At 37.0% G+C, this 71,657-nt stretch overlaps 4 protein-coding genes and 3 long non-coding RNA genes across 11 annotated transcripts; 3 read left to right on the top strand and 4 right to left on the bottom strand.

Annotated features, from left to right (window-relative positions):
• Positions 1-21,067: 21,067 nt before the first annotated feature.
• On the bottom strand, positions 21,068-21,676 carry LOC118437342. Its single transcript, XR_004836037.1, has 2 exons — positions 21,441-21,676; positions 21,068-21,352 (listed from the first exon to the last, which is right to left on the bottom strand). It is a non-coding gene; the product is annotated as an uncharacterized LOC118437342 (long non-coding RNA).
• A 3,198-nt stretch (positions 21,677-24,874) lies between these two features.
• LOC110855760 lies at positions 24,875-29,141 on the bottom strand. 2 transcript variants are annotated; one of them, XM_035856493.1, is made up of 6 exons: positions 28,985-29,141; positions 28,746-28,847; positions 27,819-28,583; positions 26,012-26,519; positions 25,686-25,816; positions 24,875-25,602 (listed from the first exon to the last, which is right to left on the bottom strand). In XM_035856493.1, exons 1-6 carry the CDS (start codon positions 28,991-28,993, stop codon positions 25,528-25,530), a joined length of 1,590 nt encoding a protein of 529 aa, XP_035712386.1. In that variant the 5' UTR covers positions 28,994-29,141; the 3' UTR covers positions 24,875-25,527. The 2 variants fall into 2 exon arrangements, with proteins under 2 accessions (XP_035712386.1, XP_035712385.1); XM_035856492.1 differs by lacking the exon at positions 28,985-29,141 and having other exon boundaries at positions 28,746-28,976.
• Positions 29,142-42,753: 13,612 nt separating this feature from the next.
• LOC118437418 lies at positions 42,754-43,141 on the top strand. The gene is made up of 3 exons (XR_004836099.1): positions 42,754-42,772; positions 42,843-42,979; positions 43,067-43,141. It is a non-coding gene; the product is annotated as an uncharacterized LOC118437418 (long non-coding RNA).
• Positions 43,142-46,163: 3,022 nt separating this feature from the next.
• On the bottom strand, positions 46,164-49,009 carry LOC110855619 (clavesin-1). Its single transcript, XM_022104028.2, has 5 exons — positions 48,806-49,009; positions 48,578-48,678; positions 47,925-48,075; positions 47,006-47,293; positions 46,164-46,644 (listed from the first exon to the last, which is right to left on the bottom strand). The coding sequence occupies exons 1-5, from the start codon at positions 48,918-48,920 to the stop codon at positions 46,340-46,342; spliced, it is 960 nt and encodes a 319-aa protein (XP_021959720.1). The 5' UTR covers positions 48,921-49,009; the 3' UTR covers positions 46,164-46,339.
• Positions 49,010-49,546: 537 nt separating this feature from the next.
• On the top strand, positions 49,547-54,379 carry LOC110855662. 3 transcript variants are annotated; one of them, XR_004836016.1, is made up of 5 exons: positions 49,547-50,976; positions 51,045-51,243; positions 51,820-52,051; positions 52,757-52,850; positions 52,915-54,379. It is a non-coding gene; the product is annotated as an uncharacterized LOC110855662 (long non-coding RNA). The 3 variants fall into 3 exon arrangements; XR_004836015.1 differs by having other exon boundaries at positions 50,633-51,243; XR_002548487.2 differs by having other exon boundaries at positions 50,640-51,243; positions 51,865-52,051.
• Positions 54,380-56,557: 2,178 nt separating this feature from the next.
• On the top strand, positions 56,558-59,524 carry LOC110855612 (rhomboid-related protein 2). 2 transcript variants are annotated; one of them, XM_035856394.1, is made up of 5 exons: positions 56,558-57,278; positions 57,943-58,055; positions 58,463-58,676; positions 58,738-58,832; positions 59,136-59,509. In XM_035856394.1, exons 1-5 carry the CDS (start codon positions 57,021-57,023, stop codon positions 59,137-59,139), a joined length of 684 nt encoding a protein of 227 aa, XP_035712287.1. In that variant the 5' UTR covers positions 56,558-57,020; the 3' UTR covers positions 59,140-59,509. The 2 variants fall into 2 exon arrangements, with proteins under 2 accessions (XP_035712287.1, XP_035712286.1); XM_035856393.1 differs by having other exon boundaries at positions 56,792-57,278; positions 58,738-58,851; positions 59,136-59,524.
• Positions 59,525-60,714: 1,190 nt separating this feature from the next.
• LOC110855611 (extracellular exo-alpha-(1->5)-L-arabinofuranosidase) lies at positions 60,715-69,248 on the bottom strand. The gene is made up of 3 exons (XM_022104020.2): positions 68,754-69,248; positions 61,274-61,710; positions 60,715-60,978 (listed from the first exon to the last, which is right to left on the bottom strand). Exons 1-3 carry the CDS (start codon positions 69,188-69,190, stop codon positions 60,785-60,787), a joined length of 1,068 nt encoding a protein of 355 aa, XP_021959712.1. The 5' UTR covers positions 69,191-69,248; the 3' UTR covers positions 60,715-60,784.
• Between the last annotated feature and the right edge of the window lie 2,409 nt (positions 69,249-71,657).

Here is a 71,657-nt window from a genome sequence, read left to right as displayed (position 1 = left end):
CGTAACAGGAGAAGAAATAAATTCCGGGGAAAGTTGTGACTACATTTCCAACCAGCACATCGATAACATATTCCGGATTAAACTGCGGGTAGAGACAGGCTTCCGTAATGATGCGAGATCGACATTCACCGTAGTTTTCGATACGACTGGTTGCATTAAGTTTGTCCAATGCCATGCTAATTAAAATTTGTGAGAATCCAGTGTTTATATCGCGACTCCAAGTTCGGTCTACCCAATTTAACTCTGAAGATGACGGGTAGTTGGATGGATTGAAGAGAGGTGTGTCTCCACCCAAAGACGTTGAAGTGCAGGAAAACTTTTGCAAAATTGGGAGACCCAGGATACTTTTCTGGTGGCACAGTAACACTCGATCTTGATGGAGGAATAGGAGCACGGACATTTTGACGGGTAGTATCTTAGCCCGGGTGTAGGGTTGCGTGTAAAGGGGTAAGTTTGACAACAATACGTCTGAGTTACTAGGAATTAAAAGGAAGTAAAAGTTATCTGGATAAATGCTCAAATTGTCGTCATAATTCACTCTGAAGTAATATCTGCTCTGCGTCGTAATCCAATGTCCTAACTGTACCTGGTCATATTTAGTAAAGTTTGAGGTGACGAATAGAATCACAATTTCGCAGAGCCACCCTTTATTGTGGAGAATGTCGAGTTGGAATGGTGTTACGGATTTGACACTTGCTATGTAGTAGAATGGAGAAAATGATTCTGATAAGGAACGTTTATGCAGGGTGAGGGGAATATTGCGGGTAGTTGGGAGGTCGGAGGTTGAAAGATTGTTGAAAACGAGGTTGTGTCGACAGGGAGTGTGAGGGGTTAGAACGGAGGCTAAATTTATTGTAGAGTGGGCGAAGTGAAAAGCGAAATAACACAAGAAAAAAGCCAAGGTTTTGATAGATTTAGGCATTTTTTCAGGTGCCAAAAAGATTACGAGAAAGGAATGATGGGTTGTTCCGGCAAGAACTTATTTTTCGCTATTTCGCTTTTACTATTTTGCTTTTCTTCCATTCACTAAAAATGTTGGTTCGTTTCACACAACCTTACAGACTCATCTAATTGAACTATTGTTCACCTACATATTTATAAACAAGATAGGGGCAAAAGGCCAAATGTTATTTATTCAATTGATTGACCCTTCGTCCTGAACTTGAAAGGTTAATGGTCATGTTAACAATCGAAAGGACGACCTCAACCTAAACTCATCCTCAACTTAGGATGAGGAGAGGTTGAGTGGCTCCTCAGATTTATTTGATATAAATAATGAAAATCGCTCCCTTCCTCAATTGAGGAGAACCTTGACCTCCACTCAACTCAGCCGCTATTATTTCCGCTCAGTTTTTTTTGCCCAATAACACAGTTCCCAATTTGTTTCGAACTTATTTTCATTTTAGCTCACTGTAAAGTATTTTTGAGCAAGTTTTTAATAATTTCGAGAACAATTAACATGTCACACAGTGATTGTGAAAGTGTCACAACCAATAAAAATTTGTCCATCGGGACAAAACTCACACCGTTTACTACGTTAGAAACAAAATTACTACAGAGGTCAACGCCGACCAACTTGGCGGGGGCGGCGCCAAGTTTGGAGATTTTTCGGCTCGGCGCGGCGCCTCAATGTTGAAGGAATAGGGAATTAGCTTTATTAGCGGCGGCGGCGCGTAAAATTCTATCGGCGTATGGCGGCGCGGCGGCTTGAGTTCGGCGGCGTTCACCACTGAATTACTACTCTCCCTCGTTGAAACTAAAAAGAAAATTTTCGAAGAGAAGAAGACAGATTTTAAGACAGGTTTTTAAAATCGTAGGAAAAAAAAGCCAATCGCCATATTCATAATTGTAGTCCATGCGATTGTCGACCTATCATAAAAATGTCATCCAAATCCGTCCAAAAACAAAACAGTTATGAGCCAGGGAACCTCGGCGACAGTCAAAAAACGCCGACTTTAGGGGCGTGGTTCTACGAATGGGGCAGATACAAACCTCCAGAAAAGGCTCTAAATGGTAGTCCCAGATGAGATCTACGTGATCCAGGAAGAACGGAAATCTTGAATCTGCCCCTTCCCAAGATATTAGCTCGGGAACATTGAAAATAATCATGTCGAAATTGGTCAAAACGGGTGAAATTCAACATGACGCAGAGCAGCGAAAATCGATATTTAGCTTCAGCTAGGCATTAAATGTCTGTCGCAAGTGAAATTAACCCATGTCGCAAGGGAACGACGTCGACATGTCGAAATTTCGACATGAAGCTAGAGAGCTGAAATTCAAAACGAACACTTCCATATTCTTCAAATTACATATTCAAACACTTTTGACCATGTCGACAGCCTATGGCGTTAAACTAAATTTCAATGTTGAAATTTCGACATGCCAAGGCTGATATTTGGGGATGAAATTTTTATGGTAGGTCGACAATCGCATGGACTACAATTTTGAATATGGCGATTGGCTCTAACTCCACTAGGAAAAAACCACACCCAAAGTGGGTGTGGTTCTTCGGAATATTTATAAACAGTTGTTCGACCCCTCAGGGCTAGGATGATACACAAATATCTCCGGAAAAGTGCTCCTGGAATTTTGAGCGATAATTTGGTTGGATTTCCCATTGTGTAGATGGGGACATTAGCATTGTGGGATTAGGGGAGGGGCTTATTACGACGATTTTGCTCAATTTCTGGGGGGACTGTCCCCCTGCTTCCGCCACCACAAGTTTTTTGCGTTGGCAGCGTGGTGCGACGCGGCGTCCCAATGTTAAAATTAGAAATCAGATTTATCGGCGGCGCGTAAAATGCTACCGGAGTTCGGAGGCGATCATGGGTGGAATGTACTCACCTCTGGACTTATCGGAAAGATAAGTCTGGACTGATGAGGTCCGTTAAAAATAGCTATTTCCGTGTACATATGATACCGTGTTTTTAGCTTGACAGCATTGTACTACTCGAGAGGATTGTGCATATCTCGAAGTCTGGTCAGAGGCATTTTGCGACCCGAATTTGTCATTCCGGACGATAATTAAAATTTACAAACCATAAAAGTGATTTTTCGGCTAATAATACTGCTTTAACCACAAAAACAACGCTAAAATTGTATGTAAGTGGCCGTTAAGGAAGGTACATGAGGTACCTTGAGAATTGAGTGAAAAACTCAAGTTCTGAGGATTAGGTCAACCTTAAGTTTTCATTGTTTATATGGAGAAGTTGAGGTGAGGTTGAGGTTAAGGGTCACTTAAGGTCAAGGTGAGGTTGAGGTTGAGGGATCCCTAATTTTTCATTGTTTATATAAATTAAGGAGCCACTCAACCTTTCCTCATCCTTAGGAAGCATTATTTATAGGGCCATAAGTCGGGGTTGCTAAACACTTTTTAAGCTTTTAAATGTACACTAACATAGTAGGAACAACACGAGCCCTTCATAAGAAAAGTAGTTGACTTTTTACTCATCATTCTTAATTCAATTTCTCATTAATATGACAAAAAAATGCACGCCTCACCGATTGCCTAGGTCGTCAAGATTAGGCTTCAGAAATAATGTTCTCTCGTGGGTTTTATTATGTTCTTATTTTCATGGTTTCTTGGCGTATAGGCAGAGCTGCATATTTTTTCATGGTTTCTTGGCGTATAGGCAGAGCTGCATATTTGCATGCAGCGATAAGAATTAGGCACATAGGTTTGAATTCTAGGTTGCGCTTAGGGCAAAAATTTGAAGTAGAATTATGAAAAAAGCTGGGCTCGAAGTTTTGCAGTGACATAAGTATCTTACTAACCTGGGACAAGTGTCTTACATAATATTGTTTCTATGCAATGCTGTACAAGATACAGGGATGTCCTGTTTGTCCTTCGTTACGAAAGTACAAAACTAATTTATTTGCGCATAATTATGTATGTATGAGATAATAGTTTCGTCGTGCGTGACTATATTCTGCCTATTCATCTACTTCCCTATGATTATTGTGGCCAAGGTGATGGACATAATATTTGTCTCAGCGGGGAAGGTATTTATTTTTATGAGTGCCTATATTTCGTAAGCCATTCTGTTATTAATCATTTATGTAATAATACCAACATATTGGTAAACTTTATATTTCGTAAGTTTATAAGGAGTAAAGAATACCGTGGATGCAAATAAAATATAATAATATCTCGATATAATAAACATAGGTATATATTTTTTTATTGACATCCTTAATAAAATAAGTACCAGAACGAGCAGGGTGAGGGAAACCCCAATGTTCTGTTATTGAAAACCCATACCCAGAGAGGTTTCAACTGGGTTTATGGGGTGGTCAGGGCTCTGGGGACAAACCGAGTCTGCTTATTATGTAAATATGTATTAAGTTTTGAAGACAATCTACTTCTTCAGTAATTTCGGAACAAGCTGGCTAATTAATTAGATGTTAAGACCTAATTAATTTGTAAGATTGCTAGTAATAGTAGCCTTTTACCATTCTTTATGGAATTTCAGAACGCTGACTATCCCGACTAACCGTGACTGTTTCATATTTGACACGCTTCCACCACTTCTCGATAAACCCCAACATTCCAATAACCTGGGGAAGCTTACGCTGAGTACTAGTGAAATAGGGAACTAGAAAAATATAACATCCCAAAACACCCCAAAATTTTATGTACTTTTTATCCATACAAATTTGACCCATGGCTAAATCTAGCTCCATAATATACCCCGTTTTTAACATTGTCCAATATTTAGCCAAGGCTCAAACTCCGATGGATGAAACTATCTATCATGAAAGGCTAATTACTCAATAATTAATGCCCTATGAAGACATGCATACATTGTCTCCCGAAGCTGGTTGAAGCGTGGCACACCTTAGTTCCCAACTTTTCAGTAATGTTTCACAGTGGAATGGAACGTTCGCAGTCTTATTCCCATTTTATTTCAACACATGGTGTTGCACATGTTGAAAAACCGCCATGCCAAAGCATATCGGCAGACAAGTTCACACCTTCTGGAGCTTCAGCACCCAGATAAAGAATACCAAACTATCCTTTCTAACCTTACACTTTTATAAATACATTTTAAAATAAAAGACGGCATTTGGCACAATATTTCACTTAATTAATTCTGCCTAAAATTTTGAGACAATAAATTCTAAGTGCTTTTCATTTTTCATTCTATCCCAATGTGTGCTCATTTAGGATACTCTCGTTGTTATAAAAAATTATCGCTCAGATTTTACTTGAAAAATATGAAAAACTGGAAAAACCGGCTGAAAAACGCCGTAAAACGATACGGACGCGTAACTTTAGAACGGTGAAGATAGAAAGGAGCTATCTTCACCGTATATACATATATGGGATATATATGTATAGATAGAAGTAGCCGCTAGGGGATACAGTCTGGGCGTAATGGCGCCCCGATAACCCACGTTATTAAATGACGAGTGGGGTGTTAAATCGCAGTGGTTTTTCGCCTGCAGGCTAGATAAATGGTGCGTTTTCCGGTACAGACGTCCGTTACCTCTGGGGATCGGGGGATAATTCATATTTAGGGGTGTTTAGATTTCCAGAATTTCTAAGGGCTTTTGTTGTTAATTATAGGGGCAAGAAAGAGCAAAGTCGCCGGACAAGGAAATGGCGAACGAATCAGACATGGAAACAAAAGTTTAGCATCATTCTTGAACCGTGCATCAAGAATGAAGAACAAGGCCCGCGTCAGCCTATCCAACTAACGAGGGAGGCTGCTGTAAAGAGGGCAACGCGTGGTCAGTTTCGTAAAGTATATCTTAACCAAGCGTATAAGTGGAGCAACGCCACAAAACGGCATAAGGGTTAGGTGTATTCCCCAGACCAATCTAAGAAGAGAAGAGAAATCTCCGTTATGAGGAGGAAATGAATAGCCTCGTCAATCAGCAAAAATGGAGAGTAACTAACAACAGACTGGAAAATTTGCATAATGGTTATCAGCCGTCAGCAGCTGATCAAGCATTACCTCTCCTTCTTCGGGCAGAGGAGGAATTTGCTCATCAACGTCTGACGGCTGATGACTACAAGAAAATTAAATTTGGACATAGTAACGCCGTAAAAATATGATAAAAAAATAAAGGCGAGGCGATGGAGATCGCCGAACGTAATGCTCGGCGAGCTAAAAAATTCTTATTACTTTTAATATTGAATAAGTAAAATTTATTCAATCCAGACCAAATCACTTTTTTACAATTATTATTAAGCGAAAAACTGCTTAAGAATAAGACAAGACGACAGGAAGTGTGTTAAATGGCTAGACATTTACGCATTATATTGACAGCGTGGTAATGGTGGTGTTAATGAGCGCGACCCAATTTAATGGGGAGAGAGAGAGACTTATCTCATGACATACATATGTACACACGCGAGAGATACATACAGACAGAGAGACACACATATGCATTTAAGAGAGATTGGAGCGGTCGAAACATTGCCGTGGTCGAAAATTCAACCACACTGCCACTCCCAATGCTGATAAGCATCCCCCACGATCGGGGAAATGGGTAAACCCCCGGTCTTACTAACTACCTCTTGTAGCCCGTCTTCTATATGTATCAGCATCAAAAACACGATGGTTGGATTCAAGGACTCAGTGAGGAAATCGTTCAGGCTCCGACAATGACATAAGTCCCCCCTCCATTTTGGCTATATGACATGGGTGAGAAAGATATAACTCTCAAATCACTCCTTGCATACATACCTTAACTATTCCTTATTGAGATCCTCTTTGGCTTCCAACCGTGCACGACGTGTCTCTCTCTCGCTCTGCAACTGGATTTTCTCTCTTCCATCTGGGTCGCGGGTGTGCCAGGGCAAGTGAAGTGTGTCCCAGGCTTTTCGCCCTATGAGCCTCGTCCACTCACACCCCCCAACTGCGTGCCTGGTGACACCCCCTGCCACACCCGTCCCAGCAACGACAAGCCGAGCCATCAGGCGAAGATGGAGTCGCCGGACCAAGTGCACGGGAGGATCTACGCCATGGAGGACTCCCCCCAGGTAGGTCATTGTTTGGTATATCGGGGTGGTGACCGTGGGGGCGGTTGGTAGAAGAGTGGGGACGGGGTCGTGCATGGCGGTGGGCAGTGTAGTCGGGCCTACGGGGGTCCCATGGCCCGGTTGTGCTGTGAGGGGTGAAGGGGCAAGTGGGTAGTGTCGCTCGGCCCTGGTCACACTGTGTGACCGTGAAGGGGACACGTAGCCCGTGCCCGTGAGGGCGCTAAGGTATTTCGTGGTCCATGGACGCCCCGCCCAACAACCTTCACTCACCTTGCTTCCGCCGTCACGACGCCGTCCTCATTTGGATATCAGCAGTTCCTCGCGGAATCTGCCTATGATCCCTATCACTCATTTGTCCTGCCTGGGTGATGTAGTCAGAGCCGAATGGACCTCTGGGCCACATTCCCAGAGGTGATAGTGGTTTTCCTGGCTCTACACCATAGCCAGGTTTTCCCACTATTCCTCTGACTACTTTACTTTATTTACATTTACATATCTAGCTCTGTAATTTCTATTGATGAGGGCTCATGGCCATATCAAATGCTAATAAATTGAATATTGAATTGAACTATTCCTTATTTGCCTTCCACAAGAGAAGCAGCAGAATATCCAAATATTCATTATTGATTATTGCACCAGAATTTATTCGTGTAAGTTTGTTCGCCTGGGATTTAGTCGTTAAATCAAATATCAGGAGAAACGACTATCTTTTATCTAATGCAAAGAACTCTGATTAGTGATTTAATTAAATCTAAGGGGTAAGTAGCATCATTTGTAACGGAGTGAAACCCTACACACTCGGGTTCATTCGTCAATAAAGTCAGTTGTGCTTGAGCAGCTAAAGAGACATATTCTCTCTCATAGTCATTGGCATCCACCACCACTGCATAAGGCTGCATGTGTGCATATACTCGCGCGCATTTACATACATAACTCACATACCTTCGCGGACACGGACAACCACGCCCCCCCCCCACCGTAAGTCCTGACACATTCGAGACGGATCAAATAAGACTCAAGATTAATTCAAGATATTACTCTGGACCCCATTCCCAGATATTACAATAGCGCGATTACAATATTTATTTATTACTTTCCTTATGTGCTTTACCTTTACTTAAATTCCATCGTCTCCGTTTAGCAATCGCAATATCATTTATGAGAAATTTGCCTGTTTTTGGTCATATTTTTAAACATCAAGAAATTCGCAATCTATATAAATTCGGCTACTGCACCTAATGATCTGCTTCGTTTTGTTGATGAAACTCAACCTGATTCTGATTCGCTCGCGCATCCTTCATTTGCCAGTCCATCCTATACATGTTCATGCAATCCACACACCACCATGGTCTTCTAAAATTATTTTACCCCAACAAAATTCTCCTTGCCCATAATCTAATCCTATACATGGTGAACTGGACGGACTAGAAACACTACCGGGCGAGAGATACGACCAGCAAACCTTCTGGCTTTCAATCATCCCCATCCCGAGTTAATAGTAGAAACCCACTCTTCAATTCATCCCTTCCAGCACCAGCCAGCCCTTCTGAAAATACGAAAACAGAACTCCAAATAAAATTGATTGAGAAAAACGAGCTAAAAATGCTTAAAAATATTGAGGTCAAATCAAAAAACATTATTAATTATAACATAGAAAAGTTAAATTAATATTTAGTTTAAATAAGTTAAAAATTGATTCTTCAACCAAAGTTACAAAGTTACTTACTAATTTATTTTATGGCTATTCTTTCCCGACTAGCAATAAAATATTTAAACTAAAAAAGTTCAAATATCAAAAGAAAAATTATTAAAAGTAACTGATCACCTATATACGAGTTTTGGGACTACCATATTTAAATACATGCATACGTATGTACATAGATTTTATTTAATAAATATTAACAAGTTCTTGATGTTACCTCTCCACCAATAAACACAAAATAAGTCTCATATCTAGTTTGATAGCTTCAAAAGAATCACAAAGGAGTATGTAGTCCCCTCAAGTTCAACTTAGGTCACCTTAAGTTATGCACACCTCGATTACAACCAATTCATATATCTTGCCCAAATAAATGCAAACTTCCTCGCAGCGTCTATCCCGTTATATTTCACATATTCGAAAAGTGCTACACAACCACATACCGCCTGACACGTGACCAAAAGGATAAAAACTGTTTGAATACTGTCGCCAAGCTGGACCACCTTAAAGGACGTTGAATAGAGAAATTTATCGGTTTCCCCTTTAATTTTGGCCTTCCTTTCTCGAGAAAACGTCGCATTTCGGTCAACCAGATCAGAAACGTGGTGATAAATCCCTGCCTCCACAAACAATTTGATATAAAGAACCATCCTTGATTCCCTCCAAACCTTAAAGGCAAATCCTATCGGCCTATCAAGACCGGTTTTCTGGGCGCGATACCATTTTTTGGTGGGATAATGTCTCTTGAGATACTCATAGTAGGAATCGATCTCCCTCGACGCTCCGATATAGGCGGATCTGTCGCACTGCAAAAGTTCCTCTTCAATAAGCCCGTTTACTTCGGGGATAGTTATGTTAGTATCTGTTCAAAAATATTTGTTCAGTTAAAGCTCATTCGGTTTAACAATTGGATAAAAATATTCAAGCCGTGCTGTATTTAAACAATTAGTGTGAACAGGTAAATATGCCTACATTACCCCATAAAGATTCACTTCTAAGTTTGTCCGGATACCACCTTATCCTTGGGTTAAATCAGCCATACCATAAGAGTCTGTTGCCCGCGGGGAATTTTACAGTTTGAAATAAAAAATTGGAGTAAAATTTTCTGAACTTGTAATCTCTAAGTTCAAACTTATCGCCATAAATTGGTACGAATTCAGACAATATTGTGTAACAGAATCTTCCCAGACGTTTCACGGTACGGTTATTGGCAAATTTTATACTGTTCTCGACAAGATTTTGCGTCGACATGTAGAAATCATCAAGCAGGTTCGCTAGACTAAATGTCAAAATGCGACAGTAAAATGTTTGAGTCCCTCGGAATTAAGAGGAAGTACAAACTATCTGGATAAATGCTCAAATTGTCGTCATAATTCACTCTGAAGTAATATCTGCTCTGTGTCGTGATCCAATGTCCTACCCGTGCTTTGTCAGATTTCGAAAAATTTGAAGTGACGAATAGAATCACAATTTCGCAGAGCCACCCTTTGTTGTGGAGAATGTCGAGTTGGAATGATTTCACGGTTTTAGCAGTTGCTCCGTAGGAAAATTCGGGAAAAAGATTCAGATAATGAACGCTTATGCAGTGTGAGGGGTGCGTTGCGGGTAGATTGGAGGTCTGAGGTGGATATCCTGTTGAAGACGAGGTTATATCGACAAGGAGTGTACGGTTTTAGGATGGTGGCTAAATTTATGCTTGATTCTGGTAGGGCAAAGGTGCAATAAAACACGAGTAAACCTGAAAAGAAGATTGATTTTAGCATTTTTCAGGTGTAACTCAAACGTTTATGAAGACACGAAAGCGACGAAGGATGCAGTTGTTACGGGAAGAAGTTATCTCGTTATGATGTTTTTCGGTGTCGGAACTTTAGTACCTACATTATGAACTTTTGGGTTTCAAAGCATTACATAAAATTGCCATCTTGAATCTGAGACTCTAAGGTAATAAATCCCTTATTTAAGCTTTTAGAAACACTTTTAAAAAGTAGCAACAACACGTTCCTCAAAAGGGAATTAGTTTGTCATATTTGAATTTAATATCTCTTTTTAACAAGATCCGATCTCTGGACGGCGATTAATCATCCGAGACGAAATGCACGTCTCTCCGGATGCCTAGTTTGTCAAGATTTGGGTTTCGACATAGGAAACAATATTCTCCTGTGTTTTCCTAGTTATTTTAAAAGTTTCCTAGCCGTGCAAGCAGAACAATGTGCAGCGGACAAGAATCCATAAAAGGTTTTGTATTCTGTATCGAATTTAAAAGAAAGATTTTAAATAGAATTATGATAAAACATGTCTTCGAAATTCTGCTGGTATCTTAAATACTTATGCCAAATGTCAAATGTCTGGCTGCTGTGCATATCTAAAACTGAATGAAGTACATGTCTGCACGGTTTGTCCTTCGGTCCGAAAATACGAAACTAATTTATTTAGACATATGTAGTTTAGAGATAAGTCTGGTCATGCGTCACTAAACCGCCAACCCGTCCAATCCCAACTCCCAATGGTTGTTACGCTTATGACCAAAGTGATGGCCATTCTTTTCTATGTTAACTAGATATTTATTTCTCTGACGCTTTTATTTCGTAAGGGATTCTATAACTATTCAGTTGCAATGTTTATATAAGATTATATAAGCTGTATATTTCGTAAGCAAGGTATTATCGTGCAGGAATATAATCGATATCATTAAAATATAAAATATTTATATATAATATAGGGATATGATTAATAATAAGGCATGGCTCAGAAGGAGTTAGCCAGACAACAATAAAGGTAGTTCGGAAATTAATCAGCCTCGCCATGAGGGCGGGTAATTTTGCCCCACTTTTTTCGTTGGTCTGAAAAATATACTCATATGTATCTCAGATTTCAGAGCTTAAAAATATGGGGTCGTGGCCGAGTCAAGGAGGTCATTAAATTTCGTCAAAAATAGTGAGACAAAGGCACGACCTCAGCGGCAGGATATATTCAATGATTTATGAGGGAAAAGCAACCGTTTTGTCGCTTTTTGACCAACAAGATTAAAAAATGTATGTACAGTATAGGCGGGAAGTCTTTCCACCCTTATAATTTTTTCACTTAAAGCGTTATATTTCTCGAGAAGCTTGAGGAAATGAACTGCAATTTTGCAAAATTACTTATCATGATGCAAGGTTTTTGGAACCATACTTTGGATAACGGCGTGGCACAGGAAACGACATGGTGAAATTATATACAAAATTCCGACTGGAAAAAAGTCTTTCCACCCAGACTAAAGTTTAATGCAACATTCATTTTAAATTTTTGTTTGTTATGTAATAGTCAAATTAGCATTTGGAATGTTCACCCAGGTCCTCTAGGAAGGCAAAAACGCCTTTAGGCATCAACACAAAAATTAAGATTGTGTTGAGGTGTCTAAATTCTCCAATCCAAATTTAACAGTGTCCCCCAGTCCATTCGGGTCTGACAGTTTTTGCTATGAAATTTTAGGCTTCATAATTGACATCAAATGTTCATTAACATTCCGTCCTGTGATTTTAGAGTGTAATCTAACAATTCAATCTCCTTTGTTGCAAAGCTATTCCCCAAAAACTTTGATCTATGCTTATATTCACCATTCTGTTTGAAATAAAATTCTCACCACGCGGTAATTTCTCGCGTCACCATCAAATTCGAACCCCTAATGTCGCAACAGCAGTTGGGGTCCATGATTCCTTTGATTATCTCAAAATTTCCGATGCCCTTCTACGACATTCACGCCCATACCTTTCGGTTTCCACCCCTATGTTTAATGGTTTATTTACGGTACTTAGTTTTGTCTGTATCTCATGGTCATCTCCTTATCCGAGTGACCCGATCTGAACCAAACAAGTTGGTCTTGGTCTAGTCGCTACATGCTGTACATTTCCAATCTTGAAGGCATCGATTTCTTTACTTTTTAGCCAATTTCATAACCTTGGTCATATGGGCCTAGGAAATAAATGAATTTTCCGCACTGCTGGGTCTCCAAATCCAACTTATTCTACACAATTCTTTCCAGTTCGCACAGAAATTTGAAGGCTGTAGTCTTCCTTCGTTTCCAGTTGGTTTTTGGTGCTGCAACTGAGGGTTTAGCTGAATTGAGGAGAGAATGGCGTGATCGATCCTTGGGGCGGTAATGCTTGGCGTTCCATCAGCTAGGAATTTCGCCGCCGTACCAATTTTTTTGTACTTTTGGACTATTCTGCCAACTAGGTACTTCTTCACGAGTAGTTTATCATAAATTGTTTGGTATCAAAACCTCTCCTCACGAAATTTTACGACGTCTTGCCCAAGGTCTGTGACAAGGCGATTTCCTCTCATTATGAACTAATATTGATAACAATCAATAATTTTAACATTATACAAACGTTAATTTTCGAAGAATGATATATCCCCTACTGGGTGAAAAACAATTTTCAAGAATGTATTTAAGAATTACACAAAAACAACGAAAATGTCAAAAGGTGGAAAGACTTTTTTCCAGTCGGAATTTTGTATATAATAACACACTGTCGTTTCCTGTGCCACGCCGTTATCCAAAGTATAGTTCCAAAAACCTTGCATCATGATAAGTAATTTTGCAAAATTGCAGTTCATTTCCTCAAGCTTCTCGAGAAATATAACCCTTTAAGTGAAAAAATTACAAGGGTGGAAAGACTTCCCGCCTATACTGTAAACTAGAACAGGATTTTTAATCAAATCGGACCAAGTGTGTTGACCTCGCAGGGGACTAAGAAGTAGTAGGAGAAGTACTTACTTGCGGGAACATCTTCAGGCCGATTAGTTTCCGAACTCCCCTCGTAAAAAAACAGAACGTCCTGAAACATCCTAACTAGGGCATGCAATACCGGTATTCGAGTACCGGTATTCACCGGTATTACCGAATACCGGTATTGACGAGCTCAATACCGGTATGCAAGTTAAAAATTTGAGATATTGATACCTTCTTTCAGTCAAGCAAATTCAACTGGTTCAAACAAAAAAATCAAATTTTTGACAAATAAAAATTATGGGAAATTTATCACTCACACCCAACATACATTTAACTTCATTTGTAAATATTCTAGAACATTTATTTTTAAAGTTTCCGAAAATTTTCAAAAATTACTTGAGAAATTGACGGCTCGATAACTTATAATATTAAATAAGATGTTTATTTAGGCAGATTGTCGTGTATAAAAATTTCTAAAAAGCCCACAATCCGGGTAAACCGTTATACGTGTACGAGACTCATAAAAGACCGCGTATCTGCAGAAATCATACGAAGAAATACTAAATTTTAAATAGCCGAATCATTATTGTTAAGAAGATACAAACCCCAGAAATGCTTCACGGATACCGTAATCTGATAAATCGACTCAGTCAACTAACAACCATTTTACCACTCAAGCAGAAATTTTTAAATTCACGGAAAATATCTTTTGCCTATTTGAGCAATGTTACATATGTACACACTAAATTTATTTTCAGATAATGTTAGAATTTTGGAGGTTTTGGAAATTTTCACTCGTGCACTTGTTTAGATATGTAGAAAATTTGATGAATTTGTAAAAGTTGCGACATTAGGAGCCAATAGAACATAGACATATCAGATAATTCATAGTTAAAAATTTGAACCAGTAGCTGATTTGATTTGAGTTGAACCCACTTGAAATTGTTTGTCTTTGCCAAACATTGGAACTTTGAACCTCATAGTTTAATTTGTTAAGAGGTATACATATGACCAACCTTTTTTTTAGTGATTTGAAGTATGTTAATTTTAGTGATACATATGTTATTACATATCAGCATCTAATGCCTTGCAGAGTTTTTACTATGTATTGCTTCGTATGACCATTTTCCATAGCTTAATACGTATTTAACATATGGTGTCTGTAATACCGGTATTACTGTACATAGGTCCCAATACCGAAAATACCGAATACCGGTTTTAGAAAACAACCCCGGTATTGCATGCCCTAATCCTAACAAGTTATCTACGTTACTAAATATACAGTCAATGGAAAAAGTATTGGCAACCCCCACGCCAGCTAAATAAAATTGGCTGTAACCTTGGAATGCATTATACAATATGCATAAAAATCTGTTCGCATTTAGCAAATATAATGTAGTTTTCGATTATAATCATGTTTTATTTATTAAAATTAGATAACCACAGTTTTCAAATAATTTGTTGGAAAATTTGCAAAATTAACCCGCAAAAAGTATTGGCAACCCTTAAATTTAAAAATCATTGTCAAAGATACGGCAATCTTGTTTCGATAAACTGCTTCCAGTACCGCGTAGCACCTCGCCTCGATGCAATAGAAGCAGAAATACGCCTTGGAATTGACTGGACAAAGTTCTTTATAACGCTTTTGGATATGGCTTCCCAATCTTGTTTCGAACTTTTGACAAGCCCGTTTTTTGTAGAGTGATTTCCTTCTTTTCTCATCCCGGACAATCAGAATCACATCGGGGGACTGTGCATCCAACGAAAGAAGCTTAATCTTTTCGGTCCCCAAAAATGTGCATCGTTAATGTGGATGCATGTTTTGGGGCCACTGCATTTTTGGAATATGAAATTACTTCCTAGGTCAAATATTTTCAAATTATCGTTTCGAATGATTAATTAGACCTCATTGGTCATAACTTCATCGATAGTTACCAGCTAACTACGCAACGACCTAGTCATTCAACCCCAAACCATATTCGATCCTCCTCCGAGCTTGACTCCCAGACGGCAGCATTCATTTTTGAGAGCCTCATTTTGCATCCTCTAAACTCTAACATCCAACCCGCACCGAATAAGTTAAATTTACTGATATGAGACCACTAGACCCTTCTTCATCAATTGGAAGTCTATTTAGGGTGGTATTTAGCTGATTTAAATACCTTGGGTTGGTTCGTTTCGGGGGCCTTCTCTTCTATGGGGCTGCTGGACCCTGAAACCCCATGGCATGATTTTTGATTGATCACCATATGATATGAAATGTTGATTCCACAGTTGGTTCTCAAATTCTAATTGGTTTTGGGTATTGAAATCTTCCGATTTCAAGTAATTTGTTGCTTGATTCATCACTTGCGTTCGGGCATAGGTGACTTTTTTCTTCCGCATCATGGAAAAATGGATACTAAAATTGTCATTTTATATTTCTTGGCTACATTTCCAATAGAAAATAGGAAAAAGTATGTTTTGCATTGATTTTTCGATATCCAAGTTATCTTTGCGAAAAAGCAATGAATATTTCTCGCCGCGCCAAATATAGCTCGTTTGGTGTCGCCATTTTGGTTCCAGACAACATAACTGCTGACTTAAAATGTAGCTATCGTCATATTTTGTCACCTAATTAACTTACCGTAATGAAATGTGGTAGGCGATTAAGAAATTGTTTCGCGTAATTAATTTGGCCACATGTTGCCAATACTTTTTGCCGGTTAATTTTGCAAATTTTCCAACAAATTATTTAAAAACTTTGTTTGTCTAATTTTAATCAATAAAACATGATTATAATCGAAAACTACATTATATTTGCTAAATGCGAACAGATTTTTATGCATATTGTATAATGCATTCCAAGGTTACAGCCAATTTTATTTAGCTGGCGTGGGGGTTGCCAATACTTTTTCCATTGACTGTATGTATGTTATCCATTAAGTCTCAATTTGCCTCACAAATAGGGGGTATGGAGAATAACGCTACATATTGTATTTCAACACATGGTATTTCACGTGTTCAAAAATCGCCACACAAAAACATACCGACAGACATATGACCAACATGATGAAAACTGTTTGAATACTGTCGCCCAGCTGGACCGCTTTAAAGGGCGTTGTATGCAGAAATTCTTCGCCTCTCGCCTTAGCCTTTCTTTCACGAAGCAGCGTCGCATTGATGTTAACCATATCAGAAACGTGACGATAAATTCCCGCTTCCATAAACAATTTGACAAATAGAATCATCCTTGATTCTCGCCAAACATTGAAGGACAATCCGATCGAACAATGAAGCATGGTTTGGTGGACGCGATACTAGTTTTTGGTGGGGTAATGTCTATTCAGATATTCGTAGTAGGAATCGATCTCCCTTTTAGCTCCGATATATGCGGATTTGTCGCACTGTAAAACTTCCTCTTCGACAAGATTGTTTACCTCGGAGGGAGTTATTTTATCCCGTAAAAATCTCAGCTTGTCTGGAAACCACCGTATCCTTGGGTTACAGTGAGAATGCCACATACGTTCTTTGCCGGTAGGAAATTTGATAGTTTGATACAAGAAATTGGAGTAAACCTTTGAGAATTTGTAACTCTTCAGGGAAAACTCGCTTGAACGAAATGGTGCGAATTCAGGCGGCGTTCAGAAAGGCGTTTCACGGTAGGGTGAGCGGCAAAGTTTGAAAGGTTCTCGGCAAGCTCAAGCATTCCCAGGTCATTTCTGTGCATCAGTTTCGCCACATCCAATTCAATTTTAGGCTTATCTTGACAAGCAATTTTTTTGATTAGTATCGAACCTTTCCCCGGGAAAGGGTGAGTTTAAATTGGTAATACAAATACTTAGGTAACAATTACTGAGCAACATTCTGACCAAAAGCCAGGGAATACTTAAGACTTTGAATGAAAGCAAAGTGCTCAATTTTGCCGGGACGGTGCTCACTTCGTCGACTAGACTTGCGTAAAAGTAGAGAAAAATTGTTATCGGGTAGATTTTTCTGGTTAGCGCGTAAAATCCGAGTGATAAGAGGAAAGTGGATAAGTAAAGCAGGATGACGGCAACAATCCACATCATGGGTTTGAAGGGTAGTAAGTACAAGGAAAAGGTGACTCCACCCGATACCTCGTAACACGAGAAGAAATAAATGCCTGGAAAAGTTGTTACAACATTTTGATTCTCGACAATGGCATAGATCAGATCTTCGTGATTAAAATGCGGGTAGAGACAAGTTTCGGTAAGGATGGGATGTCGGCATTGGCCATACGTTTCAATATGACTGGTCGCATTCAGTTTGCTGAATGCTATGCCAATTAAAATGAGTGATAATTGAGTCTTTCTAATAACACTCAAGGTTTCATCTATCCAATTAAATTCTGAAGATGGCGGGTAGTTGAATTGATTGAACAATGATGTATATCCTCCCGCAGATTGGATGGAAAAGCAGGAAAACTCTTGTAAAAAACTGGCGGACTCACAATACCTTTTTGGTGACATAGTAGCAGTCTATCTTCAGGAAGGAACAAAATAGCGGACAATTTGACGGGTAGTTGTTTCTCACTGGTGTAGGGTTGCGTGTACAGGGGTGAGGTAGGATTTGACAACAATACGTCTGCGTTGCTCGGAATTAAAAGGAAGTAGAAATTATCCGGGTAAATGTTCAAATTGACTTTGTAATTTAGTCTGAAGTAGTATCTGCCCTGTGTCGTGATCCAGTATCCCAACTGTGCTTGGTCAGATTTCGTAAAATTTGATGTAACGAAAAGAATCACAATTTCGCAGAGCCACCCTTTATTGCGGAGGATTTCAAGTTGGAATGATTTTACGGTTTTGGAAGTTTCCGCGTAGAAGTATTTATTAAAACGTTCAGACAAAGATCGTTTGTGCAGTGTGAGGGGAATATTGCGGGTAGTTGGAAGCTCGGAGGTGGAAAGTTTGTTGAAGACGAGGTTATACCGACAAGGAGTGTGCGGTATTAAAACGGAGGCTAAATTTACGGTAGATGCTGCTAATACAAAGGTGTAATGTAGCATGTAGCACGATTAAAGTACGGGTGTAGATCGATTTCGGCAGTTTTCAGGTGCTCAGAAATTTACACAAGAATTTTCCTTTTTTATTAAAGAAACTGTTAGGTTGCATTAGCGTGTACTTACGGTTGTGGAGGATATAATATACGATGTAGTGAATTCAGATTAAACTGCATGTTTTCTTGCACACGAAATAAAGATCAGACAAAGAATTGTTCGTTTCCAAAATCGAGACGAAGATAATTATCATAATATCGCGTGTGGTAAATGGTAAATAGATTAATTCATAATTATACATAATTCATTCAAGGTATGCATGTACATATGTATGTACGTAGTCCAGTCTATTAAATAGTTAAGAACGCCAAGGTAATAGATACTCAATTTTGTAGTACACGTGCACCTATCTTTACTAATTACCAACATATACACATACATACATAAATGTGCATGTGTATGGTAAAGAAATAAAATTATGTTTCATTTGTTCGGTAGGAATTTAATTTATGCAAATTGTCGGTAATCGAAGTCCAATTCCAAATCGAAACTCCATTGATGTGAGGGTAAATATACCATCGCATCAAAGTTTAAAACTAACTATTTAATGTGGTATCAGTACCTAAATGATACCACAAACCATAGGCTTCTCGTGCGTCAGTACTTTGCCAACTTATGCATGTACATATATACTTCCCTGTATTTATTGCGACTAAAATAATCGCCATTGTAAATATGTACTAACGGGATATTAAATTTTCTGAATATTATTATTTCGAAAACCTTTCTATGCATAATTAATCAGTTATAATGGAAATGTATAAATTTCATATTTCCTAAGTAAAATTTCAAAGTGTAAGAATATAATTGACGGAAACAACATTTAATGAGATTACACTAGTACGTATTAATTTATTATTAGTAACGCATGTATCAGAAAGGATGAGACACAATTATGTACACGAAATGCATACTTTGAATATCTTAAACCACCCTAACAACTGTATACTGGGGGCGATTTAGGCTAAACAACTCCTCTTTATCTTTGACATGATACTTGTTAGTGAACTCCAGGATTATTGGAATTCACACTCGTCGTACACAGTTACAGATAATTTGACTTAGATTGGACCACATTGGCGTTCATATTAAAAGAACCCACTCTACATATGATTAGGCAAACTAAATCAACGGTAATCCGCACAAACAAATACAGCAGTAGTAAATAATGAAGGTATTTTTCTTGAGAAAGGAATCCAATGATTCACTGTTAGGGATTCAACCATTTTTGTACACATGTAATTGCTTTACTAACTTGAGAATCTTCTGCCATTTAAGGTGTTTCAAAATTTTCTTCGTACCCAAGAAAACTTTCAGAGTACAAAGTCTTGACTCCCAAGAAAACGCTGCCAGTGCAGTTAATGATAAACAACCGTAAAGAACAAACAAAGTAATCAAGCTACCATTCAGGGTCCCCTCCACCCAAGGCTTTGGCGCAGCTTTAACAGCTGGTTTTCGTAAAGTTGCCTTGCTTAAAACGTCTTCTAAGAGAAGTCTGTTGTAAATCCCTGTTTCTAACATGGAACGGTAGTAATGCGGAATTTTCGATGGTCCTGCTTTATTAAAGAAATTTCCGGTTGGAGTCGAGTACAGGGTGTCCTTCCCCTTTTGGAAATTTAACCAGTAATAATATTTTGATAGAAAAATATGCTCATCGTCTAATTCATGGGAGTTTGCCATGAAAGCACTTTTACTAGAACAATCCACAATCTCGGACTCGATAAGGGATTGAACTGCACCCTCCGTCAAATTTTTAATTTTGTCTATTCCTTTCGGAAGTCGACCATGCTTAGGGTTAAGTATACTCAGCAGAATTTGAGTCTGACGAGGCAATATGGCAGATTCAAATTCCTTGCCTAAATTCCTGCTTAACTGATAGTATTCAACAAATAGAAACTCGAGGAATTTCAAGAATACGATGCCAGAGCTTTTTGTTTCGATGTTGGATATTAATTTAAAGCAGTCCACAGAATAGTACGGATTTTCGCTTTGAGTCCTCTGTCCTCTTTCATGCCACAGTTTCAGCAAATGGAAATTGATATTTAGCATATCCTTATGGTTGCCTTCGTTTCCATGTGTTTTCTTTTGTTTAGCATAATTACATAAAAGATCATCCCATTTTTCAAATCTGGCGCCGGGAAGCGGAGAATTTAAGTCTGTTATCATGAGACAACTGTAGCAGTTTGTGAGGAACGTAGAAATCAGTGTCCATACCCAAAGTGTTAGTCGGAAGTAGTATTTACCATCCAGACTTGGCGGAACAGATGAAGTTTCTTCAAAACAAGTAGCGGCAAGGAACAACCATGGAGAGAATGAGGTTTTCCGTGTTGATTTGTATTTAGCAAATATACCCGTGCAGTTCATTCCCACTGTTTCCATTAGGGAGAGCCCAATGGGAAACAGTGTTGGGAAAATGGGAAGGATTCCCCATCACTTTTCTCAAATACGAACCCATTGATTCCCATTCGAAATTTTAGCAGAAAAATTCCACTTCGGCATATATGATATCGGTGAACAGTATCCAGTATGATAATATAATATATGAAAACCATCAAAATTCCCTTTGGATATCTTAAAATAAATCCCAGAACAAAAACAAAATACCGACTATTAAAAATTCAATGTATTTATTTATACAAGAATCCAATTAATAAATTTTATACTATTCTTAATTCTCCCCTACCAAGTTGAGATACTCCTCAACTCTCGTTTCTGAATCATCGGAATTCGAACAACTGAATTCCGGCGACATGATCGTAGAATTTCCAGCCAGACCTGTGAGACGATTCATCTTCTTTCTGGCATCCCCAGGAATATTGTGAAGCTTCTTTTCAAAAGTTAACCACTCAACAGTATTTGGCTTCAGGCCGAAAATTTCCGTTGTGTAATCTATAAAAAACAGTACATTTTCTTTTAGGTTTTTTCATGTTTTTTTTTTAACCATAAAGATCAATAATATGATGAATATCAAGCTCACCCTTTAATGCTTTAAATCGGATAGGGTCGATACATCTTCGAACGTTGTTCCGAATTCAAAATAGTTTTCGTCCTCCCAACATACGACGGCGTGGGTCATGTCACCGCAGGTATATTTCAAAGAATAGAAAATTGACCAGAGCGAGTAATTTAGGCTGACCAAAGAGAAACTAAAAAAGCATGACGAGGAGTGAATTCCAAATATGCCGCTCAGTATTTATCGGGGATACTTGATATATTTCATGCCTTTTCGTCTAAATCCAATATGATTAATTCAGATGGGATATTGAGTTTTGTAATGCAAGTATGTTCCAATCAGATCCCGTTAACGTTAGCAATTCCATTGGGGACCTAGCAGTAATTTTCCTGTATAGAAATTTCCAATTGGATTTTTTACATGAAATGCATATATGCATCACATCTTATTGGAAATATACTGTAATCATAAGGGATCCGTAAGGATCCATCTACTGTTCAGATTCACCAATGGATCCCAAGTCTCAGAAACGCACGGGTAGAGACGGTCGCACCCACTACAGCTAATCCTGCAATTATGCCTAACCACATCGTGGGTTGAAAAGGTTTCAAATAGAACACGAAGTTTAGAAATTTGGGTGAGTAGCAAGTTATGAATTTATAACCAGTGAAACTGGTTATGAGTATGTCCTCATATGTGGACAAGTAAAGCCGTCTGTCATTGGAAATACTGCCTGCATTATGTAATTGTAATAAGCTTGCCATGGATGGGCTGAGCACGGTTGCATTAGCCTTAATAAATATTTGCTGAGCCAAATAGTTGTGAATGGAGGGGCTATTTTTTCCACGACGAAACGGATTACTAAATTTTGGAGGTACGTAAGGAAAAACAGTCCTGTCATCGTATCTAATGTATTCCCAATACTGAGGTGCAGTGGCTTGGTGAAAACTTCTAATGCTTAAAGTTGAGGCTCTGCTACAAACAAGGGTTGAAGGTTGGGGTCTTGTTTCTCCGGACGCGATGCATACATCATACACGACATTACTCTTGTTGACTACAAATAGCACGCCAAAGCTATGTGGAGTTGAAGTGGGGAAGATCCTATTCCGATTATAGGGTTGCATAAAATGTGCTTTTTTTAGTTTTGGCACTAAAAGGGTATACGTGGAACTGATCGATTTGGTGCAATATATTTCGTTAAATTTTGGTGTAAAACAAGAATGATTTTCGTAGTGCACACGCAACCAATTATGTAAGCCCAGGCTTCTAAATGTTCTCGTTCCCAGAAGGATACCGTCTTCATAGGGGTACTGAGCTATTATTAACTTACAATTGGGAAGGTGCAACTGCCATATATTGATTTGTAAAGGGTGGCACTTCTTTTCAGCTATGTGGTATGGGTATTTACCTCGTGCAAGCACGAGGGTAATTGGTACAGGGAACGTGGATTGCAGGTTTCTTGAGGATAAACCACCATGAACAAGATGTACATGACAGCTGGGAAAATTCCCAATCAGTTTGTGGAGTCGAATGTTTTCTTGGTTGTTTTGATAGGTTCCTGCTCGTGCAGACGTAGAGCTATACGCAGCCATAAGTATAAGGCACACGAATTGATTTCGAACATGCTGCATTTCGTTGAAGATGAATATTGTTAAATCGAATTATGATAAGAATGTGTCTGAAATTCTTCTAAGAGGTACTACTTCTGACAAGTATTTTTCTAATGTACGTATTGCTAAACAAAATACACGTACATCCAATTTGTCAACCGTTCAGAAAAGACAAAGCCAATTTATTTGATATAATTACATATATGGGAAATTACTATGCTCGTGCGTCACTATTCCGCCAACTAATGTAAATACATAGTTCTCTATAATCATGAAGACTAAATTTATCCCTATTACATGTAGTCGACCTAGATATTAAGAAGGCTTAGAGTGTTTTTGTTTCAGAAGCCATTCTATGCATAATTAATAAGTTATAATGTAAGCACGCAAAGTTTTATATCTTGTATGCAAAATATAAAAGTGCAGGAATACAAACCATTAATATAAATAAATTATATGTAATACGATTTCACTAATATGTGCCTATATATCTTACAAATATGTCAGTAAGACTAACAAGGGACACTCACGACCTGTCGTTTGAGTCCAGGGTACCCACTATGTTTTTTAGAATCTACTAGGACCCCAGATGAAGGATTCATTCATATTTCCGTGTAAAACTCACATTTGGCGCCATGGCGTGGCGCCAAATTCGCCAAATTTGCATGTTTTTATTTTTGAAACCGCCATAACTTTTGAAAACCTGGACGGATTTTCAAAATTTTTGGCAAAAATCATGACAAGGAGTTCAACTTTCGTATCCAATGAAATTTTTTCCAAAATTATCACTTTTAACTTTTCGCAAAATTTCGTAATTTTCTTATAAACGGGGGTTCGTCGAAAAAATGCTAAAAATATTTCAAAAATTATAAATTTTTTATTTTGATTTTTTTCTAAAAAATTTCGACTTTTGTGATCATTTTAAGCATAAAATTTTGAAAATCCGACATAAACTGCAAAAGTTATGGGGGTTTGAAACTGGTCGGAAATGCAAATTTTGAAGTTTGGCGCCACGCCATGGCGCCAAATATGAGTTTTACACGGAAATATGAATGAATCCTTCATCTGGGGTCCTAGTAGATTCTAAAAAACATAGTGGGTACCCTGGACTCAAACGACAGGTCATGAGTGTCCCTTGTAAGCCAGAAAACTAATTAGCACACCTCAGAAACAGACGTATTCTACATTACCTTACTAATCTCAAGTTGCCCCGTACAAGATTTGTTGATGATAAATACCACACCCACACCTACTTTCTTCCTGAGAACTACGTAAAGTCGGGAGCTAACTTGTTGCAACATTTTCTTCAATCCAGTCCATCTTGACCGTATATTTTATGCAAATAAATATTTCAAATTTGCAGGGACCTTTTCAATCGAACGGCAATGAGAAAGTTATTTTTTAGCAACTGAGCATGTTGACAACGAATTATGTCCGACCCAAAAATTATTTTGTCTGGAGAATGATGAAGAATTTCTTCTTATTTACCAAATTACCTTACAAGTTTTCAAAACTAATGAATAAATGGAATTCATTAGTAAATTTAAATTTCAAAAGCACTTTATTTTCAAGTGCTACGTTGAGATGAATTCTGAACTCTAATTTCGAAAATATTTAGGAACTGTGCTGAATGGTTAAGTACATTTTGGAAATTCAGAGAAAAGTAAATATGAAAAAAAACTGATCACAAATTTTAGTAAATTTAAGCTATCGCTTTCAGACCGGCAACTTTGGTCTTGTCTTGCATTTCCTTTTTCTTCCTCTCAATACTCTTGATGCCGTACGCCTTCAAGACTTCGTTCTGCAATTTGCCCAGATAAATATTTAGGGTCGCAAACGCACTGACAATGAATAATTATACGGTTTATTTATTTGCAATTTCGAAACGACGACTAAATCTTTCGACATGGAATTTCAATTACGCAGAAAACTACTAGAAACTATAAGAATCAAATTTGAAAGTGCTACTAATTTTATGCTTATAAATAAATATTTCCCACACAAAAAAAATGATGGAGGAAAAAATTAATAAAATTTTAGCCTTAAACTAATTTTTGTAACAATTTTGACCCAAAAGTGACAATATTTTCTAGCCATTTTACTCACGGCTAATTAAACTATACACTCTAGCAACAATATTTAGCAGACTTTAACTTATAAAAATTAAAAGTAGTAATTACTTAAATGAGCAAATAACGATACTTTTACAATAATCGAACTTTTCACATTCTAAATAATTTTTATACGATTATTACCGGGGGAGATACTACGCGTTCCTACCGCTTGGGTAATGATTAATTTATCACTGAAACCTAACCTACACAGGCTAAAACCTGGTCAGCCCCCAATGTCAACCCTCTGGAAATAAACATATTACCAAAACAGGATGTAATTAATTTGTTACTATCAGAAAACAGCGTTCAGTGTTACCGCGCGGTAATAATTGGATCACAAAATTATTTAGAGTGTAACCGGTGAAGATGCATAACTGCAACAGTCATTCAATCTGTGACAGTAATAGGCAAATTATGCTGTCGAATAAACGTCCGAAAATTGTCCTTAGTTGGCTCGTCCATCTGTACAAATTAACAAAAATTAAAAAAACGTATTTTTTCATTTTTCAACGCCAAAGAATTTTGAAAAACGGAAATTTATGTACCAGAAATCCTGCAATAACCACACTTCCAATCATACTACATGACAAAAGGGCATCTCGCATCTCGTCCAGCAATCTAAACTCTGCGTAATTGCACCGATGACCAGTAAATTGAAGCGAGGTGGTGGCTAATCCTACAGAGTAAATTAATTTAAATGTTCATCAGTACTATAATTATGAACAATGAACCTTTCTTAAGCTACACCAGGATTGTAGAGCGTGTATGTAATATTAAAAAATCAAGACAAAATTTATGAACTACGGGAAACAACTCGTTAGAAAACCCCAGCGTAACCTGAAAAAAGGTTCGATTTTGTAAAATCCATAACCTCTCCATCCCATCATTCCTCGCAGTACGGCAATGATCAGTAGAGATCCAAACTCCTGATCGGGGTAGTTAATACTCTTGGGCGATGCAAACGTCATATCAAACTCGACTTGCCCCCGGGTCAACTCCCAGTTCCCGAAAGATCGCAAGGTTTCCCCCAAAGGGAGAAAATATTGGTCAAAATCGGAGTAGAATTCCATCAGCATGCACAATTTCAATTCAGTCACGGCCAGAAACATGTTGACCAGCAGGTCGCCAGCTGGTCCATCCCAGTTGTTGCCAATTTCCGGATTATGGGAACAACCCACGTGGAGCGAAGTTATCCCGACGTGACGAGAATTGTAGTTTTCCAACATCATAGCAATGTCGCACTCGGAAGAAGTGTCGATGCTCGTAATGGAAAAATGCGTCAATTTTGGGAGATTGGTGACGTTCAGCGAGTCGTTGATGTTGTACACGTAGCCAGCCTTAAGTTTGAGGTGGGTGAGGTTTGGGAAGCGGAAATTGAGCTGGAAATAAGTAAGTTACGAAATTAGTCATTTCAAAAATTTAGTTTTCATTCAAAAAGTCAGACATCCCGATTTCTAACAGAGGGGTGGTCCATAAATTATGTCACGCTGAAGATGGGGGGGAGGGGTTCCAAGAATCCGTGACAAAGTGTGACATACGGGGAGGGGGGGTTCGGCCGATCCGTGACATAACGTTTTCCAGTCCTAACTTAGCACAAACTTTAACTCACATTTTAATTCTCCGACTACGACCAAACTACAGTTTCGCAATTATTTCGAAATATATGTCCAGCCGAATATCAAACCCTTGATCCAAAGCATCCAAAATTTCAACAAAGTTTTAGATTTTGAGATTTTCAACCAAGATTCTAAATTTTGTTCAAACCTTCAAATAATTTGCACAATATACAATTATTTGGAAATTAAAAAAATTAATGATGCCAAAAAGTCTGCATAATTTCAAAAAAACGTCATAATTTTCCAAAAATTCATTCAACAATTAAAATACGTTGCTAAATCTCCAAAAATTTGCACAATTTAAAAAATTCATCCGAAAGAACCCTATTTTCTATAGTGTCAAAAATCTGTACTAATTGAAGACAACTGCATGATTTAATAAATTACATAAGATTCCCCTGTGAGTTTTGATAGTACACCATATTTACTACGCGATCCTCTTTTTTAGAACATATGTACGTATCTTATTCTTGCAATTGGAAAAATTCAGATTTTCAGGCGTGACGTGACAAGAGGGGGGGGAGGGGTCACGACGAATGTGACAAAGGCGTGACAACAGGGGTGGGGGGGGTCCTAAAAAAAGGGCTTTTTTGCGTGACATAATTTATGGATCTCCCCAGAAGATTTTCAGTCATTTTAGTTCGAATTCATTTCATTTCACTTTATCGGCTTTCATTAATTATTCAAACACGAGAATTTTGAAACCTGTTTAAAAAAAGTGAAGATTTGATTTGCATCTGAAACTCGATAATTTATAGATTTGCAAAGTCATAGATTGGAATTTTTTCTATGAGAAATTAGTTACATAAAAAAAAGAAAAATTCAATCCTTCTTCACGGAAGAAAAATACATAAATTTTGAACCTGCTAACTTTGAAAAACTAAAAATTGAGGACTTGTTAATGCAATAAAATCTTCATTTTAAAATAACACACGGGGATGAACAGGTTTCAAAGTCGCCATTTGGAAGGGGAACAATAAAAATCCGAGCTACTAAAATTTAAATTTTATAAAACCAGCATGTAATGCACCCTTATACTTTAATTGCAAGGATTTTACATACCTCCATGGGGTCATCACTCCACCCAGCATTTTCCAAGGTCAAATTTTCCACCGAGTTTCGACAACTTGCCAGCATTTTCGTCATCTCAGGAATTTGCAATTGAAAACCGGCCATACTAAAATAGTTGTGCCTGAACGTCTTCAGTTTTCCGCATGGGGTCAAGTCCAAGTAGAACATTGCGTCGAGGTAAAAGTCCTCCAGGTTGGGGGCAGAGTTGACCAGGTTTTGGAAAATCGTTGTCACCACGGTCATTAACAAGGAGTTTCTAACTTCAGGCCACATCTCCACGTGGAACACTTTCAGATTTGGGAGGGCTCGAAATTTAGCCATCGTTGGTGGTGGTGGTGCTCGCTTATCGAGACATAATCCGTTTACTTTGATCAAGATCTGAGTCAGGTTTCGGAAATCGTAACTACTCCAAATTTCCTGTAGGGGTTCGAACGCGTTGACATGGAAGAACCTGAGGGTCTCCAACTGGTCAGATATCTGGGGCAAAAGAAGGACGAAGTTGGAGAGTAGATTGGTCAAGTCTGGGGGACATTTACAAATGTCGTAGCAGACACATCTCCTGAATAGTAAGTGTACATTCTTGGCCAGGTCGGTATCCAATGAGGGCAAAAATGAGGTCAAATCTGACTCTGCTGATAAGGTGAACCGACCCTTCTTCCCGAGATAAGTGGCGCCCACGTCGGCCCAAAGGGTGCACACGAGGCGAACTGATTTTAAGGTGGGGACGTCCAAGGAGCAAAAGACTTTGTGCAGGATCTGAAATATTATTTGCACACATAAATTTACTTTAGCTTAATTTTTGTACAGATTATCAAATTATAAGTTATTAACTTATACATAATTGCATTTAAAATGCAGTTGCACGTTACCAAATATGGATAAGCAATTTATCAAGTAATTAATTAATTAATTAAATACCAGAGGATTGAGCAAGGCCTTCGTCGTCACTTCGTGGTCGAGTTCAGCGACGATGTCGAAATTCTCCAATTGGTTGGCCTCAAAATCGACCAACATGTCGTCCTTTTCACAAAATACGATAAAATATTTATTCAGAGATAAATAGTCCATTAGAAATAAATGCTAAGTATTTATTTAATTAGCATCATATCCTTTTCTTCCCAATACAAAAAAATAGCAAAATCCGTTCCCCGTCAGACCTTATTCATTTTCCTCCGGAAATCTCGAGTGGATTTTGACTCAACTTTTTTTAGACACGAAGGAGCCAAGTTACTTTCAAAATTGAGAATTTATTTCAATTCAAATAAAAAAATCGAATGTATTTTCTGTAACTTTAAACTTACAGTCCGTCACCTGTTTAACTTGTGTACAAACTTGTGATCAAATTAAGCTGGCTGCAGGGGTACTTTGAGAAATGGTCGATCCGATTTACACATTATATAAATAAATCGAGCCTAGCTAAATAAGGGGGTGAGGTTACATTTCACACTATCGCATTGAATGTAAGATTATGGTTATGATTTTGAATATGATTATGATTTCATAGCAACATTTAAAAAATTGCATAGCAACACTAAAAAAATTCCTTTGAAGCATTTAAGAAATTTCAAAGCAAATCAAAATTTCCAAAGAACGGTAAACCTAGGACGGGACAACTGCATATCATAATGATTAAGAGGTTGGATTTATGTGCATGAACAATTTAAAATTAATTAGTCCAATCAAAATCAAAAGAAAACACTTCATTCTTACATCTTATAAGTATGTATGCAATTTCAGTTTAAAAAACAGGAAATGCACAAATTTGCACATGTGCAAAATTATCGGGTTAAAAAATTCCGTTGATGGGGGTGGGGGTGGATTTGGGTGGGGGTGGGGGTGGAATTATAAATGCCGGTACAAATACATACAATGTATGTACATATATGTATGTTTCTGAACTGTATATGGAAACGTTGGTTATATTTAGGGTTGCCGCGGGTAACGGGTCGGGTACCCGTTACCCGCATACCCGCACCATACTTGCGGGTACCCGTTCTCTGCGGGTAGCAAGAACTACCCGCACGGGTAACGGGTAGTTCAGTTTTTATTTAATTTTCGACATAAATCAGTTCACAAAGAAAGTTAGTAGAAAGTTAGCCCATTTACCAAGAAAAGCGTAAATTTATTATTTATCGATTTCAAAATTTTCCATTTGCCAGAAGCTAGAGATTATAACTAGCGTGTCTTTTCGATATCCACACAAGCCTTGGGCAGCCCCAAATACTTCTTCTCAGCCCCAAATAATTCTTCAAATATGCCTCACGTCCCGAAAATGCGGAGAAATTATTGTTTCTCAAGCTAATCTCAAACTAATCTGTCTGCTCTCAAATATCAGTAATCATTTAACTTGTATTTGTGTATTATGTAAGTCTGACGAGATCTTAGTTTGTGCTTTGAAAATGAAAAATCTGAATCCGATTGAAAACAAAAATTTTACTTGGAGGCAATTATTAAGTAGCTTCAGCTACTTTATGTGAAGACTTTGTCTGTCTGTCTGTCTGTCTGTCTGTCTGTCTGTCTGTCTGTCCGTCTGTCTGTCTGTCCGTCTGTCTGTCAGCAGGATATCAGGAGAACGGATCGAGATAATCGAAATCGGTTTTCGCCATCATACATAGGACCCCAGGGGGAGGATCCTATCAACTTTTGGGGGCAACCGGACCACACCCCCTTTGGCGACAGGGGGTGTGGTCGGGGCAAAATGAGATTTTTAGTGCAATTTAATCTATAGGTGAAATAGAGTAAAATTATGTGTTCCGGAGTTGTGCCACACCCCCTCGGCGCCAGGGGGTGTGGTTGGGGCAAAATGAGATTTTTAGTGCAATTTAATCTATGGGTAAAATTAGGTGAAATTGAGTGAAATTAAATGAAATTAAGTGAAATTAAGTGAAATTAAGTGCTTCCCCGATTGTGCCACACCCCCTCGGCGCCAGGGGGTGTGGTTGGGGCAAAATGAGATTTTTAGTGCAATTTAATCTATGGGTAAAATTAGGTGAAATTGAGTGAAATTAAATGAAATTAAGTGAAATTAAGTGAAATTAAGTGCTTCCCCGATTGTGCCACACCCCCTCGGCGCCAGGGGGTGTGGTTGGGGCAAAATGAGATTTTTAGTGCAATTTAATCTATGGGTAAAATTAGGTGAAATTGAGTGAAATTAAATGAAATTAAGTGAAATTAAGTGAAATTAAGTGCTTCCCCGATTGTGCCACACCCCCTCGGCCCCAGGGGGTGTGGTTGGGGCAAAATGAGATTTTTAGTGCAATTTATTCTATGGGTAAAATTAAGTGAAATTGAGTGAAATTAAATGAAATTAAGTGAAATTAAGTGAAATTGAGTGTTTCCCCGATTTTGCCGCACCCCTTCGGCGTCAGCGGGTGTGGTTGGGGCAAAATGAGATTTTTAGTGCAATTTAATCTATAGGTGAAATAGAGTAAAATTATGTGTTCCGGAGTTGTGCCACACCCCCTAGGCGCCAGGGGTGTGGTTGGGGCAAAATGAGATTTTTAGTGCAATTTAATCTATAGGTGAAATAGAGTAAAATTATGTGTTCCGGAGTTGTGCCACACCCCCTAGGCGCCAGGGGTGTGGTTGGGGCAAAATGAGATTTTTATAAAAAGTTAATCTATAGATGAAATAGAGTGAAATTAAGTGTTCCCGAGTTGTTCCACACCCCCTCGTCGCCAGGGGGTGTGGTCGGGGCAAAATGAGATTTTTACAAAAAATTAATCTATAGGTGAAATAGAGTGAAATTAAGTGTTCCCGAGTTGTGGTGGGACCGTTTGGGGTGAAGTACGTCTGAAGCTACTTCCGTATGCGCGTTTGCGACGGTTTATTTTTGAATAAAACCGTTTTAAATCATAATTTCAAAAAATCAAACTAAAAATTTAACCTTTTTTCAAGCTACACCAAGATTCTCTAGCGAGTATATCGAAAAGTCAAGCCCAAAACTAGGAATCGCGTGATACTTATCTTTCCGTTAATGGTCACGTTGAACAAACTATTGGCGACAAAGTTTAATTTTTAACTTCATGTTCTGCATATTTTTCTTTCACTGGACGAAAACCATGGTAGACTTTGATCTTTGTCCCCCCAATAGTTTTTTTAAACAGGCCATTCAACGGAAAGATACATAAGTGATAATTCCTAATTTTTGGCTTGGTTTTTTGGCTTCCCTTGATATAATTCTCTAAGAAATCCCGATCAGGCTTGAAAAAGGTTCCATTGAAACTTAATAATTTTAATTTCAGAAATAGCTAATTACATCTAGCAAATTATGATATTCGTTCGTTGCACAGCATTACATATCTCAAACTACTAATCAACCTAAATGAGCAAATAATTGATTAAATAAAAATTTATTCTGAAGGTTGGTTAGTTTTTAACCTAACTTTCATAAAGGGTAGCCGGTAACGGGTACCCGAACGGGTACCCGTGCGGGTACGGGTAGTTGTGTTGCGGGTAGCGGGTCGGGTAACGGGTAGCATTTTCGCTACCCGCGGCAACTCTAGTTATATTGACTTTGTAATTATGAAGTCGAAAGAACACTTCAAACCATCGCAGTGTAAGTTTGAATATGCATATTTTATTTATTTATTAGCTTTCCCGGAACTGCGTCTAATGGATCATGGAAGTTTTGCAGGGAACTCTTCCCCTCCAATATTTCTAATTGTGACAAATTTGATATGGAAATGAACCAACAAGTTGATCGATTCTCGTCGGCCGTGGAAAGTTTGAGAGCGAGGATGGTCAGTGTAAATGTGGCGTTCGAGTGAGTCTGTTAGAATTAATTGGACCATCCCAAGTTAAAATTTTGAAGTGTTGGTCACACAAAGTCTTTCTGAACATTTAACGACACCCATTAATGGATAGAAAATTGTATAGTGTGGGAAAATTCAGAAGCATAATTTAAATAAACCGTCGCAAACGCGCATACGGAAGTAGCTTCAGACGTACTTCACCCCAAACGGTCCCACCACAACTCGGGAACACTTAATTTCACTCTATTTCACCTATAGATTAATTTTTTGTAAAAATCTCATTTTGCCCCGACCACACCCCCTGGCGACGAGGGGGTGTGGAACAACTCGGGAACACTTAATTTCACTCTATTTCATCTATAGATTAATTTTTTATAAAAATCTCATTTTGCCCCAACCACACCCCTGGCGCCTAGGGGGTGTGGCACAACTCCGGAACACATAATTTTACTCTATTTCACCTATAGATTAAATTGCACTAAAAATCTCATTTTGCCCCAACCACACCCCTGGCGCCTAGGGGGTGTGGCACAACTCCGGAACACATAATTTTACTCTATTTCACCTATAGATTAAATTGCACTAAAAATCTCATTTTGCCCCAACCACACCCGCTGACGCCGAAGGGGTGCGGCAAAATCGGGGAAACACTCAATTTCACCTAATTTTACCCATAGATTAAATTGCACTAAAAATCTCATTTTGCCCCAACCACACCCCCTGGCGCCGAGGGGGTGTGGCACAACTCCGGAACACATAATTTTACTCTATTTCACCTATAGATTAAATTGCACTAAAAATCTCATTTTGCCCCGACCACACCCCCTGTCGCCAAAGGGGGTGTGGTCCGGTTGCCCCCAAAAGTTGATAGGATCCTCCCCCTGGGGTCCTATGTATGATGGCGAAAACCGATTTCGATTATCTCGATCCGTTCTCCTGATATCCTGCTGACAGACAGACGGACAGACAGACAGACGGACAGACAGACAGACAGACAGACAGACAGACAGACAGACAAAGTCTTCACATAAAGTAGCTGAAGCTACTTAATAATGAAGTAATAAATAGTGTACATAATTGATCTGATTAATTTGATTAGGTAATTAAGAAATCTTTTTTTTTAATTTCACGATATGTACACATTATTTTACATATGTAGATCACACTATTTCCCATTTTCTAAAGTTAAAAATGAACGAAAGAGTTTTAAGGGTCTTGTGGATGACGCGTTGGCGCGTAATCTCACTCTGCCCTTGTTCAATGCAATTTCTAAAATTGAATCAACTCGATGCGTTCTAGCATAAATGCAACTTTTGATTTTTTTTAATCTAAAGCTAATTTTTGGTTCTACAAACAAGTCAATTTGAAAAAATTAGCAAATTCATTTTTGAGGAAATTTAAAGTGAAAAAATAACAAAGTTCCCCGTCAACATGATTTGACGGAATTTGGGACAAAAAGTGTCGCAGGTTCTCAGAATTTCTCAATTTTTGTAAAAGTTCAACTCTGCACGTATTTAGAGTACATTCTCCTTTAAAACATCTTATGATTTTGATTTGTTACAAGAGGTTCTGTACAAATAATGCGAAAAATGATTTTAATCATTTTGGAAAAAAATTCAGGTCCAACCAGGATGATGAAGAAATTCAGCAACAAATTGACGATCTTGACAATGAAATTAGTCAATTGCAAAACCAAGGAAACAAAATTAACCCATCACAGGGCATGGACACTGTGCTCGATGAAATCGCAAATCTGCAGCAAAGTCTTGCTTGTGAGAACTCAAATTGACAAAATTTGGAACAAGGGTAATAAAATTTGTAAACAGAACTGTTCAGATTTTACGACTAGGGTTCATTCAAAGAAAATAGGAATAATTTTGCCCTCAAATATTTTGACAAATTCCGACCACCGCACAAACTTACTCAAGAAACGTTTATTACATATATTGACTTTTACCACACAATTTTTAAATTTCAACAAAGTCGTAGGGTTACATTTCACACCATCGTGCATCGCATTGTAAGTGGTGTTTGTGACGGGCAACTCATTGGATCCTTATCGTATTTGTTCTATAATTTATTAAATAACTAGTTTTGTAATGTGTATATTTCAAACGTATGTAGATAACAACGACTCGTAAAAATTTCTTGATATTTTAATACAAGTTTTATCCATTTTTAACCGCAAAATTGCTTCCGCAATTAATTCGAGTTGTTTTCTTTTAGGTAGCGCTTCTTTCCAGTCGCAAATCCACCAACTGTCGAGCTCTCTCCAAGCCGTGCTGGTTTCCTTCGGCAAGCTGAAAGGAGTAGTTGCTAAACTCGAAGACCCAGAGGCTAAGCGAGTTAGGCCCGGCCCTGGGCATTAAAAAAATTCTAATCAAAGCTTAACACCGTCCACAGAATATAGATTCTACCAGAAGAATCGATCTTATGTATTCGAGTGCCGCTTATGGAGGAACGGGGAGAGCCAACCAAATAACTCGGTGTACATTTCGCCCACCTCGGGGAGACGCCTACGCATCATCATCATCGCCACATTTCCTGGCATCAAAAATGATGATGAAATCACCATTTTTGTTACATAGGTGGCGGTGGCACCCCTAATTGTGCACCAGAACACACCGTCGTAGAGCATCAAGTTTGTGAAGACGCGGCTCAGAAACTGAAGAGAGTATATTCTACGACGGTGTGTTCTGGTGCACAATTAGGGGTGCCACCGCCACCTATGTAACAAAAATGGTGATTTCATCATCATTTTTGATGCCAGGAAATGTGGCGATGATGATGATGCGTAGGCGTCTCCCCGAGGTGGGCGAAATGTACACCGAGTTATTTGGTTGGCTCTCCCCGTTCCTCCATAAGCGGCACTCGAATACATAAGATCGATTCTTCTGGTAAAATCTATATTCTGTGAACACCGTCGATTCTTCTCCGGCGATACGCAGACTCCGACCCGATTTTTGTCGAAACCTGGCCAAATCGTCGGCTTGACGAGACACTTCTCGCCGCAAATTTTTAGGCGCGCTCTCGAGGAAAATTTATTTCATGCAGAGAAAAACTGTTAAACCGATCAAAAATGATCAAACTTGAGTTTTGAAGGTCACTTGCCGTTGTGATCAATAATTTTCATATGTCGGATAAGAATGAAAAATGCCTTTTTCCATTTATTGACCTACGGTCGCCAAACTTTCTGAGAATGTTTACGGTCGCTAGTAGGTTGCATATTTTCTCATACTATTTGTCATATTTTAGGGTTTTGGGACATATTCATATTCCCGATCATATTTCGGGATTTTTGTGTTGATTTTATCATTTTTGGCCAAATTCTAAGATTTGGCAACCAAATCGACAGAAAATGACAAAAGATTCAGTTTTCTCACAATGATTCATTGTGAGAAACTTGCAGAAATTTACTTTCACTTTCGCCTAAGATGATTTAATTCATTGGGAATGAATTAACTCACCCCAGAACTTGTTTTATTGCTAAAAATTGAGTATCACAAGAAGAAATATAAAAAATTAAGCCAAAAATTTAAAAAATAAAGTCATTTTTGGTCATATTTCGGGGATTTTTACGGTCATTTTTCATTTATATTTTGAGGTTTTATCGGTCATTCATAACCGACGTCTGCTAATATTTTTTCGCCGTGGTGTATCTCAATTAGGGCTGTCCAATGCGGATACTCTGAATTTAAAAAGTCCGGACATTTCGGATTTCGAATACATCGAACTCCGGATTTCAATCCGAATAGATTCTGGATTTTCTCAATTTAAATGAAGACTCGAATTATTTTACGATATATTTAAATAAAGATACAAATCGTTGAGAAAAGTATGGATTTTAAAAAAATTTGCTAATTATTCATTTCCGCTAGTTGCGTTATCATATTTGACATCTCAACTAGGTTGCAATTTCAAATTTTTCAGTATATAAATTAAAAAATGTGCCCAGACTGCCCGGAAACACAGAAACTAATACATATCTACGTGATTAGAAAATTTTCAACAATATTGAAAACCTCGAAAAAGATAAGATTCAGTTGAATGTGATGATCCAACTATTTGACGTCCACCTAATTCGTTCCAATTTTCAAGCAAATTAATAATAGGAATAATAAATTCAACTCCGGATCTAAATCCGGATTTGGCTCTCTACGAAATCAGATAATCCGATTTCCGGATTTGAAAATTCGGAACGGATTTAGCAGCCTTAATCCCATTGGATTAGGGCTGTTAAATCTGTGAGTGCACTCACAGAAGTTTGATGTACACTGTTGCCGCATAAAGTAACAATGCAGGAAAAATGAGGAAATTTTGACAGTAATGATTTCATATTGCTCAATTGACCAAGACCAGCAAATTCGTAATTTTTGTTAACAAGCGTTTTACCATGCAAAGGAATTTTGGCATCCATTTTTTTAATTTTTTTTAACATAACGCACGAATTTATTCCAATTAATTAAGTTAAATCATCAATTACATATCATTTATTATAAAAATATTGAGGCGACGTCTTCTCGACAAGGCTTTGCAAATTTGGCCGTCATGGGTAGGAACTAAGCCAGTGCTTGTCTCCCGTTTCTTCTTGCCTCTTAAAATATTAGAATTTTAGTTATTTTGTTACAGTTTCATAATTCATAAAATATCATGAATATAATTACAAGGTTTTCTCATCAAACGACGTATCAAAATTATAGTAAAATCATATCACAATTTATCACATCATAAAAACTAGGTGGATTTATCTTACAAACTAATGTACGACTAGGTCTTAGTTCGTCATGCAGAAAGGAAAGTTAATTGCATCAAAAGCCTAAATTTATATTTATTTTATTCTTAGAAATTTTATATATGTCAAATTTGTCCCAATTTTTGTGAAATTTAGGAAAAAGGTTCGAATTTGTACTGCATGCATAAAAATCCGTCAGAATCCGACCGTAAAGAAGGTGGCGGAAAGAGGAAATGAGATCAAAATTGCCTGAATAATTATTTAGTTTATGGACAAATGCTTTATAAATAATATTGTAAGCGTAAAAGATGAGAATATTGCCCCCCGCATGCGAAACCCCATGAAGGAAGGCGTCGTCGAAGGCTCGCGTGTCAATGTTTACTTTTGAGAGTAGTTTAGCTACTATTTTTCGCAAATCTAATGTATGTGGACATTTTAAATAATGTTCCACTTTAGGTTTTAAAAGACTGCAAAACGGACATGAAAAATTAGTGTAAATTTTTAGTGAGTGTGCCATGGAAGGGGTCAGACCCACATTGTGCCAGAACTTAAATACATTGTCTTTTTCCGGGTTTGACACTGGAGTGGTTGCTAAGCGGAGCCACTGTGGGTGAGAGGAGAGAACATCGTCCAAATCTTCCTATTTAATTTTATTGTGCACCCGTAAGCAGTGTAGGTAGTTGGTTGCCTTGGCAACCGCAACCCTTTCTGACTTACTATACAGTGAATAAATGTCTAGCTTAACTTCAAATGAGTCGGTAACCATGGCAACCGCATCAATGTATTTTTTTCTTTCCGAAAAAGCATGCCTTTTCACTGCTGCTGGTAATGACTCGATAGATTTTAATTGGTTTAGACCATAGAGGTCCCCAACCTTTATTATCGTACAACGAGATAAATAATTACTACTCAAATTCCTAAATAGAAATTGGCTACCAATCGAAATATTATGCAGATAATCCCTGCTACACGCGGCAAGTCCAACGCCAAGCTGCCGGGTCACATTATACAATTCTTTATAAAAGGTTGATAGTTAAGCAAATTGAGAATTAATTAATAATTGGACTTGGTTATTAGATTCAGCGAGAAAATAAGTGTCCTCACATTAGGACAAAACTTTATTTAAGAGAGTTAGTTGAAAAGTGGCAATCTGTGCTCCGGGATTACGCACGCCTAGACCCCCATTCACTTGCGGTAAGTAAACGTAGGGTCTTGAAACCCATCTTTTTGACCCTGACCACACGTAATTTTCGATTTTCTTGGAAATTGCATCCAAAACTCCCTTCGGTGGGTCCAGTACTTTAAAAATGTACCAAAATATTGGACTGAGAAATGTATTCACAATTTTACTACGTGAAAAGTGACTAACTGGGGCTCACTTTTTAGTGTAAAATTCTAACTTCGAGTCAAATTTGTCCATTAAAACAGTAAAATTTTGTGCCATGAAATTATTGTTTCCAAAATAAATTCCCAAAATTTTCAGGCCATCTGAAACTACGGGGAATCTAGTTACGTGGGGCGCCTGGGCACCTAATATCAGAATTACGGACTTAAGATCATTTAATTTTGACGATGAAAATTGTGAATACTTTTCGTACTCCGACTCAACTATGCTGATTTGGCTCTGATGACCAAGGAGGACGTTTGTGTCATCCGCATACGCCGAAATATACTTGTTCGGATGTCTGACCCAGGCGCTGGGGCCCGAGAGTCGCAACTTTCTATGCAAATTAAATAATAATGGTTCGATCGCGATGCAGTAGAGAGGACTCGCACTCGGGTCGCCCTGTTTGAGACCGACTCCGACTGATATGGGGGCCGTGAGATCACTGCCCACCGACACCACCAAGGTGAAATCGGTGTGCAGTAATTTCACATATTTAATAAAATTATCAGGATATCCGAAATTTTTTAAGACTCTATAAAGATATTCCAGATTTACACGATCATATGCAGCCTCTTGATCGAGACTAAAAAGAAAGCCTTCAAGTTCACCACTCTGAAATGCATCGCGGATGAAGGACAAATTGTCAAATATTGACCTCCCTCTAACACCACACGTCTGCCACGGACCTATGATGGAGGGGAGGGCAATATTTAAGCGAGACTTTACACAGCTTGAAATGATTTTATAATCAGTATTGGTTAAAGAAATAGTGCGGTAATTTTTTAGGTTTTTGGGGTCACCAGCCTTATAAATTAAGGTGGCGACGGAACTCTTGCACGATTTTGGCAGAAAACCCTCGGCACACGAAAATGTAGCTAAATTGCTTAAAATTTTACTGAATTGACCTGAGAATTTCTTGTAAAATTCGAACGTTAAGCCGTCTAAACCCGGGGCTTTATTATTTGGGGATTTTTGAATAGCTTGTAAAATCTCGTTACAAGACAAGTCACTCTCATAAATTCCAGGATTTGGGATTTTTGGCATATCAGACATAAAATTATTAAGGTTTGATAAGTTTACAGTAGACGGGGCAAACTTCTCCGCAAAAAATGAGCCCACCATTTTTAGCTTTTCGCCAGATGACAATCCATCCAGCGCCTCATCTACAGTGATATCCACGCGTGTGGTTACCACTTTTCTATCGGGGAAATCACTGCATACGCCCTCACCACGTATGGCACCTTCTATACTGTCTATAAAATTCGTAAAAATTTCGGAACTTGGTACATTTTGTGTGTGAATCAATTTGTTGTATGTTAAACGGACTAGTCTCTTAATATTCATTTTGCAATACAAGTCGGTTTCCATGGCAACCCGTATTATTTTACTCTTTAGTCTTTCGTACTTTTCTAATGAGAAATCGGATAACAAGAAATCTCTTAAAATCAATTCGACCGTAAAGATAAAGCCCGAATTATTTAAAATTGTATTTGGACATGACCACTTATTATTATTTTTCTTGGTTGTCATAGTTATGCCGAAGACCATGTGGTCACCGATGAACGGTATAATGGTTTGACTGACTAAATTTGGTAATTGTGAGACCTGAAGATATATCCTGTCTAATCTAGCGGAAGTACCATTCATTCTGCTCACAAAGGTAACCAATTTACCTTGGGGGCAAAGATGACGGTAACTATCAACAAAATTACAAGAATAAATTAAATTTTGAAAGGTTTTAGCGACACCTTTTCTACTTTCACAATTGCCAATTCTATCCCTCTCTGTGTCCACTACAAAGTTCCAGTCTCCTAGTAAGAGGATACCATCGTATAAGGGGGCAGCAGTGATCTCTTTCCTTATTTTAACTAAAAATTCATCAGACTCTGTTTTAAGGAATGGGAAATGTACATTTATTATTATAAAAGATTGGGATAGGAATTGAAATATAATTTTACTCATTTTACCAGGCGCAATCACATCATGACTGATAACCGAGCATTTATGATGTACATAAAATGCTGTACCACTACCTAAAGTTGTACAATCATTGTAATATGGAGTATAATTTTGTATATTGAAAATACCATGACGAATCGGGATAAGATTTGTTTCCTGAAGGCAAACTATAGTGGGATTAAAAGAATTGATAAGCGATTTAAGGGACTGTTTTTTTATTGAATTATTAAACCCTTGACAGTTCAAGGTCCATATAGAAATTACCATTTTATATCAAAAAAATGGGCCTTATAACTATCTTGATCAGGTACAGGAATTTTATTCAGACGGCAAAAGCTTTGCCATTCCATCGACCGATAATTTTGGTCAAGCTGGGCTTGAACTTTTGGATAATTGTCCTGTTCTAATTCTAGAAAACTCTTAACCTGGTTCAACAGGAAAGCATATTTTGTTACCAGAGAGGTATTGCTACTTGGGATCGAGCTGTGAACCTCCACCAATAGGGATTTGATATCTTCGGGGGTTTTTGTGGTCATAAATATTTGCTGGCCTAAATTGACATATTTGCATTTAATATTATTATTCTCTCTGCGGAGAGAACGCAAGAAGAGAATAAATCTTTCTTTGGTAACAGATTTTATCTGTAAATTCACGTTCCATAATTCGAACCCCCATTCGCTCATTGTTTGGGATTTAGGGTTAGAGTTTCGAGCTTTGACTTGCGCCCGTGCCCTTCGACGTGACTGGGAGGAGGATCTTTGAGAGGTATCACTTCAGAGACCTCCTCTGCACCGATATCTTGGAGGTCAAGCGTTCTTCGGCGTTTGAAAGGGGGTATTGAATCCCTGACCTCATTATCGTTATTGGTGTCGGTAATCTTACGCAAAACTGGGGGATCCGCGTTACCCTGCAACGAGTCAACTTGGTTGCTAGGCAACGAGTCACCCGGGTTGCTAGGCAACGGTTGGCCTGTTTTTTCGGGTTTCTTAAAAGTACAATTAGCACTAATATGGCCTTTTCGGGCGCACTTGAAGCACTTTTTGGCTCCAATTTGTACACGAAGTTTGTATACTTTACCATTGGCCTTGACCGTGACAACGTGAGGGACCCTTACCCCTTTCGGGATTGCTAACTCAATAATTCTATATATCGTTCATCCCATGCTACTCGGAATGACCATGCCCCCAACCCCTTTGCCTACACACGGCGATCCTTTCTCAGATGGAATAATTTTGGGGACAAGCTGGAGCGGAAAAAATAGACATATTTTTCATGATGGCGATGTATGTACACTCTTAGCAACTTGGTAAAGAATTCCTAATAAGCGTCTTTACCGAGCTCTTGGTAATTACGCGTGCTACAAAAATTATACGGGGTTATTACCGTATCAATACCAAACGGGTAACTAGCCTTCCACCGCAATATTTTAAACCATCATTATAATTTTGGTAATAAATCCCTACGAGCCGGTAATTATATCCTTCAAATTTAGAAAACACTCTTTACCATAATTTTAATCACGTGCGCCACAAGTTGTGGTGCTGATGAGATCTACATTTTGGTGTAGTTTACTACCATAGAGGTAAGAATTTTAATACATTTGGTATGAATTGTGAGACGCTACACAGTGGCGCGTTTTTCGGTTTTAGTTTCCGCTCAACTCAAGTCAACATGCCGAAACCAATTCTGCCCGACGGAAAAAACTGACAAAAACTTCTGGAAATTATATAGAATTTTTGGAAACAGGTAAGTATCAAATTATCAAATGTAGGTGCCCAATCAAGATGGTGATCTTGATTGGGCACCTACATTTTGCAATGCACCATCTTAATAGGAACTAGTATGTAAATAACAATCTTAAGTTTATTTTTTCAGTGAAGCAAAAATTTGAGTTGGAAATCGGAACGGAGATTTTTCTGCAAGACGACTAGGGGGAGGAGATCGACGACGAAGGTTTCATCAATAATTTACGGTGAGTAATTTATTAAACTTAAATTATTCTTAGTCTGCAACATATCGTATATTTTTAGTTACACATCCTGATGAGTCGCCGATGTCCAGTAATGATTTCAGAAGAACCCAAATTTCCAATGATTTTGATATTTTCACTCAGGTTACAATCAGTTAACGGTATTTTTAGCTATCCGAAAATAAATACATAAAATCAATTTTAAATTTTGAAGATTGTAAACGCTGCAGTCACTGAGAGCGTCAAAATTTTCCGTTTAGTTGCAGAGTGCAATGAGAAAAACTGCGTCGATAAAACGTCGTCGACAACTTTAGCTAATGAATTTGTAGCCAAGTTAATATAGGTGAAAGGGTGAGTCATTAAAGCCTTCTTAATATTTAATAATATATTTAATTTGATCAATTAAATTTCAAAGTTTCTGTTACAACCTCCTATCAGAAACACTTAGCAGCCGCAATAATCAGGCTACTACCTTCATAAAGATATTCTAAGTCAGTGGAGGGTCTGGTGAGTGAAAATTCGCGAATTATTTAAATGTGCTCGTGATTGAGAATTTCTAAAAATTGTGAATTTTTAATCTGCAGAACATTTTATTTGGTGACGTCCACCGATGTGGACTCATCTAAAATCGATGATTTATCGGAATTTGAAGGGGGAACAGAAGAATAAATATGTAAATATGTATGTATTTATGTAACTCAATAGTTTTCATTATACTCAAATTTTATAATTATGTATGTTTCAAAATGATTTTATAACAAATATAATTGATTAAAAGATTATTGTAAAGAAAAGCGAAAAATCTAGTATTTTCGGTGGAAATCTGCACAACATTTGGTAATAATGGGGTATACATAATAAAAAGCATTAATACCGGTATGAATAGCACACCGTGTACAAAGTGGTATGGTTTATTACCAAGTGGTAGACATTGTACTACATTTTGTAGTACATCTGTCATACATCATGGTATTAATTTTATCCCAAAAAGTGTTCTTTATTACCACTTCGGGTTCAATCAATTTCTTTACCAGCTGGTGGTTATTATTACCGTTTCTGCAGAGTCATATACGTGTGCATTTTGGTAATGATTTGGTAATGATTTTATTTAGACTCTATAGAGTCTCGTGGCATGGTTATGCAAGGTAGGTGCCATGTTGCTCAATACTAGATGCTTAAAGCTTGCACTGATTTTGTCCCTTAAAAATTAGCGAGAAAATTTTTGCGAATTGTTAGACAGCGAATTAACTCGAATTATTGTAGCTTTAAGCTTCTTAGGGGAATTTGCTCGACAGAAATTACTAAACATGGTTCTCAGTTTAATCTTCATAGAGTTTTTTGAACTTTTTGAAAATTTCAGCTTCTTCTACAAATTCGACGCAAACGACACAGCTATACGTAGGTGTTTTACTATTGATTTTCAAAACGTATGTTCCGCATTGTTTCTGACCAAAATTTTAATGAAATAACAAACTTCAGATACATTTAGGATGCTGTGATTTTTTCAGCTCTTTAGGTTAACATCACCACTAGCAATAAATCAGCAAACTTTACCTCGACGGAAAAAATGTCAGATTTGCAAATTAAATATCGTAGTGTGATTTAACTTTTAACGCTGGAAGGGCAATCGGTGTCGCAGATTTATGATCGCATGCTTAAAGTTTACGATGAAAACTGCCCAACACAAAGCACAATATAATTTGGATCAGTAACTTCAAATGATGGCGAAAAGTGGTCTCGGACAAAAAGTCGCCAGGACGCCCAAAATCAGTTTCTTCCACAAAAAGGCTCCAGAAACTAGAGGAACCAATAATTAGAGATCCACGATTGAAACTGTCCTATTTAGCAGATAAGATGGGTGTTCCAAAACCAGCAATTTGTTCCATGTTAACTGAAGACTTAGGTATGAAAATGGCTTCCGCCCGTTGGGTACCAAAATTGCTTTCGGCATCTCAACAACAAGATCGAGTTGACCTTTGCAATGCCAATTTTAACCTATTAAATGAAAACTGGAACCTGCTTCATATTTTAGTAGTTGCATATGATACTTGGGTTTACTATTATGACCTGCAGACTAAACAATACTTCATGCAATGGGAGCACGGGGGGTTGCCACCGCCCATGAAAGCAAAAGCGTAAAAATCTGCCAAAAAATTGATTATGACTATTTACAATGATACAAAAGGTCCCCTTCTTACATAATTTCTTGCTGGAATGCAGGAACCCCGACCGAGCTGCGTGCTGCGGTTGAAGAGAAACGTGAGGTCAAAATAAATAGTTGGCCTTTTTTTAGACGACAACGCGCCAACAAATACCTCGCTGGTTTCGAGGGCTGCTGCAGACGAAAAACGCTTCACCGTCATAAACCACCCCCCGTACAGTCCAGCCTTGACCCTTAGTGATTATTATCCGTTTCAAACGTTGAATAAAAGCATGAAGGGGAAACGATTTTGGGATGATAATGGAATCAAGTCGTAAATTTTTGCATATTTTCGAGGTAAATTTGGATGATTTATTGCGGGTGTTCCTTTTAACCGATTGAGCTGAAAAAAATCACGACTTCCTGAATGTATTTCAAGTTTGTTATTTCATCAAAATTTTGGTCAGAAACAGTGCGGAACATACCTTTTGAAAATCAATAAAAAAACACCCACGTATTCCGTCCAAACTGCGCGCACGTGGTAGGGTATAATCTGAATTATAGAGGCCAAGCTGGTTCCGACGGGTCAACGTCTTTCGCTTGTCTAGCAATACACCCTGGAAATGAAGTTTCGGTTAAATGGACAACTTCTGCAGAAACTCAAGGTCAAGAGGTCAACTGGGATGACCCTGGCAGTATCACCATATGGCAGAACAGGGTTCCATGCATTCGCTACTGTCAAGTTCACGGGAGCTTTTCCAGTGATGAAGGTGTCATTTCTTTTGCAATTGGAGGCAAATTAATTTGTATGGGCAAATCATAAAATTCTAATACAAGCCTTTGAAAGAATTGGAAATTTAATATCATTGGTTAACTTCAACTAAATCAGCTTCAACTAAAAAAAATTTGATAATTCTGTTTCCTGTGTAAATTTATCTTAATGCAAACTTCAAATCCGTATTCCTTCAACAAAAGTGAAATGCAGACCCCCTGGTGGCATAAATATATTTTCATAATCATTGATAAATCCGACTACTTACATATTTTGCATAAACTTTATCAACTCAATCGACCTTTATGACTTGATCGTATGTTGCATATTATTGAAGAGTGGAATATGTACAAGTAAAAATGCAAATATAAGTAATCTAATTGCATAATTCACATCAGTTAAATATTTAACTTAATCATTAAATCTGTGTCCCATCACATTTTTATCAATTTTAACTTCTTAGCTTTTAAGAAAATATTTGACACCTGTTTGCTAATTTAAGCGAGAAAAAATTGGAGTAAAATGGACAATTCTTTTCATATAAATTCATGAATTTATGCCTCTCGCATACATGTTCGAATACATGTTTTTCAAAGACTAAATAATGAATGGTTTTACTGAAATGAAATTTCGAAAATATTTTATTTTCAATTGTTATATACTTTGAGATGAATTCTTACATAATTTAGACAATATTTAGGAACTTTGCTGGATCAAATTACATACATGGTTTAAGTACATGCATTTTGAAAATTCAGAGAAAAGTATGAAAAAACTGTGATCACAAATTTTAGGAAACTTAAGCCATCGCTTTCTCCCCGTCAACTTTGGTCTTGTCCTTTTTATCCTTCTTTTCCTTCTTTTTCTTCTCGATCCTCTTGATTCCGTAGGTCTTCAAGACTTCGTCCTGCAATTGACGCATGATTTGGAAGAGCTCCTCGTCCTTTACGATCGCCTCTTCGAGACCCTCCATGTAAGCCTCCACGTCTGGAATAGTGCCGCCAAATTCGACCGGGAGAAAGGCGGGATCCACCAACTTGGTGATGACGGACGTCTCATTTTTCGTGATGTGGACCAAACTCTTAATATCCTTGGGGAGAATGCCTGCAAATTTTGAAAGATGAAATTTTTTTAGATGGTTTTATTTTAGGCTGCATTTTTTAAATGATTCTTTTTAGAAAAATTGGAATATGTACTGAGTCTTTAGCAGTTAAGTAATTTGAGAAAAAATTTTATCAAGAAGTAAGAACTTTAAAACATTTTTTCAAATTGTGAACTCAATTTTCGTAAGATTGTAAAGTTTACAAAATAGTTCACAAATTTCGTAATAGTTGAATCCTGCCTGCAGTTAATTTACGAGAAAACTTTGTCAAGAATATCAATTTCGGAATTATTTGTAGCAAGATTTTTCAAAATTTTGCGAGAGTTGCAAATCCTCTCGTTAACTGTGACGCTCCATGCATACCTTTGAAAAGATTGTAGGTCTCTTCGACCAAGGCGAACGAGTTGAAGGCGACGATTCCTTTCGCCAACGCGGTGGCGGATGGGGGTACGCATGCGTGGAATTTCAATCCCATCTTAACCAGGTCCACGGTTACTTGGCGGGCGTGTTTGAGTTTAAATCCCGCCATGTCTTGAATCTCGAGCAAACCGTTGGCCAGAAGGTTAGGGTTTGTGCGGAGGACCCACCAGACATAGACGACCCCAGCGAGGACAATTTCTTCAATGGAACCGTCCGAAATGTGCCAGTTTCCTGAAGGATGAAAAAAAATTCGGGTTAAAAACGAAGGCATTTCACTTTTAGAAGAGCGTTTTCAAATTTCATATTTTTTCCGAACTATTTATTTTGAAAATTTAGAGTCCATTGGTACTTGAAAAATCCGTGCTTTTTGTAAAATAATTTTGTGCTATTTTACTAAACCAAGAGATAACCTTGATCTGAGCCATTTTAAACAAATTTATTTGCCCATTTTTGTTGGAAATAGTTGCAAAATTTTGTAAAAGTTTGTGTTTACAGAATTTGTAAATTTTTAACTGTGTGAATTGTCTCATTGAATTATTAGCTAAAAAAATCGATTGAAACGCCACGTGGGATTTTATTACACAGAAAGAAGTAATAAATCTCACTTCACCACTTTTAATTATTAACCTTCTGGATAATTGCGTAATTTACAAAACCTTACCAAACTTGTAATATTAATATTTAATCCAGGAAAAAATTCGCAATACTCAGAAATTATTACACAATCATTATGTATAAATATGTATGTAATGAATGTACATTTCATAGTAAAAAACTATCACAAAAAATTGCAATATTGTGTAATTGAAACGTGTGGGAAATTCAGGAGTGCAATATTTAATGAGGATGATTGATTACATACCAACTCTGCAAATCAGGATGGCTGGAGCGCCTGGTTTTTGCTTCACAATTTGGAAAGTTTTCCTCTCAATGAGTGCCTTGAAGTTGGCAGGGTCGATCGATCCCAGGAGGGAGGAGTACTTCTTGGTCAGAAGGGGGTGCATGTCCTTCAACTATTTATTAAACAATATGCACACTCTTAAAAACTGGTATAAAATTATTACCTTCCGGAGTAAATATATCTGCTAGCATGGTAATAACGAGCATGGCTGTTTAGTAATGCTTTGGTAATGCAAATTTACCACTCAGAAACAGACTACTACCAATGCGGGAGGAAATGACTACCGAATCAATACCATTATGGAATACATGTGTTAACTCTGCTAGATTTTTTACCGTATGTGATAAATAATTATACTTGAAGTGAGTTAGTTATGTGCTGTGCGAATGGAGCTAAACTCACGAGAAACCCTAGTCTCAGCACAAGGTACTTCAGGAGGCCGTAGGTTTAAGCTCCACCCGCACAGTACATAACTCGTTCACTTTATGTATAAAAATGTTAAACTGGAAATTTATACCAAATCAGGAAATAACTTGAGCTAAATGTGAATATGTATTCGCAATTTTTGAGATATGCAAATTTTCATGATTTCTGTGCAAAAAAATAATCATTACCGCTTTGAAAGCTGTGGTAGGACTTCCATCGCAAAATCTGAGACCAACAGCGGCCGCACTTTTGACGGCGTACTTCTTCCAGATTTTCAATTCTTCGTCCCCTTTAATTTATAAAAAAAAATCAAGTTTAAGTGATCTCTTAACAAAACAAACTACGGAAAATAGGCTGATTAAAATTGTGTATATATAATTGAAATTTCGGAAATTTAATTAACTTCAATTACGTACCGTCAATTAACTCGAGAAGTTCTTTAACTGCTTTCTCTTCTTCTGGAGTATAGACGAAGTTGGGATCGTCATATTTTTGCAGGGCGGACTCCAAGTTATCGATGGCAACAACCATTTCGGAAATCTTTTGCGGAACTGGAAATTCTTAAAATATGTACTTTACGAGAAGGATTGCGAATTCAGACTGAGCTTTGTGGAGCAAAGTTTGCTACAATTTATTTCAATTTGATGCTGAATTTCCAGTGTCATGATCCACACATACGAAAGGTAAGGCCGACGTTAATTGCATCAGTGTTGCAATGTGCGGCTTTTTCTGACTGCTTTGCTTGGCTCGAGTTCATTTCATGGTCATTAATGGTGCCAGGGTTCGGAATGGGGAGACCATTTCAGGTTTAATTTGTATGGTGTGATTTTGCCATAGGACATGTCCATCGAGTCTGGGATACACATGTTGTGCAAAAACAGGGTCACAAAATGATGCTTTTCGCACAAAATTCTGCATTATTGGTACAAAACCACGTTTTTTAACAAAACTACGCATTTTGCAGTAAAACACGCTTTTTGCTCGAAGAAGATACACAATATATTAATTTTGATATTAGAAAAACACGTTTTTGTAATAAAACGTGCTTTTTTCCTTGAAATGAGACATGCTTTGCAAAATTAACATACCAACTACAAATTTTTAATTTTAACAAAATATGCAGCAAATATTTATGTACATACGTAAAGCCATCCAAAAATATCATGATCTAGATTGGTTTTTGACATTTAGGATTTCGTGCCCTTTTGGAACCCTATTCATTCCAATCTTACTTCGAAGCCACACTCCATTAGTTTCTTATACAAACATACATACTTTGTGAATTACAGTGAATGGGGTAAGTATCAAATAATGACGAGTACTGCATGGAAACCAGTTTCTTGTTCAATGACGCTCAATAAATGCATTATTTCTTAAACCTGTAGCAAGTAAGTAATGATGCGAATTGTGTTACGTGCTTAACTGGGATTTCCTTCCAGGATGAGGTTAGTTGGCTTAATCTGTATAGAGGTTCTCACCAAGTAAGGAAAAAGTGGTATTTTTCCTGGTTGACGAGTTAATAAGTAAGAAAGGAGTAAGGATTGAGAAATTCACTAGTGATCCATTTATTCTTAATTAATTATTTGGCCTGTATGCAGGTAAGACATGAATGAGCCAGGTAGTCGTTAAGGTAGGGAAGAAGAAGAAGAGTTAATAAGGATGGGAAATTATCCATGAGTAATCAATCATTATCATCTCAACTAATTTTTACGTATCAGGGTTGTAAAGGTTATAAAATTGTGCATCCTGGCTTTACAACAGTTATGTATGTATGTATAAACCACTAAATTTTGTTAATTTTTCTTTCGAAAACCTTCCAGAAGTTTGGGACCTGTCGGTAAAAATGTGATCCATTAAGGTTATCCATATGGATGTAATTATTTGCTTATGCAATTTGGGGGTATGTACACGTGGATTTATATGTACATAATGGATTTACCTATTTATGATCACCTGATTTATGACGCTAAACAGGATAAAAATATTTTCCAGAAAATTCATTCATTCATGTAAGGAAGGTAGATGAACAAGTAAAGTGGAAACATTAAAGTCAAGTGCTGTCCAAGTTTTAAAAATATGTATGTGGGAAAATATGCAGCATATTTTCATGGATTATTTATGTTGGGTACTAATCATCTGAAAATCATGATAGCAAATCTCATTCTTAGCTAATAACTGGATATGAAATTAAATCTCATTAGTTATGTAGCATTCTTAAAAATAATGTTACCCTCTTGAGAACTAAATTCAATATTAAGTAAGCAAAACAAAACGTGACTTTTATCAAGTTAACGTTACTCCGAATTTACTATATGTAACTTTCGTAATATATATATTTTGAACTCGGAGTGCATTTATTTTTCACAAAGATAGCATCATTTTCAAGAGCGTATTGTACATATCTATCTAACCAAAAATATGTTGTTAATTGTGTACTCACATATGTATGTATGCATGTAACCTTTTCTGACACGACCTTTCCACACGTTTACCCTTGCGAAAGGTGAGCCATAAAATTCTTGCTGTCAATTCACCCATAATTTAGTAGGGATTAGAGATGCAATCAACTCGTCAATCTTAATATGAGGTAAAGTACACAAGAAATCTTAATAGTACACATACACACATATCTTAATAAACTTTTATGACTTCCAGACCCACGGATGCATAAATTACTTATATCCACATAAACACCTCGGGGAGTCATATCTCGGCACAAAATCGCCCATAAAACCAGTGCCACGATGAGATTGCTGACACACTACGATTGTACTTAACCCAAACTTTAACTGATGTTTTATCACATCACATTACACAAACAAAGGAATTCTCAACGCGCTGTTATGCATGGAGAGTAAGTCGAATTAATTAAGTATTTATGTATGTAGGCAGCATCACATTGTCAGTCTTGACAATGGTTAGTTTAGTGAGGATAATGTGGTGTGAGATAAGAGGGGCTGTGCAAAAGAGATGTATGCTATTATTTAATTGGCGAGTTACACATAAAGACAAATCATTAAGAGTCATGAATTTCAATAATTTGGAATAATTATTTGTATAAAAATTGGCAAACTATTTGCAAAAATCTTACGTGACGATATAGACCGCAGAAATTTTAGTAGTGAGAAACAACCTCTGCAAAACAAATCATTAATCAGCCCACGTGTCATCAACGTGGTAGCTAAATTTTGCCAGCATTTGGCAAACTTCTTGAAATGCAAAGCCAAAGATTTTCCTATGTTTGAAAATTCTTATATGAGATTCTGCCACAATTGGCAACTTAATTTTTGATTGTAGATTTTTTTGGGAACGATGTTTCTGTTCAGCCCGCATAAATTTTCTTTGCGTTACAATCTATCTGCATCAAGGTTTTGCGGTGGTGTCTGTATGAGACGAATTTAACTCTTTTATGTAATCCTGGGTTGTGTAGGTTGTGAGAATTTTTAGTAAACTTTGTGATGATTCTCCATACCAGAGAGAATTCCAACTTGGCAAAAAAGAAATCCTCGTCAACAAACAATAATATTTGCACTTGGCATGTTCAACTGTGAGCACATTGTTTGTTGAATTCATCATGAAGTCGTCGTTTCTCTTTGGCTGGATAATCCTCTTTTTGCTGGTTTCCTTCTCTGGTCAGGCATGGAGTCAAGGTTTTATTGGAAGTAAGTGATTATAAATACGTAATTGACGACGTAAATTTCATTTTTAATCGAATTGTAATTAAGAAAGGGTGAATTTTGTGATGAAAAAATTTGTATGACGCAGTAGAGAAATATTGGGCCTACCCACGTCACTTAATTCGTTCATAAATTCGTTCATTAATTCGTTCGTTTGCTAAATGGTAAAAAAGTTGATAATTTTCAGGGTAAATTGTCCACTGAAAGTATGGATTTTTATAAAGTGATTGCGTAAAGCTTTTGCAAAATTTACTGCATAAGTTCCGTTGACATGATCAATTTGCAATTTTTGTGAGCAATGCAAAAATTCGCCATGAGTGCGAAAAGAATGCCCACTGCACTGAGACAATTTTAAATAAGCTAAATTTTAAAATGACTAATGAATCAAAAATTTTACAAAAATTTCCAAAGAAAATTACTTGGTTTTCATATTAGTAAACTTCCCAATGTTTCTTAAGTGGTGTGTGCACGTACATATATTTCATTACAAAATAAATACACCCATGTGCATGCGTTTTAAAGCTTAAAAAATAAATTGCAAAGATTTTAGTTCGAAATTTTTACAAGTTTTAAAATGTAAATACGTAAAAACGTGGCGTTGGACAAAGTTAAAAAATCTGTGTATTGAATTAATCATTTAAAATATTAGCATAAATATCTTTTTAATTCGCATCCATGATCCATCCATAGGTCATCGCTACGTCCAGCTGCCACTTCCTGGTCAGACTGAACAGACGCAACCCGCAGCGTGGCAGTGGAGTCAGGGAAGACGACAGGATTACTCGTACGGCAAATTTATCTTTACAAATTGCCAATTTTTTAATTACATATTTGTTTTTGATAAATAGGAAAGTTCCTCGCCTCGTGCCGCACATTTGTCCAGCCGGATATGTTTCAGCGTATCATGGTTGCGTGAAATATCCCAAAAAGTAACCTGCAAAGAATTGAGCACCAGGAAGCCACCATTTACACAATTACAAAAACAATTACTGTAAATACTCTATTTATAGCCGTGTCTAACAACAGCACAGATTCGTCTGCAATTACAAACCGGGTATAATTGGGGACCCGGGTAAACTTTTATTTCGGTCAAACTTGAAGTATCTAAGAAAATGCATTAAACGAATGCCACAATTAGAGACAAGCTTATTGAATTTTTCCAGCTTGGGCTCAAGACCCAGCTATAAATCGAATATTTACGGTATCTAAGAAATGTCATTACATACACTTTTAAATTCGTTGCGTACACTGTGCATTAAGATTTACACAGTTACTTAAAGATGTACATACATATTTATGTTACATATAACATTGAGGTAATTTACGCAGGCCTTTGTAACATCGTAAAATTCATAAATTTATAAACCCTTACATAATTTTACATACATTTCGGGGAAGATTATGTAGCCTAAAAATTTGTGTAACCTTGCTCAGATCAAGAATGTCTTTTTATTTTGTAAATAAAGGTTTGTAAAATTATTTTACAAAACGCACGGATGTTACAAGTAATCCGTGAATTGTTGTTTATGTAAAAGTATGTAAAAATGTCGAAACTAGTTTATGGAAACTGGCACGGATAAATAGAAGAATTAATCTTTTATAAATAAATAAATTTTGTTCTGAAATTAAAAACAGTTGTTTCTAAATTGGGTTCACTGATATTCAAGAATTGGATTTATTTGTTGCAACTTTTATTCGATTACAATTAAACTTTTTGGAAAGTTTAATCAAGCAGGAATTAATTACGTTTTTGTTTAGGAACATCTTAAAAGTGAAGTAAATAGATACCTATAGATTTATTAAATTGGATTGAGAGACAGCGAAAAATAAACTTGGAAATGAACAATCCTAAATAAATAAGTAAATAGGTATTACTGTAATCTTATTTGTTTAACTTAATTGAAACAAGCTATCTGATGCACTCTAAAATATAATAACACCGTTTTCAACGGTACTATTAAATGCACTCTGAATTCTACGTTAAGCAAACTATGATAAATCCAGATTACACTTTACCCAGTTAAAGTTATTCTGGATTTTGTGAACTTTTAAAAATCTGGTAGGGTGACATATGTACATGTAAATATACTCGGTACTGATGTTGATATGGTAATAATTTCTTACCGGATTGGTAGTAGTTAAGTAAGAGTAACTCCGTAAGAGTTTATTAAATAAAGAATAGAGAGTGCGTCTGCATACTACTGTAAAGCTTAACATTATTCTTAAGAGTGCTTGTCATGAAATATGTAAATTTTAATATGTAACTTTGTATGAATTAAACTACATCCAGAAATAGAAGCGTTTTAACTTTAAGACATCGATTTTGTCATCGGTACTTATTTATGAGAGGATAAAATTCATGATAAACTGTTTTAATGTATAGTATAGCATACATACACACACCTTATTTGTATTATTTCCTATCAGCCTAACTCCGAGTAAGCTTAATTTGCGTCACAAGAAATTAAGCAAGATTTCTCAAATGTTCAAAATTTTCCAGAATTTTCCCAAATAAATATTTCCCACAATGATTGTCACTCCTTTAATGTGGTCGTCCCTTGAACTATTTTCAAAATATTATTCCCACTTTTGGACGTATCCTTTAGAGTGGAACTATGGACAAAGAAGGCTTATCCTGAACCCAAAATCTTCAAAATTATTGTTCAATCTCATCGCCATGGTTACGATTTTTCTCGGCATTTGTGTTTGTTTAAGCCTTCTCATCTCGCATTTCTTTGGTTTCATTAACCTCCTCGAGATTGAAGCGTTGATAACGATGTTGTGCGTATTCTCCGCGGTCCCTGCATTTATAACGGACTGGTTATTTTTAAACTACGCGGATGAAGTTTGTATCAGCGGGAATTATGTGATCCAACTGGAAAAAGGGGTACAACGGCGTAAGTCCAATGTTGAATATTGGCTTGGTAGTAGGGTTTGGGGAGTATCAAGTTTTCTGAGAGGTTTGGTGGCGCAGGTGCTTAGATTTCTTTATCGCGCAGATTTTAGCCTCTGAATATTTAAGACCGGTCTGCCTGCTTAAAAACAAACTACAAATATTTATCGGGTCCTATACTGCCAACTTGTTATGCCCCTTTGACATGTCATTAATGTCACAATCGTCAAAATGCCTGACATTCGAGACTTTTGGGTCAAATATCTACTATAAATGTCAAAATGCCTGTCAACTTGTCATTGAAAGCTATGTGGCATTTTAAATTTTTTCTCATTTTCCCCAATTAAAATTTTTTACCAATATTCTTGATAATGCAAACTATTCATTTTTCTAGGTATCCTATCACGACTTCGTCGACCCGGGGAATCTAACCACCTGGGAATCTACCTCCAAATTTGGCACTACTTCTCCCTCACTCTACCATATTTCGTCGTCATTCTCATTATCTTATCAGGCATAGAATTGGATCCCGCCATTCTATTCGTTAAGCGCATATTGCCCCCAACATGGCAACCCCTTTTCCATGTTTTACATTACTTCGGTCGTGTCGCCTATATCGTTGCGCTAATTCAGTCCTGTCGTAGCATAACTTTCGCCATTTTTCTCGGTACAATTCTCGGACATTTGTCTCTAACTTGTGTCAACTATCTGGACCTGACATCTGTCCGGTTAACGAGCCACGTGCAGAGAAGGGTGGACAAATATCTGCTGGACTATAATAACATGAAGGTCGCAATTCTTCTCGTATCTGAAGCGATCGGAGGTTTGGTCGCGTTCAGTTTACCGAACGGGTTGATATTTACGGTCGTCTGTAATTTTATCTGGATTCGGTTAGGGGACGAAGTACCGATGCCGTTGTATCTCATATTCCCCGTGGTAGGTTTTCTCGCCCCGGTAATTTTTTTGGCCGCGTTCACGCTATTGATTTCCCTGGACGAGGTGACGACCGGGATTCTGAGGAAGTGCAGGTTTCATGCGAGTGGGAGTAGGGAGATGAAATATGTGAGGAGGAGGGTATCGGCGATGCAGCCGATTTCCATGCATGGCGAGCTACTGGGGATGAAGGTGTTTAAATGTAATAGTGCTAATAGGTCGGAGTATTTTAGTGCGATGTTGAACTATACGGTGACTGCGTTAATTACTTCGGGTAGGTCGAGTACAGAGTAAGAAACGTGCAGAAACACATATGTATGTATGTATACATCATATGTATAATTCATGCATATTGGGCACATTCATAGATACATAGATACATATGTACTATACATGCATAAATTTGATGTTTTATTATGCAAAATTTCTTCACAATTCCACAATTAACCATACATAAATATGCATATGATTAGCTACATGTGAATAAAAAACAAGAAACCTGATTGGTGTTTAAGTATGTATTTTTATTGCTTTGCTTTATTCAACTTCAGTTCATTATTGCATATGTACATATATTCTTCATCGTAATGTTATACGTCATAATTTCCCTTTAAAATTGAAAAACAATTTACATATTTTCCCGAGCCGGCGAATTTGTATCTTCGAGTCATTCCTTATACATATATATACCCATCGGCTCCTGCTTTAATATCTTAACCACCACATGCAACCACATAACACTTATCCACATGCTATTATTATCCATTTAAGAAACACGTGTGTATGTACGTACATATGCACATATGCTGCAACAAATGCAAACTAACTTTCAACCACCACCAACTTGTAATATGTAACCAATATTTTTTATGGTCCATTCTCCCCACCGATTGCTATGCAACAATCAAGCAATATTCATAACAATACAGACTCTTACAACGTATTATTACCCGTGTACATCTTGCCTACACTAAAACAGGTGTTTAGTACTCACTCTTACGTAAATATACAGTGAAAGCTTGTAAATCTCTTCGTAATTCGAGAAAACTAAAGAACTCATAAATAATTAAACGTTCATTAATTCCACGTTAACCAATTTACTCAGCTAAATGTGCAATTTCTTTAAAAATGCACGAATCTCCTCTCCGCGTTCAAAATTTGGACGAATCTCCGTCCAACAAACGGAGACGCCGTGCCACGGGGGGAAGTCTCACCCCGTCAACTTCGCAATTAGTCGAGCTGGATAATTTACCCTGGCTGAGTGACCCCAACTTGGACGCGATACAGCCCCCGTTGTCCTTCAAAGAACGCACGGTTGCCTGGTTAAGTAGGAATTTAGAGGACAAACATGTCCCTATATTTATTCCGTCGGTGTCACTTTTGCAAGTTAGTAAATAAATTTGCGAATCATCACATTCTTTTTGCAAAAATCGTTAAGGAAAGTTAATTTGCTTGACTAATAATATTAGTTACATAATTTGTGTAAAATGTTGAGGCAATTCACGCGGCCATTGGTACATATATGTACCAATGACAAATTTAACAAGTTTAAATATATATATTTAAACTTGTTAAATTTGTGCGCTTTCTGAAATGATTTTACAAACTTTTAAAAATAAAATGACGACCTTGACCTGGCAAAAATTTATGTAGCTGATTTTCCATAGGAACATTTATTAGTTTACATAATTTACGGATGTTACAAACTTACCCAGGCCTGCGTGAAATGCCTCGTTAAACACTAAACACATGTGTACATACTTATTTATGTACATACAAACATGAATGTACATTTATGTATGCATAATTTGACAGTTGTAATTGAATGCAAAACCCTAAATACTCGGATAAAAGTTCACATAGTTAAAATCCTTCACTACAAAAATAACTATAGGCATTGCATTATTAAATATTTGCATTAGTAATTCTGGTCGTGGTGTGAATGTTAATTTTAATTTTACCTAATGCTAAATAATGGGTTTCGATTCCCAAAATCTTAAGCAACAAAACAAATCATAGTTAAAATAAATGTACTTTTTTATTCTCACAGATTGGCCTCTATTACTCCGTAGGCTTCGATAAGCTACTCCTCCCATTTGGAATCGATCCATACAGACGATACGAAATTTGGAGATATGTCACAATTCTTTTGGTTCATAATACGTTCGTAATTATTTTTAGAATTTATTTACCATTGATAATGGTAAATTCACTTTGTGGGTATTCACGCAAATCAAAAGCGTCACTTCGCAACACATCTCTGCAACTTTACCGAATTTACGAAAAGTTAAATATTTGAAATGAAAAGACCTTCGCTAAAAATGCGACGAGGAAATAAATTTACGCTTTTTTACATATTTGGAAAAAATGAAGTATTCCGATCGGTTGTCGAATGGTACATAACTTTTTTCGCAACATTCGCAAAGCTGCAACAATATTTTGTGAAGTGACATTTACGGCTTTAGTTTACAAAGTTGACGTGAATATCCACAATTGTCCATCGATTAACGACGACTTAAATAATTACATATTTTATTAAAATTGCTTAAAATTGCATCCCTGCTTTCCAGCCCTCTCCACTTATGGGTCAATATCATTGGCCAACTAATTGTTGGCACGTTGCTGGAAATTTCTTACAATTGGGTCAAAGTTTGTGCCATATATTTGACCTCGGTGGTCGGAGGGTCACTCTCCATTACAATCTTCTCATCTCTAGTTTATGCATCCGGAGCGTCTGCAGGACAGTATGGGTTGCTATTTGGGCACGTTTCTGCACTAATTTTGGTATTTTTTTTAATTTTTGGAAAAATTTTTGATAATTGAAATGCTATTTTGTAACGAGCAGAATTGGCATACCGCGAGATGGAGACGGTTGCGTTTGTTCCTTCTCATTCTTTACTTAATCCTCGACATCGGGCTGGCCCCTGTGCTCCAACAATTGTGGGGAGTTCATATTAATGTAAAAAAAATATAGAGGCACTTCACGCAGTTCTTGGTAACCTTGTAAAATCTTGTTAAATGTACAAGCTTATACGAAATTTTACAAATATTTGTAAAGAAAATTAGCATAGAAATTTTTGCAAACTTGGTCAGACCAAGGGCGTTATTTTATGCAGTTTGTAAAATTATTTTCCAAAAGTTACCGATTTTATGAATAACATCGACTGCGTAAATTGCCTTAATTAAATTCTCTGAAATCTGTGTCCCAAAAAAGACTGCAATTTCTCCCCCCGTTTGTTTCAGGTGAGCAATTCTGCCCACGTGGGAGGCGCCTTGACCGGTTTCCTAGTTTCAGTCATATTCCTCAATAAATCTACAAGCCATAAATTCAAAGCAAATTTCTCCCGAATTGCAGCCTGTATTCTCATCTTGACTTTACTAGTTGTCTGCATCGGGATAAATGTTGCATTTCCGAACCGTTACCTGCAATTGGAGAATGAGTCTCTCAGGTTCGAGTACCGAAAGACGCATGCTCAGCATTACGAGCGAGAGTTATTAAAGTCATACACAATTTAGGAGAGTCACAATTTTTCTTGTGAAGCATATTAATTTAACCTAATTATTTATTTAGTTATATAAAAAGCTATGAATAAATATTTTTGTATCGATTCCTTTTACAAGGAGTAAAATTACACCGATTTTTATTAATTTAAAAAAATCATTGCAGCACAAAAAGAAAAACTGTCAGTCAGTTTTTGCCCAGGATAGAATTTAAATAGTTGAACTCTAACTGCATACACATCTATCTAACAATGCGATGACGCCAGCGGTCTCGCTCCGATTTTAATGAAACAACGATAATTATGTAGCCTTACATAATTGACCACTTGTTTCGGGATTTTTTATAATGCTCAGTTTAAACAAAGTTATGATGGTTTAATTGGCCGAAAATTCGCATTTTTCTCGTGAAGTTTTTCTTTTTTTGTTTTTGAGGGAGAAAAATGCGAATTTTCGGCCAATTATACCATCATAACTTTGTTCAAACTGACAATGGAGAGGTGTGAGGTGGTTATCGCCAATAACCACCGGACTAATTTTAAATTATTCAGCACCAGAAATAAGTGGACCCGTATTTTTTCGTTTTCCTGAATGGGCATGTTTTCGCCCTTGGCGGAATTTTCAAAAAAAATTTCACCCAAAATCAGCATTTTTAAAAATGCTGTAACTTTTCGAATTCTAACCCGATTTCAAAAATAAAACCCAATTTGTGTTCAGAATTACATCCCTGAAAATATAAAAATTCATTTTTTAAAAACTTTTAAACTAAAAAAAATTATCGTTTTTTGGGTTTCTACAAATTCAGAAATGGCATGAAAATATCAAATTTTTTTTAATTTTGAAAATGAATTTTTATATTTTCAGGGATGTAATTCTGAACACAAATTGGGGTTTATTTTTGAAACCGGGTTAAAATTCGAAAAGTTACAGCATTTTTAAAAATCCTGATTTTGGCTGAAATTTTTTTTGAAAATTCCGCCAAGGGCGAAAACATGCCTATTCAGGAAAACAAAAAAATACGGGTCCACTTATTTCTGGTCCTGAATAATTTAAAATTAGTCCGGTGGTTATCGGCGATAACCACCTCACACCTCTCCATTGTGAGAATCATAAAAAAATCCCGAAACACGTGGTCAATGATCAACTTCAACTATTCTTAATTTTTTTCTCAAGCAGAAGTCAATCTCAGTAGATTGGAAAATCTTTTGAGACAGATTTGTACTTTAGACTGCAGTCAATTAGCTTTATGAAATTTAGAAGATGATAAAATGCTTAATATAATCAATCAAGCCTTTTCTCAGTCTTGTCGACGTAACCAAAAACATTCAAGTCAATTATTTTATTTTGCACAATGATTATGTATATAACAAAACCATTTCGGTGCTGAGATATTCTTAATTTTCCTTCTTGGTCTTCCTTCCGTATTCACCACTTGGTACCTTGATCGGCTTGTTAACACCAATAGCTGCCGGGAATCGTGGAGCCTTATCCGGATTCCAGTCCAATTTTTGAATTCGTGCTGTACGATGTACACCGTTATCGTTCACGTCATCCGTGGCATGATAAACCATCCAAAGTTCGGAATCGTCTAAATATGTGCAAAAACCCGTAATGTAAATATTACTCTGGAATTCAGACTCTGAATTACTTCACTATTAGAAATCCAGTATTAAAATATTACCAAGCGGTATTCGCATATGACACTATCAAAGTAATACCATGTAGTAATAGCTTGGTATTGAAGTTTTACCGTATCGATAACAAATGTTCATCCTCGGGTAGAATTTTAATACCAAACCGTAGCTACTTTCACACCTGGAAATCACTACCAAGGTGTCAACACTGGATTTCTAAGAGTGTTCGTTATCTCGTGATTTACTTACCCAACGACCGCACGAAAGAGGCGTGTCCCGTCGTAAATACACGTTCCGCATCGTTCCTTTCGAACACACAATGATTCACGTCATTCCACCAATTCCTCGGAACTAGCGGATCTCTAAGGTCATCAATCCCCATAATTCCTAAACAGTAGTTTGGCGTGAAGGTGGAAGACGCGGAAAATACGAGGAAAGTCCGCCCCTCATTTTGAATGATGAATGGACCCTCATTCACAGGATAGCCGTGCTTCTCCCAGTCCATCGTGGGTGTTCGAAGCAGTGTCCATGGGGGGAAAACGCGAGTGGGTGACTCCATTTGAGCAATATACAGATTCATGGAGCCTCTCGGGTTCGGAAATCCGGACCAGATGAAGTACAACTCTCCGTTTCCGTACTGCAACACGGTTCCGTCAATGGCGAAGATTTCTTCTTCGGGGAGAAGGCTAATAAGAAATTAAGAATATGAATAGTATTGTAACATTAAAAAATGAGCAGCACATTATGTATAAATAAACCGTTGCCAGCGGCGTAGCCAAGGTGGGGGCTAGGGGGGCTTGAGCCCCCCCCCCCCAGAGCCCGTGAAAATAAAAAAAAAGTACTTAAAAAATTGCAAAAAAATTAAAAATAAATAAAAAATAAATAAAAAAGCAAGGTAGGTATATGTTACATGGAATTCGTTATTTCGTACGCTTGGTATTTTTTGTATCGAAAAATAAGGTACGACGGCTATTGTTCATTCAAAATTAATATGCAGTAAAAGATCGGAAAGGTTATTTGCGGATGAATTTTTTCCAGTACTTGAATTGGTTTAAGAATACATTATTTTCCAACTTTCGACTGGTTTTCGTTTAAAAAGTAGAATAATTGAATAGTTGTTAATGGCAATCAGTAATTTACGTCATTTGACATTTTAAAAAATTTTGAGGACTTTACTGCATATTAATTCTGAACGAACAGTAGGAGATTTTGTAAGCGTCGTATATGTAGCTGTACTAAAAAATCACACTACTAACAATACGCATGTATGTAAACACCAAATGGTTTTGTCCTATTTGAATCGGACAAATTTTAAATTGTTGGCGCACAAGAATTAAAATATCTACAGTTTTGCATTTTCGTGGATACGGGTACTTATTTGCCCCTTTAGCCGAATTTGTAACCAAAATCAGAATCATTCAAAATTCTATTACTTTTTCAATTGTAAACTGATCTTAGAAATTAAAGAAAATTAAGAAGAAAAATTGCATTTCAAAAACTCGAAATGTTAAAAATTTTGATATTTTTGAATTCTTCAAATTTCCAAAGTTGTATGCAAATTTCAAATTTTAAAAGTTTCTACCTAGTTGTAAAGGCTCAGTAACTTAGAGGGCTACAACTTTTGTAATTTTATATGTAATACAAATTTCTTGTAATTTGTAATACAAATACAAATTTCTGATTGATTGCATTTAAAAGCCAGTTAAATTTCAAGTTGGAAACAATTTTTAATCTTAAAAATTTCCTCCTCCTGCGTCAATGCCACGCTGAAGACGAGGCGGCAACTCCTCGATGGAATTACGCACAGATTCCAGTTACATTTTGTAGCATTCCGGGGTCAGAAATTTTTCCAAGCCTCCGCACTTCTGCGGGGCTTAGAACACACCTTTGCCCCTAACTTTGACCATTTTTCACATTCCGGTAATTCAAATCCAGCAAGGATGATGACCATTTCTGATTGGAGATAAAGACCGGAATTTGTTTTTTTTAGCTACGCTTGGGTCATTTTTTGCACTATAAGCTCGTGTTGAGTCCTGCTGAGAGGTCCCATTGATTCAATTGAATTGAATCTCACTTAGGGGATGTACCACGGACTCAAAAACATATTTTAAGAAATTTGATTCCTCCACCTCCCCCCAATTTTCAGCAAAATGTAGAGAAATTACCCCAATTAGCTCCCACCTGCCAAAATCATCAAAAAACCTGGATAATGTGGCTTTCTGTCCTTTTTTCTGTATCGGGGGATGTCTCTGACCGATTTTGCGTAGATTAGGACAACTCGCTTGTTAAAAGATTTTTCTGATGTGAAAATCTCCTCATTTGTAAAAGACTCCTGCTCACTTTTTTTGGAGCGTACCGCTTGAGGTGACTCCTGCATTTATTTAATCTAGCTTTCCTTTGGGGTTCGATCAGGCTGTGGCAAGTACCACATTTTAAAGCCTTAAGCCAAAGCTTCAATTTGAGCACTTATTGGATAATTTGCATCAACACTGTCAGCAGTGAGCCCAGTTTCCGTTAGAATTTCGTGAATTTCTTTGGATTCCAGGCTTGCGAGGCTAAACGATGGGTGTGGTCCTTGGAGGCTTTCAAAAAATTCTTCTTCGACTGTTCTTAGTCAGTCTGGTCCTCATGAACGTTTCTATAGTCGATTGGGCTAAATTAAAGTACACCTTTGACTTTTTCAGCACATGTCAAATTCACTATTTTTCTTCGATTTTTTTTGTGAAAAAATATCGTCGCCCGCTTCTTTTCAATTTCCTATATATTTATCCAGATGTTCAAAAATTACAAAGTCTATAGTGAATCATAATGTAAATCGCATGGCGAATCTAATGCACTTATCAGATTTTAATTCTGCAGCGTAGTTTTTTAGCAATCAGCTGGTGACACTTGAGCCTTTACAACTAGGTAGTAAAGTATTTTCTGTGTTTTTTAATAATTGTAATCGGGTTAAAATTGTAAAAGTTACAGCTTTTGAAAAATCCTGATTTTGGTTAAAAATTCGGGCAAAGGGGAAACTACGCGCATTGATGAAAATGCAAAAAGATTATTTCCGATCACGAAATGTTTAAAATTTGTCCGGTCAAAATCGGAGAAAATCACTTCAGGTCTCCTATTATAAGCTTACGGTTTTTATGAAGACTTCACTCTTCGGTTTTGATTTCTATGCTATTTTACGATACTTAGGATGCGAAGATAAATCTGGATACCAGTTTTGAATGTGAGGCGTGTCACACGCCGCGTGTGTATGCAATTCTTGGTTTAATTTTTCACTCGAATGTTCGAGACTTTTTTTAGTCAAAAATATTGTAAACTTCGTCGCCAAGGTTTCTATTAGACACATGCAAAGGGTGTGAATTTAATCCGGTAACATTTTTCTCTGTAAAGAAAATGTTTCTTTTTCGAAACTGCAGTTATTACAAAACTAATTTTTAAAAATGTGCACGTCATTCTTCACGTTATCAAATTTTTACATTTTCATAGCGTTGACGTAAATCGAATGCGGCTGTCAAATATTTTGTGGGACACGAGTTTTTTTTGATTAGGTTGTAAGTTGTGCGACCATATAATGCTGATTATTTTACGATTGTTTTCACCACAAAAAGCTACTTTGATAAAATTTCATTTAACCCGTTTTACGTTGTTATACTCCCTTGCATAATTTGGACAAGAACTATAAGTCATCTTATGAAATTTAAGAATAGTCACTGTTTGTCTGGTAGGTGAGACTGTTTTGGATTAGAGGTGAGCCAATTGCTCAGTTGAACCGAGCTTGCTCGGCTCGGTTCAACTGAGTTCGCAAAGATTTTTTCGAGTCGCACTTTTTCGAGTTTTTCCTTGAGCCGAGTTTTTGCGAACCGTGATTGGTCGAGCCGGGCTTTTGAAAACCGCTGCTCGACTCAACTCTATTTTAAATTGTTCAGGTCATTTTACATACATCCTTGAAAAAATTGTTGTTCCGGCATTGCTACGAACTTTTTCTAGCGCATCCGAAATTTGGATGATTTTAATTTTAATTAGAATTCATTGCTTCTAAATAAGAGCTGCATCTCAAATCTATGGTGCCTTTAGTCACCATTTATCTTCATTCCACCTACCTATGGTAAAACTTCAACGAAAAACAGGACGGGTTCAATAGCTGATTTTGTCTTGAACTGGGGCCAACCAGAGACTGGTCAATCCCGGATTAAGGATTGGGGATTGAGATTGGGTTTGGGGATTAATTAATCCTTAATCTCAATCCTTAATCCCGAGTTTTTGAATTTTAATCCTTAATCCCTAATCCCCAATCCAACTCAGTCAACTTTAATCCAAAAGTGGGATTAAAATGGGATTAAAATGGGATTAAATTTGTATTGACTAAAAACTTGAAAAGCAAACTTCTCTTGAGATCGCTCCCCTTTCGAAAATTGATTCCATTGCGTCCATTTTTACCAAACATTTAAAAATACTTCACAATATTTTGCAAAACTACTCGTATCGCGGTACCCTCAATCCATAATGTTCAAATTTTGTGTGAGCTTATAAAGAAATGTGAGTACTTTGACCAAACTATGATCGAAGCTGTTCGTTAAAATAGCACCAAGAATAAAATTAGAATTCTTCCTCTATGTAATTTTTAGCACAAAAAAATATTTAATTGCGACTTAGAAATTGTATTCGTAAGCGATCTAATTTTGTATGCAAAATGTTCAAAAGATTTCATTTTTAGAAGTTCAGAGATTTGTTTAATTTAATTTGTTTAAAAGTCTGGCATAATAATGCACTTTAATGCAAACAATTAACCCACGACTATGTAACTTAATTTCCAAACCAGTTAAACCCTAAATTTAATCCCGTGTTAATCCCAGTCCCAGATTAAATTTAATCCCGTATCAATACTAATCCTAAATTAAATTCAATCCCTAATCCCAATCCTTAATCCCAAAATTTGAAAAATTAATCCTTAATGCCCAATCTCAATCCCAAGATTTTAAATTTAATCCTCATTCTCAATCCTTAATCCCAATATCTTTAATCCGCCAGTCTCTGGGGCCAACAAATGAATGTTACCGGAATAAATTTAAACCTATTTATTCTTTGGTAGGCAACAGTTCGTTACCACCGTAAAAGAAAGTAGAAATTCACAGAAAAAGGCCACAGACAAATATCAGTAAAAGTCCCTATAATGTTACTAATTGCCCTAGTAGCTCAGAGGTCAGAGCACTTGACATGAATTCAAGGGAGCCGTGGTTCGATTCCCGGCTGGGTAACAATTTTTGGCATTATTCGGGATTTACGTATTTGATTTCTAAATAAATTTAAACCCTTTATATCAGTCCTTACATAATCTTTATATCAATTTATTCCGATGATGCCTTAAGCTCATTGTTGACTTTTGACAAATTTTTATAAAGCTTGGTATTTGAGTTTGATATTTAAATAGTCTTGACAATTTTTTTATTAAGCCCTTCATGTTGCTCATCTTTTGTCGTACAGAGAGTCGCTTTTTCTGCTGGTGACGAATTTGTCGTTGAATAACCCCGAAACGGTTTGTCCTAGCGGGTCAAAATTTTGAACAGACGAGCATGTTATCCTCAGATAGGTGTGTGCAAAATTTCAACTCTCTACGTTCAAAAATGCCTTCTCCACAACCCCTAGAGGTTGACATAGTCATTTTAACTTGCTCCAGAAAAAATCTCGGCTGTGTTTGCAAAAAAAAATATTTAAATTTTCTGTCAAGGAATCAGAGTGAGTTATTGGTGGCAATCGACGAAGCACTATTTTCCATACAAGTTACTAATTTGGTTCGAAGAGCTTACTACACGACAAATGCCGAAAACAATTCAAGAAATTTGGTGCTTTTCAGCGAGGAGAAATTTTTTAAACAGTTGATGGTCGCGGGTGCAATGCCGGGTCGTGGTGTCCTCGCACTTATCAAAGTCCCCACAAAAGTGAAGATATCTGTAAAGTATGATGTGGACCGTGTGTTTAAACAACTTTTACAATAATATTTTCTTCAATTGTACGGTAAAAATGAATAATGTGATTTTTCATCGTGACGCGGTGTCTTCCCAGACGGCAAAGTTCACCCAAGGTTATAAAAAGGATCTTGAAAGATAGGAGATAAAAATCATTTCGAATAGTGAAATACCTGTACAGCCTCCCAAGGTAAGTCTAATACACTTCGTTGGGTTCAGATATTTGCAAAGAAAAATTTTTCTGACGCACCGAATTTTTTAGACGGAGTTTGGAAAAAGTTAAAATGACTGTCTCAACCTCTGGTGGTTATGGGGGATTTTTTAACGTAGAGAGTTGAAATTTTGCACACAGGTATCTGAGGATAACATGCTCGTCTGTTCAAAATTTTGACCCGGTACGACAAAGCGCTTAGGGGTTATTCAACGACGAATTCATCACCAGCAGAAAAAGCGACTCTCTGCACAATTTTTCTTTAAATCCACAACATGTTATCTAAGAATCACAAAGTTGATTTTTAAACTAGCAACTACCACTTGAGGTGTGACGCTTTGCGCTAAAGACATTTGGTTCCACCAAACTTTAACCCGAATTTTCAGACCCTTGTTAATGTGTGATCTAATTTGTTTGTCATCCATAAAACCACTGGGATCAATTTGACACACACGGTTTACAACAGATAGAATAAATGTTTGAGGCGTTATTAGGTTAAGCATTGAATATGGAGTGCTTTAGCTAGTGGTTTTTGACGCTTAAGGTACCAGAAAAACAACTTAGAAACCCAACCCATAGAAACGGGTTGGGTTTGACCCCCCGATTTCGACGGTTTGTGTCATTTTTTAAATTTTACTCTAGAAACAAAGTTGGGGTAAAATAATTAAATATTTTTTAAAGCAACACCAACTTGTTGAGCTCAATGGTAGTCTGAAGATTTTATTGTAACCGAAAAACAATTCAAAAATTAGCCGGTCATGAACCGAGTATCTTAAAATTATGATTTTGTGCTTAAATTTTGTGTCGAGATAAATTACGCAGACATCACAGTTGTAACTACGTATCTATACCCTGCGTTAAACCGGTATTAATGAGTTAGCGTAGAAATTTTAAGCCTCAAAAGGGTAAGTTAAATATTTTTTGGCTGGGCCCCCCCTACAAGTTCCAATCCTGGCTACGCCGCTGACCGTTGCATATTTATTTGCAACGTATGCAACCGAGGGGTAAAACCAGTGTTAAAATTACAACCAAATTGTATTTATGTATCGAAAATCTGTTAAAATTGACACGTCTGACGTATTTTCGCCATTTGTTACCAATTGACTTCGGTTGGATAAGTATTTGCAAATGCTGAAAATTTGATATTTCACATGATTTTGTGCTAATTTAGGAAAATTATGACCGGTGATCTGGCTCAATGACTGTGTGACCTGAAGTCTTGCCGTTGACCTAAATAGGTTAGTTTTCAATGTATTTTTTGTCTGTATGTCGATGCATTCACAAGTTATTGGACCAAAAGGCGCGAGGGCGGACGGACCGACAGACGGATATAACGATCTTGTAAAGGGGTTACACCCTTAATTCTTACTCCGATGAGTGGTATTCGCAAAAGTTAATATATATTACCTAGGCAGTTACGAAGTTCTTTGATAAACGTTTTTTACTGCAGAAAAATAACGGGTAAGAATTTGTAATTAAAATTTAGGTACTCTACCACCCTGGTAATACTTGTTACCGAATTTATTAGTGTATATAAATTTAGAAAAAATCAACCTACCGTATTTCCCTACTCCACCGTCCCAACGGATTATTCGGGTCTAACGCTTGTATCACGTACATCCTATGGTTATCATTATCCACACCGTCATCCATCGTGAAGTACATGTATAATCCGCCTCGAATCAAGTGAAGTTCCGGTGCCCAAAGACTTCCTCGATTTCGTGGCGTAAAATAAACCGTTTTTCTCTCCACGTTTCGAAAATTTGAAAGGATTGGACTCTTCAGTACGTCGATTCTATCCCCTTGCGTAAAGACCAGGTAGTACCACCCATTTATTTTTATTATGGATGGATCCGCTGCCAACTCGTCGAGAATGGGATTAGTAAAATAACGGGCGTCGTATCTCAAACTGGTCGTATTTTGAGGAAAACTAAGTGCACACGGAAATCCAAATCCTAAACAGAGTAGAGTTAATAATACTTTTGAAAAATCCATGATTCCTTAATAAGAATTATTTAGTTTAACAGAGTATTAATAAAAGCTACATTAACTTTTCAATTTTTTTTATTCTGCAGCGTTTCACAACAATTTATAGACATATTATTGACGATCTAATTATATAAATATGAGGGGTCGTGCATAAATTATGTCACGCGAGGGGAGATTCTAAAATCTCGAATGATATCGTGTCTATGAGACACCTTTTAAATTGTCTAGAAATCGGGATTTTTCATTACATAATTTATGTACAGCCCGTAATACATATGTTCTGAATTCGTAGTATCATTCCATCATTTAAAGTGGACAGGTAGAGTTAATTAACGGTTGTGTTGAGCAGATTTGCAAATGATGGTTAAACCGCATCTGGACGAAGCAGGTATATATTTACACTCTAAATAAAGTTGTGTAAAATTTGCTCAAATCGTCGGTTATGAATTATGACCGAAGTGGTAGAATTGCATAGTGCTTCCGCCGGTAAGAATCGTATCACTCAAATTATTGAGAACATAGAGGGTGCATTGAGTAAGATTTACATACAACGTTGCGTACAATTTTGGAAAATTATTCACTTTAAGAAAATTTTACAGAGCGTCATTTAGATTGTACATTGTATGGATGTAGGTTGTGGTTGCAAAATAATGTGCAATACAATACTTAAATTAGATCATTTCAGTTTTATAAGTTTACGACTATATTTAGTTAAACTATTCGTGCTAGTCACCCCATTTCAGGGATGGTCAAAATACATGTATTTTAAAAATACAAAATACGTATTTTGTATTTTATATTTAAATACAAAATAATCAAAGTATTTTGAAAATACCAATGTATTTTGAGCCAGTGTTGGAAATTGTATTTTGTATTTTACAATTGGAAAAATGTATTTTCACTTCAAAATACAACATACTTTTCGAAAATACAATTATGTTAATCGCACTAGCTTGCCATCGAGTAGACGCGAAACGAGCACACTGCGAGAAAACAAGAGAACTTTTATAGAAGGTTTAAACGGTAACCGACAACTGAAGTAATTTCGTCAAGGCCTTTAGTACTTGGATTCGACAATTCTGATAACGAGGAAAATGAGGATGTGGACATTGAAGGGCTAGATTTTCTTGACACACATCTCGTATGATCTGTGAGATTCTAATTTAGACATTTCACTGTCATGCAACTTTGTTCTCAAGTCGCACAAACAGTGTAATGAGAACTTTGAAAATAAGCAAGCAATTTATGTAATTTTCGGTTAACTTGTTTTTTTTTAAATTAGTAAATCAGATTTACTAGTTAAAGAAATATGTTAATTTTTTTGGATCTACTAAATCCGAAAACGTGGCGTATTTTGTATTTCAAAAAGTATTTGGATACTAATTATTGTGTTTTGTATTTCAAGAAGTATTTAAATACTGTATTTTGTATTTTGTATTTTGGCAAAAAATAATCAAAGTATTTTGAAAATACAAATGTATTTTGGCAAAAAATTGCCGATGTATTATGAAAATACAAATGTATTTTGGGCTCTGAGGTGTATTTGTATTTTGTATTTTGAAAAAATGTATTTTGACCATCCCTGCCCCATTTGCAGATTTTGACGCCTTCTTCGCGAGTTTCTTCAACATGCAAAACCCGTATCAGCGAAACGGGCATAGTAGTGAGATTGATGCAAATAAAGTGACAAGCCTAAATAAGCGAACAGTATGAATATTGTGATAGTATGAGCGTGAATAAACAAGTTTCACGTTGCCCTTGGCACTCACTGCATTACCATCATTGTAATGACATGCAAAATAGATAATTATAACATTAAAAATATCTAACATACTTTCAGTAGAAATGCAACATTAGGGACAATGATTGTTCTAAGAAATAACTAATTACATTTGTTATTGATGGTGACGTTAACTCGAAGCATTTACATAAATTACTGCTAAATAGAACAATACACATATTTATGAAAGTACTTATTTACATTAATACATACATATCTACTTGTTCAAATGAAATAAAATAAATATGCTTCAGCAAGGAATCATAGTAGGATGTGTTTAGCATGCACACAATTTTAATGAATGCCTGTTCATCTTTTCCTGGAATAAAGCATCTATATTATAATTTCGAAAAGTCCGTCCCGTGAAATTTTCCGTGACATTCCTGCATTCTGATTGGTTATCGGCTTTCTAGCTCCACCAATCACAACACGGTTATGATATCGGTTATGATTACGGTTATGATTTCGGTTGTGATTTCGGTTGTGATTTCGGTTGTGATTTCGGTTATGATTACGGTTATGGATACGGTTATGTTACGATTAAGGTTATGATTTCGGTTATGATTTCGGTTGTGATTTCGGTTATGTTTTCGGTTATGATTTCGGTTATGATTACGGTTATGGATACGGTTAGGATGCGATTACAAAAGAAAGAAACTTTTGAAAAATTTTATTTATTTATATGAAGGAGAA

Source organism: Folsomia candida, unplaced genomic scaffold, assembly GCF_002217175.1.
Source record: "Folsomia candida strain VU population unplaced genomic scaffold, ASM221717v1 Fcan01_Sc013, whole genome shotgun sequence".
NCBI classification, from domain to species: Eukaryota; Metazoa; Arthropoda; class Collembola; order Entomobryomorpha; family Isotomidae; genus Folsomia; species Folsomia candida.
The sequence above is the reverse complement of the archived record's forward strand: the minus strand, read 5'-3'. Positions and strand labels throughout refer to the sequence as shown.

What these genes read in the sequence shown, in the direction of transcription:
- LOC110855760 (XM_035856492.1), bottom strand. Translation starts at nt 28,895, where the DNA reads ATGGACTATTTATCTCTGAATAAATATTTTATCGTATTTTGTGAAAAG. An exon ending in AGGCCTTGCTCAATCCTCTG is followed by an intron (nt 28,584 to 28,745) that starts GTATTTAATTAA and finishes ATAATATTTCAG; the next exon opens with ATCCTGCACAAAGTCTTTTG. An exon ending in TGGTTATTGCAGGATTTCTG is followed by an intron (nt 25,603 to 25,685) that starts GTACATAAATTT and finishes TAATTTGTACAG; the next exon opens with ATGGACGAGCCAACTAAGGA.
- LOC110855619 (XM_022104028.2), bottom strand. Translation starts at nt 48,920, where the DNA reads ATGGTTGTTGCCATCGATAACTTGGAGTCCGCCCTGCAAAAATATGAC. An exon ending in ACTTCTCGAGTTAATTGACG is followed by an intron (nt 48,679 to 48,805) that starts GTACGTAATTGA and finishes TATAAATTAAAG; the next exon opens with GGGACGAAGAATTGAAAATC. An exon ending in GACCTACAATCTTTTCAAAG is followed by an intron (nt 46,645 to 47,005) that starts GTATGCATGGAG and finishes CAAAATTTGCAG; the next exon opens with GCATTCTCCCCAAGGATATT.
- LOC110855612 (XM_035856393.1), top strand. Translation starts at nt 57,021, where the DNA reads ATGCACGAATCTCCTCTCCGCGTTCAAAATTTGGACGAATCTCCGTCC. An exon ending in ACGTTTCTGCACTAATTTTG is followed by an intron (nt 58,677 to 58,737) that starts GTATTTTTTTTA and finishes TGTAACGAGCAG; the next exon opens with AATTGGCATACCGCGAGATG. An exon ending in TGTGGGGAGTTCATATTAAT is followed by an intron (nt 58,852 to 59,135) that starts GTAAAAAAAATA and finishes CGTTTGTTTCAG; the next exon opens with GTGAGCAATTCTGCCCACGT.
- LOC110855611 (XM_022104020.2), bottom strand. Translation starts at nt 69,190, where the DNA reads ATGGATTTTTCAAAAGTATTATTAACTCTACTCTGTTTAGGATTTGGA. An exon ending in CGGTGGAGTAGGGAAATACG is followed by an intron (nt 61,711 to 68,753) that starts GTAGGTTGATTT and finishes ATTTCTTATTAG; the next exon opens with CCTTCTCCCCGAAGAAGAAA. An exon ending in CTCTTTCGTGCGGTCGTTGG is followed by an intron (nt 60,979 to 61,273) that starts GTAAGTAAATCA and finishes GCACATATTTAG; the next exon opens with ACGATTCCGAACTTTGGATG.